We start from the raw sequence: 61,925 nt of genomic DNA, 5'->3' as shown, positions 1-61,925 counted from the left end.
TGCTGTCAATAAATTCAGACTTTATCACTCTGGCTTGAGAATGAATGAAGAACATTTCTCGGAATGTAAAGTCAGAAAAAATTGCACTTGAAAAATTCCTTTGTTAAATATATGTCTAGTAAGATGAAATAGGTTTAGGCTAAAGCATGACAGGTGGGTATTATCTAGGGCTCTGAGGACAAAGTTTATATAGACACCTTTAAACTTTGCTGAATTTGATCAGAAAAATGCACAGTAAAGTCACTGGGGTCTGTAACAGAACAGAACTTGGGTTAATTTGGGTTAAATTGCATCAATAGTCAAAGGCAGGAAGCTGAGGCTGGAAAATGCAGGTAAGACAGAATAACCGGAAGTAGGCTAGAAACTGACCCATATACAAGCTTTTTGTTCTTCCTTCCTTTTCTTTCCTTTCCATGAAACATCATGTGATCACTTCCTGAACCCTGCAGGCCCTTATTCTTCTTGGTTTATCTGTAGTTTGAGAACTCATTTATGGAATTTGACTTCTTTTTTATCGATGCAGTCTGCCTTTGTCACCAGCAGGTAGCAGCATTTCCCAGGAGTAGAGGCAGTTTGTTTTCTGTCCTCATGTCACCTCCTCATATGAATCTCTCAGCTGGAGCATGAACATGAGCACAACCCAAAACAAACAGATCTGACCATCTCCTCTAAATCCAGCTCAACTCCCCAATCTCACATGGAAATGATTCACTTCAGTCCTGTTGTGATCACGCTCGACGGCCCTGCGCTGCACTGCACCATGGGATTGACTTCATGTGTGTATCTACAGTATGTTCGTGCCAAAACGTTGAGATCAAGATGGAGATAATGTTTTTGTATCACACTAAGAGGTGTTTATGTGTGTGTGTATTACTCAGTCAGCTGCAGCCTGCATCTTTTTGGGTCACCAGGTTGCACCTTGTGACCTTTGAACTAGCTCGCTGCCACATCTTAGCAGTGTGTCTTATAGAATAGCACCACACTGTGACATATTTATACCACATACTTATAAATCCTCCCTCAGCATAACCTGCTTTGATTTTGAAATTCAACAAGATGACCTCTGTAATTGATATTTCAACTGTTTCCTGTCTGGGAAAGTGCTGGACCTCTGTATTTATTTCAGAGTGACAAATAAAAGTCGTCTTTATAACTGCATAAATAGATCGCGTGTTAAAATCTTGTCCTTTGAATGTCTGTCGTGCAGCTGTGTGTGTGTGTGTGAGAGAGTGGTGATTGGCGATTGACCCAGCGAACACGCGACGAGCATCAGCAGAGAGACTCAGCAAAATAAACAAAAGCAAAGCAGCAGCTGACGGGCTCCGTAAAGCAAACAAGCTTAATTCAAATGGCAGTTATAGTAAAATAGGAATTACATTATTAAGAGGAGTTTCCACCTGAACTGAAGCAACATAATGAAGTAAGAAGTGTGACGTACAGAGTCTGACTAACACGGGAACCTCACTTTACCACACTTACAGTATGTGGCTCTGTGTCTGCAACAAAATGAAGAAGTGAAAATAAGGGAAATGTTCCATCAGCACAGGTACATGTGCACACAAACACACACACAGACACACACACAGAAAAATTAGTTAGGATAGATACTGTAGATACAGTTTTATTTTGTACTTTTATGTTCTAAGAAAACATTTGTCCACAAAAAGTTCATGGTTTGTGTTTCTTTGTGTAATTTTGTGCTCTTCAAACAGCTTCACAAAGTCTTTAAATCATCCAGAAATAAGATTCAATTTCTAAAAAAGTAGTTTGTCTGCCCAAAATAATACGTACACATCAATAAATCGATTTGTTATAATTATGAAAACATTCTAAAGCCCTCATTATCATTTTCATAAAATTGTACCAAAATGTTTTAGTAACTGCGTAGATGAACGCTGGTGGAATCATCTTCCTGCCGCCGTGTGTTCATCTCAGTGTTCATTAGTTAATCACAGTTATAAAGGAAGAAGTGGCGAGGTTGTGGGGTGATAGGGAGGTTGCGTGACTGGCTTCCATATGCTTAGTAGGGTGTACGTGTGTGCATGATTGAATGCGTGATTGCGTGCGTGTGTGTGCGTGTGTGTACAAGCGTGTGTGTGACATACCCTCAAGGACTCTACCCATTGTCACCAGAGGATACAGGGAGATGAGATGTGGACGTTGTTGTGTCTATGTATGAATTGATGCATCTGCGTATGTGTCTGCGTCTGTGTTTGTGCATGTGAGTGTTTGCGTGCGAGTGGGCGTGTGTGTGGATGTATTTGGGTGTGTGAGAAAGACAAGGATAGTTGGGTGTGACCAATTAGGGCAAATAGTGTGCAGAGCAGCAATGAGTGGGGCATGAACAGTCACGCAACCTTGCATGGTATAGGATTATAGTAGGTCTGGATACACACACACATACATACACACACGCACGCACACACATTCACAGATACAGCTGTCAACAAGCATCAAACACTTTGCTTACACCACAGTTGCCTTGAGTGTTCGCTCCTCCGTGCTGATTGGACGAGCTCTTTTCATTGTTTTCACCCCTTCCCCAAACTAACTTGCCTTTTCTCACCTAGTAGTCTCTCTCGCTCGCTCTCATATATGTTATATAGATGGCGTGATGGAAGATCGCATGCATGCTGACGAGTATAAAATATTTAAAGTCACTGTCAGCCCCTCGTTGTCACATCATCATCATCATCATCATGGATTCAAGATTGAGACAAAAGCAAAGACCTCCTGGGGGAGAGACAGCATGAGTTAGTTGTTACTCGCTAATGAAGAGAAGTGTGTGTGTTTGTGTGTGTGTGTGTGTGTGTGTGTGTGTGTATGAAAGGCACAGTCACATGGTTATTCCCAGTGCTCAGGGCTCAAGTCGCATGACTTGGACTCGACTTGGACGCCAGTCACAAATTTTGTCCCTTGTGTCTGATGATAAGTCATCTATGCATTTATTACTTTGGCTTTAAATATGGTATAGAACTCATTATGACCAATGGAAAAAGTTTGAGTTTTGAAATAATTAAATGAACAACTTCCATGTTTTTATTTTGTTTCCATTACAAATCTCCTGCATCCTGTTGTTTCTTGTTAAGTGCTCCAGGTTCAGGGCCAAAGTTCTGAAACTCAATAACACACTTTTATTGATGTTTATGAATCAGGATCTTTGCCCTTTTAAACCATCAAGTAACACATCTTGGTTTTCTGCCAGCCACAGCAGACATTCAGCATTTTCATGGAAACTCTGCAAGGAATCCTCAGAAACTCCCTGTGAAGGTGAAATCCCTGTTTGTAGTAAAGGCTCAGTGTTGTTTCCAGTGTATCTGGATCTATAGAAGTACAGTATCCTTGTCACCACAGCAACGAAGGTGGTCTTTGAAAAGTGTATTTATATATTGTAGTAGGCTTAGCAGTAGTAGTATTTCAGCCTTCAACATTGTTTTCAAAAAATGTCGAAATATGGTAACTGCATATTAAAATACATGTTGTCCTGATGTAACATTGAATAAATAGTGAATTAATTTAATCTAGTTTGGGATTCCCTGGGATTTAAATTCATTCAATCTGGCTAAGAAAACCCAGCAGTGAACCATATTCACATATTTATTGATTTCAAAAATGTTTATTTTAAAAGGTAATTTTAGTTTATATCATCCGTTTAAATTATAGTTTGACGGTCAATTATCCAAAACACTAAATATGGAGGCATGTAAGAGCCAATCAGCATTCTTGTTTGGACTGGATTTGAAGCCGATTTGTATTAATTTCATTTAAGAATGCAAATTACATAATTTTAATTCTTTATATTTTCTGAGCTAAGCACATTACTCTGACGGTAAATGTGGTACACAGCGCATTATAACTTCACTGACCTGCAGCCGTCGGACCTGACTTGTTACGTGAGTGTAGAAGGTTGAAACTTACAAAATAATTACTTTCTCACATTTTGTTTCACCTAAATTTGAGGTAAATTGAGCCGAAACATTTATCAACAACTTTCGCCGTTAGTCGCCGTTTAACGAGTCATCAGCACGCGCACAGGTGCAGCGGATGGCGGAGTGGCCGCGTTCCATTTAGGTTCTCGGGCTCTGGCGCACGCGCAGTCATAAACGATGTTAGTTACACTTGCGCCGCTGCTTTTCCTGCTCGGACGCTCCACACAAACTTCCAGAAAGTTCGACCACCGGTAACTTGAGTTCAGTTAGAACATTACAGATATTTTAACATATTTAGTTGGCGACTTTTTGTTTTGTTTTCGTTCTCGCCACAAGAGGGGAGGAGGGGATTGTGATGTGTGTCTCTGCGCAATAGTAAAAAAAAATGTAATCTCGTGTTGCAATAAATAAATAAATGTTACTTATGATCCAGCAGAATAAACTCATTGAAGAAATAAAGATCTCATCAGCTCTTTTTTTTTATTTAAAGAAAGACGTATATTGATTTTTTAAATGTTAGTTTTGATAATTCTAAAGCTCTATCATGGAATGTATGCAAACTATTAAATACCCCCAAAAGCTGATGTCAATACTCGATTCTCTCTCTCTCTCTCTCTCTCTGTGATGCCATGCCCCACATGGTGGTAAGGGATGGGTGTTAAATTTCCCAGATCGTGTGAAGGAGCTGTCACCACAACTTTAGAGCACATTAATCATAGAGTCGATGCTGCAGGAGATCCAACGCTCTGTATCTTGTTCTGCTGAGTATTTATTATTTATAGAGACAGAAATCTGAAGGATGAGAGCGTCTTAAAAAATCAACGGTGACTTCAGAGACCAACGCATCATCTGAACAATGGAATTTCACATCATAGTGCAAAGTGTCAATTTCATAATTTTGTGTTATTATGCTATGAAAATCATCCCTTGAACCACAGACTGTTAATAAGCTGATTCCTGCTGATTGCCTTCATTTGCCTGTTCCAAATGTTTAATTCATATCAGATGTAAAATATTCACAATCAATCAATCTGAAATGCATTTGGCAATAATTTATCTACTGCACCAAATGGAAGGAAAATAACAGGACTTCACACATATTTCCATAGAAAGAACAGTCTTTTAATAGATAAGTCCCATTTGCAAAAACATGTAGAAACATTGGAAGACACTGCATATGTACACTGTGTTTGCTACCTTGCAGCTACCTCCTCCATGAGACCAGTCTGACAAATATCAAAAAATAGCAAGAAAAAAAAGCCATATTTTCCTTAGAGAAACAGCAAAGCCTTCAAAACTGTAGCTTTTAAATATACACTTTTGCCTCTTACAATAAATACGAATCATCAAACATTTATTGAAAAGAACACACAAAAAGAGAACGACAAATTCAAAAGGACGACACCATTTACACATGTGCGTGTCGACTCGACGACCTGTCTGGGTAGGCTGAACTTCAACTCAACTAGTCCAATAGTGCAACTCAGAAACTACTACAGTAGCTTCACAGAACTGAGACTGACATCCAATTAATTTGGTGCTTATAATTCATTTGTGCAAAAATACTGTTAGTGAAGACAATATGATGTTTTTTAAAAGAAGACAACACAAAAGTGTTTGTTCATTTCACTTGATTCATTTATGGTTCTGCAGTCAAATAAGCTGTATTGAGTTGAAATGCTGATTTTTGCCATAAACATGAATCTGAATCTACAAATTTAGCTTTGACATAATATGACAGATTCTTATTGTGTATTCTGTGTTCAAGATGAGCTTCCAATGACTTGGTGACTTCAAATGGTCAAGTTATTGTGCGCATTAGATGGAGTCAAAATCAGACCTCATTAACAATGGACTGCTCTCTTTATCTTCCATTCAGACACACACACGCACACACACACACACACACACACACACACACAAGAACAAACCCTCAGTTGATTGTCATTTTAGTCGGTGCAGAAGAATTGGAGTAAATAGTCAACAACTACAATGATTAAAGATGTCAGATCTTTTAAAACACCAATATCTATAATTTTTTAGAAAGATGTTCCATGCACTATCATTTGCGTTCTTCAATATTTTTATTCTCTGTGGGATTTGACTGTAGCCTCTTCACAGGGAGCTCAGATATTAAATAGCACTCGTGTGAATGTTCTAACCTGTTGCTGCCCTGTTTCCTGAACATAGATTTGATCAACAAATGTAGTAAATATGAGGGTCAGTGCCATTGATTTTAGTTATTAATTGCATTAATGATTGGCTCAACAAAACTCCTTGGTTTAACCATAATATAGATTATGAATCGTCTGTACAGCACACTGCAGCTGTAAGCAGAGACCAATGTAATAATAATTTCTTTGTGGTTTATTCAAATTGAATCGAATGGATTTGCCTGTATAAACATCAGGGCAACGCGCGGCACATTTACGTGCAAATTAAAACTCCAATTCTTATCTGATTATGTTTTTGTGGAATAGTCACGCAAACATGATTATATCAGATTGAAATCAGCATCAATCAACATTGATGTTCTTCATGTCACAGACCGAGACAATGCGACTTTGTGTCAATTTGGTCAAGCATGTAAATGCTCCTTTGCTTTACTGTCAGCTTCTTTAGCTGGCGTCCTTCCTCATGCAAGCCTGATTAATCATCAAACACGTACAGTATATAATCCTGTTTCCATACACCTGTACATATTACTCCACATCTAGGTCTTGATCACAGCGCAGACTGATCTGCGTGTGTATGTAAACCTACTGACTAATGGTCTCCGATCGCTTTTGTAAAAATGCAACTTTGACCACAAATGGAGGTAATGACTTGCTCACTGAGGTGGGTGACTGATCACAGAAGAGGTGCAAGTGTTTGAAAGAAGATTGTTGTAGTGCACAAAAAGGAATAGAAACCAATCTCTGCCGATGTAATGGAAAATAAGTGAAGGTAGTTAACAGGTCAAACCAACAGTATGGTCCTTTAAAACTTCAAGTCTGATTGATCCTGAACTTGTTGCCACTGACTCCTGATTTTCCAGATCCTCCTCCTCTCTAACCCTGGATAAGACCAGGAGGTGTAACTCATCCCCTGCATACTAAATAAAAAATAACTTTAACAGCAAAAAGCTTTGTTCAAACCCCCCACACAAGCCAGGTGTGCACGACACACACGACAAAACTAAACTAAACTGTGTCTCTAGACAAAACCTGCCTCATTGTCGCTAAATCCAAAAGTGCTTGGAACCAACTAACTACAAAATCAACTATCCAAAAACTGGATTAAAATGACCACTATTGATTGTCACAACACTAATACTAGAACCTGAGTCTTGTTTGTGACCTCTTCGTCAAATAGAAGAAGTGATTTAAAATGGTGATGTCATCAAAGGCAGTCCTTCTTTAACGCTGGTGCATGTTGATGAAGACCCTGCCGCTATGTACTCTACTGCACACAGTCAGGACGTTTGTGTGTGTGTGTGTAATGTGGTGTAATGTGCTTATTGTGTGTGCGTGTGTGTGTGTGTGTGTGTGTGTGTGTGTGTGTGTTATGATAATGCACCAGTAACTATTTTACTGCATATAAATATAGGGGCTGGCTTTGTGGTGGCCTGTGCTCATCACACAGGGCATAACGTTCCTGGGACCAGCCATCATGGACTGGCCCATGTCATGACCGCTCTCAGACCACGGCGGCGAGTCGATGGGCTCCCGCTTGATTGAATGGATGAGGCCGTGACCTTTGAACTCGTAAGTGCCATGCTTGTTGTAGTCCTGGTGCATGTAGGCCTTGTGGGGGTCCTGCTGGTAGCTGTGCGAGTCCATGAGGTTGACAGATTGGCTGCTGCATAGCGAGTCTGAGTGGGAGAGTCTCTGAGGACTGAACTCGTTGTTATTGCTCATGTTCTTGTCGCACTTTAACAGACGCCCAGCGCTGTTTCCGCTGTTGTTGACCGCATAGTTCTGATAGTGGCTGTTGTTGTACGGCGGGCTGATGCCTGCTTTCCCTCGGGGACAGGGTGAGAACTGCGGATCGTAGTAATCTCCTTCTGATTTGGGCTGGACACTGGAGTTGTCATACATCCCGTTGCCGTAACGGCGGTCGATGGCGTCTGGGTCGTGGCAGGCCCATGGCCTTCCGTAGGCGTCACAGCCGTTCTCAGAATCGGAGTCATGTTCCACCTTGATGGGTGGCACCTCGGGCATCAGATGTCCGTCGTAACATTCGCCGTAGCCGTTCTCGCTCTTCACCAGGTCCACACAGTAAGCGTCTGGGTCTGTGGGAATCTGGAGGTTCCCGTAGAGCTTCGAGACAAACACCTCGCCACCTTTGCCGCTATGGCAGCTGGGAGAAAGGCGATACGGCTTCCCATATTGGCCAGCTTTGTTAAAGCGGTTAGTGGGGATGTAGCCAACACCCTGTCCGGCCCTGAGAGGCCCTGAGTTGGGCCGCAGAGGCCACCCACCACCCAGGCCGGGGTTGAGGCCTTTGTGGCCGGCCATGGAGGACTTGCAGTAGTTTAGGGGCTCCTCCTGGCTGTAGTAACCATCAGGGCGGTACTTGAGGTTGTCTTTGGAGAGCGGGGTCCAGGGTGTGTGGTGACCTCGCTGGGTACCGCTGGGAGTGGGACAGGAGAGGAGAAGAGGGTCTCCGATGTCACTCAGTCCTCCACTGAACGAGTGCCTCCGATGGTGTTCCCCTCGCTCACTGTGAGGTGGAGGGAAGGCGTGCAGAGAGAGATGGGAAGGAGAGTCAGAGCATTAGTCACAGAAACAAGAAGACAAATCAATCTGTGTAAATTGTATCAAGTTGCAGTGCATCGTGAGGACAGGCATGAAGATCTGCTCAAGCATCTCAGGTCCACCCAGTTATCTACATGGGGGAAAGGCTACAAATTGAATGTTGTAATTACTGATCGATGAATGAGTCAAAGCAGAAATATGTAGGTTTGGTTCACTTTAGTTCAGGCCAGATTCATTCCAAAAGTGAGTCATCTTTTCCAGAGTGTGTCTCATCTGAAAATTGAGAACAGAGTGACCATCCAGAGCCCAAAGATCCACGAGGGCCAGAACTTCATTTTTATGGATATCAAAATTCTCCTTAAAACGTGGGTGTGGGTGATCGAACATGAATGATGCATCGTTATTCCACCACCAAATTCCCTTTTAAACAGTAAATCCACTATTTTCAATGTGAATATCTGAGTGCACATCTCTGACTCCAGTTGTGTGTTTGATGTGTGTCCAGTGTATCTATACTGTGTGTCTCCACCGCGCTCTGCAGCTTCTCTCTGCTCTCTCGGCGAGATCGTAAAACACTATAATGATGAGAAGAGAGTGTTTCAGATATGGTTTTGGAGTTCTATCAAAGCTACGCAGGAAATAAACTGTGTGTTACAGTCGTTTCCATGGAAATAATTGTATTCTGTGGAATCACTTAGAACAATCTTGTCCCATTACAATGACTTCAACTCAGGAGATTTTATGATATGAAGTCTTGTGCTGCACAGGTGGAGAAGCAAAGGGGCGATGTCATTCTAGAAGGATCCTGGCTGTGTTCACCTAAAAGTGGGAATCAGGTGCTGCCCACTGTTGGTATTTGAAGTACTCATCCTTCAGATTCAGTCCCACACACTTACACACACACTGGGGCTGCAACTGGTACTGGATATTGAATTTTATCCCTCAGAAACTTCATGCCTCCAAAGTCCAACAAGCCGATCTGATCCAGTTATGAATCACTGGGGTAATAACATTATCAATGGCAGGTTGGAAGACAGCAGAAGAGCCCAGCTGAGGATTCTGCAGGCCGACTACCGCTCGACTCTTGGCCTCTGAAAAGTTGCTAATGATGCGTGAAAGCACCACGGGCCTTATCCAGGCTCAGATGTTTATCTGCTTCTGATTGGTCACAGGTAAGATGTCCAACACACATTTGTTTTCTCTTTCAAAGCCGGTTTGAATCTGTGAGAAAAGGAGCTTGGGTTGCTTTGTAACTGGGTCTCAGGGTAAAAACTTTGTGTGTGTGTGTGTGTGTGTGTGTGTGTGTGTGTGTGTGTGTGTGCTGCCTCTTACCCGTGCTCCAGCCCAGAGATGAGCCCTCCTCCGACTCCTCCCTTGCTCTTTCCTCGCATTAACATGTTCTTCATCTTCATCTCGGTAATGGAGGGCAGCAGGAGGGGCACACCGATGCAGAACAGAGCCAGCTGAGGAGGCAGCAGAGCTCCGGAGGGAGACTTCTTTTTCTGCCCCTGGAGGAACTTCAGTCTCCCCTGGAACTGCATGGTCTGGAATGAAACAGACTGGTTTATGGAATGACTGGATCAAATCATTTATCCAACGGTTCTAATAAAGTCTGACAAATTCCTAAAATGACTTATCTGATCTTGTACACAGCTATTGGAGGGTTTTGTTTGTTTCCAATCATAAATTAATACAGAACAGGGATGCAGTGAAACTTTATCAAACACAAATGGGCTTTGTGGTCCTGAAAAATAAATTTTGTGTCTCTCTCCTGGGCTGTTTTGTGTTGAATTAATAAAATAAACGCATTTTAAAGAATAATTGGGATATTTCAGCTTTTTATTAGAGGAAAAAACACATTTCTAAATCCCACCGCAGTCTTAGTGTTTTAGCTGTAGTGATGTTGACTGATGAGGAAAGAATCTAAGCAACAATTGCTCACTGCTTGGCTGCAAGTGCGAGTCAGAAAATTGCCATCTCGAATTTCTATTGCGTATTAGCGCAACCAGAGTGGACTTGGTGGTAGTGAACTCTTTTGACCCCAATGAAACGCTCCAAACCCAGTAGAGTCCAAACCCAGTAGAGTTCCTGCTTCTCTATCATCAGGCCTTTAGGTTTTCCACTGCTGCTCTCCAAACCATTTTCATGGTCACGGCCCCGAGAGGTGAATCCAGACACATGATGTCCTCATGATACTTAGTAATATAGATTACACTCCACTTATGAATGAAATCTGAGTGGGCGACTTTTATTCCAGGCTCTTTTTTCAATGCTACCTTTTGCACTTTTAATTAGAAGCATGTTGGAAAGGTGAAGACAGTTAAGTTCACATCAGGTGGTTGTTGTTTGGGTCGGACCACTTACCAGGAATCCAGAGGTGCTGTCCAGGAGGCAGCGGACTCTGGCTATGAAACATCTGTTGAGGAAGCAGGAGAGCTCAGGAGGAATTCCCCCTGCCTCCGGAGAATTGAACAGGCTGCTCACTATGAACTCCTCACCTGACATGTAAACAGAGAGAGATGGGAAGAAGATAGTACATTAGTTAGAGGCGATATGGCATAAGTATAATTTACATTACAGAGCTCAGTCCAGTTGGAGAAACCAAGGCTGGGTAGGAATTTTGCCCACATTGTCCCTTCCTCTCTCTCCCCAGTGAACCATGTACCCACCATTTCCTGAAGCCACCTGGCTGTCCTGGTGCATAGACGCCCCCTGGTGCTGTGGAGGACACATGGCCCAGTGGAGCTGCCGTCTGAACTCCTGACGGTCGTCGATGTGGATGTAGTCGAACACATTCTGGTGCATCACATCCGTCTGGAAGAAGATGGAAAATGTCATGACGACGTTCATGCATAGAGATCAAAACAGAAGCCAGAGAGCAGAATGGACCGAGCCATCATCATCTTCGTCTTCACCTCAGAAGAACCTGATCAGAGGACAGAATGTGAAGGCAGCTTTCCCTCTTCTCTCCCACATTCTTCTCATCATCCTTCATATCATCTTTCACATTTTATATTTTGTCTTTCTGTGAAAATGTTCAGATCAGTGTGTGTTGCCATGACGGCAGCTGGTAGCCGCTTTCCTTTCTTGTCATTGTGGCTCAGATACGCTTCAGGATTCCCAGGAAGCGTGCTAACTACCGCAACACACACACACACACACACACACACGCAAACAGAGTCAATGCAAGTCACATGAACATCCATGCACGCTCATGCACGCACATACACATATTTAGGAACGTTTACAGTTCCAGTACAGTAACAGTCTCTGGGCAGCTGCAGGGCCAGTGAGGGCAGCTGTGTTTGTCAAACATCGCGTGACATCGGCTCCTGAACAGCAGTCCAGCCCAGCTTACCATCCACACACACACACACACACACACACACACACACACAGAGTGAGTCGGGTTCCAGCCCACTCTCGTCATGCCTCTCTCCCTTTTTTTTTTCCAGCAATAGCTTTGCTTTCTGTCATTCCATGACAGATTCCTCAGTAAAATGTTCAACCTTCTCCTCTTCCCTCTTCCCCTCCCTCCCTCCACTCTCTCCATAATTTCCACACTGGTGGCACGCGAGGTTTTTTGATCGGCTGCCTCTGAAAACACGATCTGTTCCCACCATCCTTTGCGACCGCTCCGGCCTGCGGTTTGGTTCCCTACCGGCAGTCGGGCAGACAGATGGATCGGGTGACTATTGTTTATGTTTCTCGTAAAAAACAGAGAGAGGAAAAGAAGAGGAAAAAATGTAGAATAAGTGAAATTTTCACTGACCATCAAAGGCTCAACTGTCCCGCTAACAAATGGGATCAAAGGCCAGTGGAGGTTTTCTGCTCCTCTTTCTTGTGGTGCTACTTAGTGAAATGCTCTTTTCCTTTTTTTCTGGGCCACATTAGGGATAAGTGTTTTTCAGACTATAATTGTGGCCTCAACATGATGTGCCGTGTTGTCAAGGCCTCAGAGGCAAAACATGTGACTCAAAAACAACCAATAGCTCAAACATATGTGAACGGGTAAGAGAATGTTTTGTTTCATTATACGAAGGAGCTGTGAAGAGTTTGAAGAAATCACAAGATCAAATCATCCACAGCTACAAACAAGGCTGACTCCATTTATCACACCTAAGCACAACACGCCACACAGTTTGGGTGCTTTGCATGATGGGATATGGGATATGTTTACAGTAAAAATCACGCACACGCACACGCACACGCACACGCGCACACACACTGACTAGGCTATGCCATGATCTTTCTGACCAATTTAGTTTTCGTATCGATTTCATGGTGCTGGTTGACATTAAAGTCAAGTGGGAGCACCGTGGTAGAATAATCGTGTGTGGGTGTGTGTGCGCGCAGTGTGACTTTAACAGCGATCAGTGGTTTTGAAGGAGCAGAATGTGTTCGGTATGACAGGACAGACGGATTGATATCATCCATATTTAATGGCTGGCTGGGTAGAGACATGGGAGAGGAAGGAAGCTGAATGTTTGCAAGAGTCCAACCAACCTGATGAAATCCCAGATAGTCCACAATGGTGGAGGAGGCATAAAAGACCATCCCATCACTGCTCACCACCAAGGCAAAGCCTGTCAGAGACTGGAGAGAGAGAGAGAGAGAGAGAGAGAGAGAGAGAGAGAGAGAGAGAGAGAGAGAGATGGATTAATTCATGCAGTAAGAACAAGTGTGACAGATACATTATTGACATGTTACCTGGATCATCTTTGTCACTCAGTGTGCTTTCACTTTTTAACCCACAGAGCAAAGCAAAACTTTACCTTCAGTCTAACATTTTATAGAGCAAAACCCAATTTCTCCCATTCTTTACAGCATATAACAGCAAAAATGGAACGCAAGTTGGAATACTGCAACACTTGAGCAGCAATGAAAGACAGATGTTTATGGAAGAGTTGGCCAAATAAAACTTTGATGATTTGTAATGCAAAATATTACTTTTGACATTTGTTTACTATATTTCCTTTAGGAATTTATACTCATATTTGTTTTTCAGTAAAGACATCAAGTCAAGGCCAACGTTTCTTTTTTTCTTCTGACTGATCTTTGTATGTATTTACTAAGTGCAAAGCCTTCATCATTCTGTTTAACTGGAGACATAAGCTTTGATTTCTGATATCAAACATTGATCAGTGATTAAAAACAGAGAAGCTCCACACACACACACACACACACACTCAAACCTGTACCCACTGACTACATGTTAAACTAACACAGCTTACAATGACAGGAGTTCATTAAACAGGATTTTTATAATAAACAGAGTGAGAGAGGAGAACTCAAGAGAGGAAGAATGGAAGCAGGCGTGTGTGTGCACATGTGTGTGTGTTTGTGTGCACACGTGCACAGCTGTGATAGCGTGACAACTGCAGCACTACTTGACTTGCGTGACTGTTGCTGCCAGAGTCTGTCACCTCTGTTTTACTGCGAGACTATGCAGGTCTTCCCTGGTGTGCATGTGTGTGTGTGTGTGTGTGTGTGTGAGAGAGTGCGTATGTGTACTATATCCCTACGGCTTTCAAATACTCTCACTTTCCTTCCTTCCCTCCCTCTTCCACTCTCTCCTCACAGTGATCTGATTGCCTACATGCAGTCTAATGCTCACTGGACACCATCACACACACTGATAACCCTGCATGAACAGAGCTGCGCAGTCTGTAGCACTAAAACCTTTAACAGCCTCTTTAACATGAGTGTTTTAGTGTCAGACAGAGAAACAGACTAATTCCAAACTGTGTGTCAATGGGTCAAACACACTCCATGTCAGACTGTGAGATCTGAGGGATTCCCAACACAAGGGGAGCTGCGATGGCCGAGTGGTTAAGGCGTTGGACTTGAAATCCAATGGGATCTTCCCGCGCAGGTTCGAACCCTGCTCGCAGCGATTACTTCTTGTGTACAGTGTTGAAAAAAGGTGGGTTAGCTTGGTTTAATTGACAAAGGAGATAATCTTAACCTGTAACAAATGTCTGTGGTATCTTCTCAATCAGAAACTACGATGTTGCAATTATAATGCATGTTTTTATCACGACAGGGAGGAAGAAGCTGTCGTGTGCCGGGATACCTACTGTAAATAACAACGACAGACCAGGCATTTGTTCCTAAGTATACTCATCATTTGATTATATACCAAGTAGCCAGCAGAAAGCAGAATTTCACATCATGACTCAGAAACCACGTTGCTTCAAATGATGATGAAGACTACTGACTTCAGACGGCTAAAATGAGAACGAGACCACATCCAAGTTAACCACAATATGTTTTCTGAAGGGAGGGTTTCATTTGCTATAGGGAAACAAAGGTGTAGGTTCATGTCAACTACACACACCTCATCTTCATGAGGTCTGGATCGATCAACGGATCAACGCATCATATTGTAGTTGGATCAAGTATTGTTAAAACTAATGTAGGTGGGAAACACTCCAGGACACAAAACAAACGCTTCATAAGAACATCATGCAGGAGTATGTATGTATGAAAATGACGTGACACTTTATGAAAGCATAACAGAGGGAAGCAGAGAGATTCAGAGACAGAGAGAGAAAGAGGGGTGGGATGATGAATCCTCTCAGCACCGTGGAAACTGATGCTGTTTGACAAGTTGAACTGGCACACGGGTCACTACACACACACACACACACACACACACACACACACACACACACACACACACACACACCCACACAACAAGGACTTGTCAGCAGAAATATATGTAGTTGTAACGCTTGAGTGGCTTCAGAAATAAGCAAACCTACCAGGACTACAACGCTGCTCAGCAACCAATCACAGAGTCGGAGCTAATTCGGATTCTGGATTCGACCCACGACTTCTTTTTTCGTATCTGGACATCAAACATTATGGTGTCGTGTCTCTCTGACAGTCTGGAGCTTTTGAAATGGAGCTCGGGTGAAGTGGGATCAATATAGCTTAGCACACTTTCCGATCTATTGGTGTTGAAAGTAATAGTATTGGTCATTTGGGGCCATGCAAACATCTGGTGACAGCATGTCAGCTCTAAATCTAATATATTTATGAAAACAGTGAATGGTGTCCAAATCCAACATGTCAGTGGTAAACATATGAGAAAGTATGGTTCTGACCAAAAATCTGATTTTCTGGAATCCTTGTATTGAAACCATGTGCCCAGGGTGGGACCACGTTTGGAATCAATGCAGTTTCTATAACAAAAATGAGTACTTCCACACATTTATCTGTGTCCAATCCATGGAAGAGTTTAAAAAAAAAGTATATTTTGGGTTTACTTACAAGAGGGTACAAACTCATCATGCAAGGCTCAAGACGCAATGGGTCAAAGCCCTGAGACAAAGAATAAAAGAACGTCAGATAGAGATACAGACAATTGTAACTGTATGTCAACAATGACTGACACACTCCCTGTCACACTGTGTGATCTGTGTACATGAACCTCGACGTGGAGCTGCGATGGCCGAGTGGTTAAGGCGTTGGACTTGAAATCCAATGGGATCTTCCCGCGCAGGTTCGAACCCTGCTCGCAGCGATTTCCTTTTGTGTCTGTAGACACCATTAGTAAATGTTGCACCTGTCATTGCCCTGGACCAAGGCACTAAGGTGGGCCCTGGGAGGTTGGTTAAATACAGAGGGGCAAGCTTTTTTAATTGGAAACCAGAAAAAAGAGAACCTTAAACGATATCACCTGATTGTTTGCATCACCATTGTCCAGAATATAGATAGACAAAAGATGGACTGGATAGACTATAATGCATGCTTTTAAGAGTATACTGTGAAGTATCAAAGTGAGAGATAATATATCCCATTGATGTTGGCGGTGCTACAAGGTGTTTTTGTGCGTTTCCTCCATTCACGTTTCCCTCACTTCTTGCATTCTGAAGCTTTGAGGTCATGGAAACAGGCACCTGTTGCTGGCCTGCTCCTCCATGTAGCTGTAATAGTGACGCCCTGGCTCCCATAGCTGCCTGTGGGATGTTAAAAGCTTTGACTTACAATTCTTAAGAGGTGCTTTGCACGCAGAGCCCAAAATAAAATATATGTTCAGTGGATTTTGGAAGCAGAGCAGCAGTGTGAGGGAAGGGGGGGGGGGTCTGCTGGCTCATTGTTTGAACAGGGTTTCTTTGGTTTTCCTGCTGCCTCAGTGTCAGAGTGAGATAAAAGCAGCGATGATGGGGTCACGACACACAGTGACAACTTCTGCCACCAGGAACACACACACACACAGACACACACACACACACACACACACACATCCTACACACACGCACTGCTAGCGTTCTCCTGATATAGTGGGTAATACTGGCCTTTATTAAACACTGGATATCAGCCAGTGAGTGTTGTCCACCTTCAGGACAATGAAACCAGAGGGAAGTAAATCAGCAATGAGAGTTTTACTGTTCAGTTCTATTCTCGTTTCCATTTAGCTGATCAATCATGTGTTTGGATTTCACTGGTTGGAGAGTCCCAGGATGCTGTAATTTAATTTTGGAAGCTGTTTCATCCTGCGAGAAGAACATTCAGGGGAGATGTCTCTGTGTTTGCATGCTTCTGCGTATCAAAATAGTCACATTAAATAATCATATTGAATAATAATGGGCTGATAATGTGTCAGTATCATGTAATCAGTATAGGAAGGCAAATCTTTGTAAGCACACAAATGCATAAACGACAAGCACAAGCATGTATAAATGTGCCTGTCAAACGCACACATACCTTCCATAACTTAAACATACACACACACACACACACACACACACAGAGCACTCTCTCTTGGGATCCCATCACCATAACAACTAATGCACAGTTTGGTATGAGGCCCCGCCGCAGGTTGAGTCACGCAACGGGAGGCAACACATCGCCACGGTCAATCTAGCCCTTTGTTTACAGTCCCGCTGAGACAACCTAACGCGTTAACAGAAGCATCAGTGAATCAGGTCTGCTGTGTGTGTGTGTGTGTGTGTGTGTGTGTGAGAGCGCAGTCGTTGGATCATGACCGCGATCAGTGTCACAATTTGCTGTTCATCAGGACATTGAATGTGTAGCAATGATCTGATGCTGAGACGATTCCCATATAAAATACTGTGTTACTATGACAACCTGCTCTTTAACATTAAATCTATTATTCTAACTGTAATTCAACACACACGTTTACATAAAAAGACTCTAAATGTGCGTCATGGGTACCAAAATGCTATTATTCTAAAATGCAATTTAAATAAATAACTAAAGTGTGTGTTGTCATTACGCTCCTATTTGTTCTGCATGACTAAACCTAATGACATTTAAGGTCGAAGGTCAACAGAGTTCTAATGGCTCTGATTACTCTTGACAGGCTTGGTGTGTTCTTCTCGCTCTCTTTTGCTCACTTTCACGCACGGTGCATTCAGACACAGATGCACTCCTACACACATACACACACACTCCATTGGTTACCGAAGCCTCCAGCGTGTGTGAGTCCCGACCTCCCTTCATCAGCTCTGACACTCCTGTCTCACCCTGATGTCACGCAACACCACAGCTCTGCAAAGGAGGTCAGGGCAAGGGGCGAAGGGCACACACGCACATACACACAAGAACCCATCCTCCCTCCTATCACCTCACACACACTCTCTCTCTCTCTCTCTCCTGAGCGGCTCGTATGCAAACAGCAAAGCGTTTCGTTGACAGAGACGAAGGTGAGGCGGCGAAAATTCAACATCAACCAGAATGAGTGTGATATATGTGAAACTATTAAAACACACACACACACACACACACACAAACAGCAGCACTTACTTCCAGAAGCAGGCCGCTCTCATTGACAGCTGTGCTCGGTGGCAGGCTCTCTTTCCTGGGTTCAGGGTTGGAGGACACCGGGCTGATCATGTGCTTCCTGGAGGTCTTCTCTTGGTTCGCTGTGACAAAAAGAAGAGACAAAGTTCAAGAGGCTGTTTTGATTGTGCTGCAACATAACTTCAACATGAGGACACACGAGAAGATGATGGAGTGGGGGCCTTGAATCATTTTGACCTTAAGCAAGGTGGGACGTGTGTTCTTGATTTAAATACACTGCTCTGTTACTCGCTCAAGAGATACAAAGCACAACATGGAAAATTCATTAGCCATAACAAAAATGAATCTATTTCCCGAGGTATGCTCAGATTGTCCCACCGCTTCCGCAATATCACAGTTCAGAGCTGGACCGGCACTCCGACATGTGGTGGACACATTAAATCTGTCAGGCAAACACTCCCCCCCCCCCTCCCTTTGCACCGCACTAAAACTGTACTAATGCCAGGTATTAGCCTGTGCGGCGGGCCTGTCTAACAAGAGAAAACAGTGAAGTATTTCAAGACTTTACAGGATTCCTCTCACACGATACGGCCACATGCCTGGGCTCACCGGCTCATCCCGGCATTTGGGATATCTGATGGAGATACATGCACCACAGACTCTCTACAGCTGTGAGAGAATGCACATTTGGTCTGTTTTCAATTCATCTGGCATGAAATTCTAAGGAGAATTCCTCCTATGTCTAATTTAATGACCGCAAACTGACAATGACCTGATCACGTACGATAATGGGACACGACAGTCGGGTGGATCACTTGGACGGACTTTCACTCTTGCTCGAGTGTCCGTCAAGCCGTGAATGAACCCTGTCCGTCTCTGTGGCTGACCTTTGATCTCCAACACAAAAAGACCTCAAAGTCGGGTCATCGTTAGGGATCCAGAACTAAATGACACCTCCTTTGTGTGTCCCCGCTCCCCCGTGTGAGCCTCGTTGCGCTCCAGCTCCTCTGTGTACTCAGTAAAGCAGTAATACCTCCAAGTATAACGAAAATATCATCGCACACACTCCATCAATTATTCCACAGAACACGCCGTGTTCTTCTCTAGTTAAGACTCGGGGCCCGCCTACTATCGTACAAGAGTGTGCGTACGTGCAATTAGCCGATACAATAGTGGCGTGCAGAACGAACGGTCACATGTGCCGGGGTTTGCCTGTGAGTGTGTGTGTTTGCGTGTGGGAAGCATGTTTGCGTGTTTCTCTTGTGGGCGTGCTGTCAGGGGCATGTGGCTCACTCTCAGAGATCAGCCCTTCGCTCCGTCACTCATTGTAGCCGCCGCAGATTAGTCACGCAACGCACACGCACACACACACACCCTACAGCTTCATAATGTTATCTAAGTATTTGCGTATGGATCTTCCGATGCCTCCCCCTTCTACCTCCACCCCCACTGCATAACCCCATTACTGCTCCCCTTCCTCCCCAATTCAACCTTCAACCATCCTCCTCTGTCCTCCATTCTGCCCTCCCCCCCACCCCCGCCCCCTCAATCGACTCATCCTCTTTCTTCCTCCCTCCTCCACCTCTTTATCTCTCGGCAGTTTCTTTGTTCTCGGGCGCGTCGCAGGCGATCCGCCACCGATTTCGTGACACTCCAGAGTTTCCCCTTCGCTTAATTCCTGCAAAGCTAAAGCCCGCAGCCCTTTTTTTGTGTCTCCATCAATGATGTCTGGATTATTTTCTCTCTTAATCGCCCACGCCGTCCGTTACAACAGTGGGTGTTATTCACGCCACGTTGTAATTAAGGCCTCCATGTTTGTTTCTGCGTGTGAGAATCAGGTTAAACGCTGAAGTGAAGTGAACTGAAAGGCGGCTCGGTAAACTCATAAACGCCAGGAATCACCTTAAGTATTTTGTCATCGCCTATTCGAGGTGCAAACACACACAAACAAACACACTCAGACTGACAAACACACACACACACAAAACCATTCTCTTCAATCACCGCAGCAGCGTCCGAGCAGTGGAAACCTTTGCAGAGGGAAATGAATCTAATAAGCCTCTTTATTTTCCTCCTTCAACGTGTATTTTTGTTTTCTCTCTTACGGCAGCTTTTGGAGAGGATGCGGCGTCAGGAAAGACAAACATAAGGGATGATTAATTATCGGCACCGGCACTTCCTCTGCCAACAATACGGGCTTTATTCAGCGCTCGTGTCTTCAGGTTTGCTTTTCTTTGCCGCTATTTTCGCTCTCCCGCTCTCTCTCTCTCTCTCTCTCTCTCTCGCTCCTCGAAAAAAGAAAACAGAGGAGGTAATGGTGAGGCGTTTATGTGCTCTATGTGAGGACAGGCTGTAAAGTAAAAAAAAAAAAGTGACAAGTACCAGGATGTAGATGCTGCCAAAGGGAGAGGCTGAGAGCGTCTAGCCTGGTCCCTCGGCTTTCCACCTCCACTCAGGACACAGAGACCGAGACCACCCTACAAATGTGCTGCAGAGCTGATGGGGTCCAAATATTCAACCACCGCCCACCACTGAGAACCAATGTGCCTCTAATGACATCACCAACATGACTCAATATTGATCAGTGACACGTCAATCAGCTGCCATTGTAGGCACAGGACGAGGCGATAGAGAGAAGAGATGGAACCAAACCATTAGCTGCTGCTCTATTGGACTTTGAACTAAAGAAACATATGTTCATATTGAATATTTTACAGAGGAAGCTACTTGAAAGAGATTTCCTGATGTAGTCGTCCGTTACAGACGCTGTAAGAGAAGAAGGTCGATTCACCTGAAACATGATGAGTGCACACATGCAAGAATGATGACTCCTCATCAATTAGACATTAATTTCTGCAGCCTCTAGGGGGGGATGTGTACAACATAGTCTGTTTATGTGTGTGTGTGTGTGTGTGTGTGCGCGTGTGTTATTGCCTCTTGTCTAAAGCCATTTCCTACCACACCAATAACAGTAGAGAAAATGAAACAAGATAGAAGTAGAAAAATGATGATGATAAAAAACTCACCAACAGAGAGAGAGATAAGATGGACAGATAGGGAGAGAGAGAGAGAGAGAGAGAGAGAGAGAGAGAGGTCTCTGTGGGCTATGAGCTCGCTGACATGCATTTACTGTGAGCATAATGGAGATAAAGCAGAAAGAAATGTTTCACAAAATGCTGAAAAGAGCAGAGATGAATATTTCAGTTGAGTCCTGCACATTAGAGGGACTTTAAAGACGGCATGACATTATGTTGAAGAGAGCAGCTACAGATCGTGACTAGAGTGGAACACGCTCTGTGAGCTCCACGGCAGGTCTGAGTCCATGTCCTCTCCTCAGCTCCTCATGCTCTCCTCCCCAGCAGGGAGCAGCAGGCAGAAGGCTCGTGGACACACACCGGCTCCTGCAGGGGTTTAACCTGAGACCTGCTGCCCCGTCTTAACTCCAACAGGTCATTACTCATGCAGTTTGAGGAGAGGTGACAGCAAAATTTTAGTGCAAACTTTATGAATTTGAGAGAAAAACAAACTCTCTGACTGAGCTAAACCATTTGCACGCCAACATGCAGGTTTTCTATTCTCCTGCTTCTCTGTATCCCTAATTTCAGCAGCACGGGTGTCATCTTTTGCAGCTTCTTCTTTGCTTTCTTGTGTGTAGTGTGTGTACTGCAGACCGAAAACATGCAAAAGCTGCGCGGCGCCGAAGTCACTCCCCTCCCACAAGGCTTGCGTGAGTAGAGAAAGCTGTGTGTGAGCATGTGTCTGTCTGTTGAGGTTGGGTTGGCTTACAGCCACCTCCTTTGCCTAGTCCCGCCCCCTTCCCTCAGCTCTCTCTCTCTCTCGCTCTATCCGCAGGCACAGGAAATCCACTGCAGAGAGAGCAACACTAGCAGAGAGAGAAAGACGGGGAGAGAGAGAGAGAGAGAGAGAGAGAGAGAAAGAGAGAGAGAGAGAGAGAGAGAGAGAGAGAGAGAGAGAAGCTGGCTGATCAAGGGCTGGTTGTCACGCGAGCGAGCCGTCTGTCAATCTCCCCCCCCTTCCTCCTGACAGGGAGCTGGCGGCCTGCCAAGGCCTTGCGTGCAAGCCGGCGAGCCACATTAGCCCATAAAGAATTTCATAATAGCAACAGCTGTTAAATATTGATGACTGCTGGCAAGCGCTCAATGGCGCTCTGCAAAAAGGTTAAGCCTGCACTGTAATGGAAGCTAATACTTCATTATGCCACAGATCAAATGTCCGGATCTCGCCCTGTCCAGAGCCAAGCCTCAGTGTTTTAACTTTTTTCTCTTGTTTTTGCACTGTGGCTTGAAATGGAAGGATGGCAGGGAAACAGAACAAAGATGCACTAAAAGAGTTTTTGGCGTTTTCATCAATTCTGAAGAAAAACAGGAGCAGAGCTTTTCTTGGGTCCACTTGTTTAATTCTTTTCCAGTAGTTGGAAGCGAGTGAAGGCTGTGTGTATTAAGCAATAATAAGGTGCTGGATACTAAAGCTGCATTAAGGTCTTTAGGCAGATTGTTTTCTTTCCTCTGTGACATATACAATTACATTTGAAGCGACGGCTTGTTGTCACTGTTGTTAACAAAACAACAGCGACAAAAAACAAGCGCTCCTCTTGGCGGCGGGTCAGGAATCACAAATATCCATCTTTCAGGGCAGATTTAAAGTGAGCGAGTGATTTTGTTTGCGGGGAGTGTGTGTGTGCGTCTGGAGCTGTTCGGGGGAAAGACTATCGCTAAGGAAGGAAGACAAACATTCATCTCTGAATAGAAGCTAAACAAAGGCGGCGGTTGTGTGCCTGGATACGGGAATAAAGGGGAAGTGATATTATGGCAAAGCATAAGAGATCACACAGAATGGAGGTCGTGATGTAAAGTCGATTGTTTCCACTTCTCTGTTTTGGTTGGCAGGCGGACGCAGCAGTCGCCGTGTTGTAGTTGTAGTAATATATCTCCGCGTTAAAGCCCTGGGGCAAAACTGACGAGTAGTGCAACTTCACTCCTGTGTGCGGCTCACCGTCATTAAACTGGCGCCACGGAACACAACATCAGACTATTACAGTAATCATAATGTAAAAGTCCTTTAATTGACTCTAAAAATAGACAGAGTGACTTATTGTGGTGCAAATGTTTTATGTGAGCATGATGTCTGTCTGCTGGGAAACGCGGTTTTCTGACAAACAGTGGCTAAAAAGGCTAAGAGCTGCTTTTAAAAGGCTTCTAAATACGGCTCGTCAAGCTTTGGGGAAATTAACCACATCATAGGGCAAATATTTATACAGAAAATTATAAAAACTAACAGAATGCAAATGCACAGGGGCCTGGATGTGATGTACTCCACACACACACACACACACACTGAGGCATGCGTTGCGTGAGATGAGCCAGTTACGAAGGAAAGCTTTTTATTTGACTGAACCCAAATGAATGCAACAGTGTATATTCTCTAATTGGGGACAACAAGACGCTCCAGTTTTCCTGCCGTTGCCAAGGTTTCGACCGAGTCCAACCAGCCAAATATCAACCCAGACCTTCAGTCTGCTCTGCGGGGGTGAAGTCAGGACACAAACCCTTTCATGAGTCACACAATCTGCAGTGTATCCCTTTGCTAATGTCCCACCCAAAGGCAAAGTGAGAACACACGTGTACACACTTTGAAGACGCTTACACACACAACAGCAGAATCATACACAGATCGCAGCAGTACAAGTGGAGGGGGAGGGGAGGGGGGTGGACTCCATTGTTATGTACGGAGGAGCCTGTTTGGACTATTCCTCAACTGGTCTCCTGTGATTCTATATTTATGGCCTCAAACTTCCCATGATGGCCTGATTCATGATGGGCTTCCCTGTGGGACAGCGTCTGAAACAACCAGACTGGGGTGTGAAAAGGCTTTGGTGCCGAGCCAGAGTCCAGAGACGGGACTGGGCTGGGATGGGCCGGAACAAATAACCACAAACTACACAAGAATGTCACTAGATAGGCGCTCAACACAGCACATACCTCCACCAAGGCCAAACAAAAACACATTTCAGCCAGAAGAAAAAACTCTCTGGTATCTATTTGATCCAGAATAGTGAATTTTGGGATTTGAACCCTGGACCTTTCTGTCACTATTGTAGGAATAACAGGACTTAATGCAAACTGTAAAACGTTGGAGAGTGAGAGCCGATACGTTTCTAAATCTAACAGCCGTATAAAAAACGCCCGGACCTTTGAACCGTACACATTTAGATACAGACGGGCGTGGCCTCTGCATTGTTGTGTGTGTGTGTAAAGATGATAAAATCTATTTCGGAGATAAAATCCAACAACTTTCTTAACAGCAACAGACACATCTGAGATAAAGGCTCAGCACGGCAAATTAAAGAGTCATCAGCGCCTATTAACTCAGCTCTGTGTTTATGTATGTGTGTTTGTGTGTGTGTGTGTGTGTGTGTGTGTGTGTGTGTTTTATAAATAGCTCTTCCTTGGATTCCTGTTTTGATGAGGACGGCGGTGTGGTTGTTTCACTCTCAAGGAGTTTGGCGGTTAATAAAAGTTGCGTTCAGGAACCCCACCTGGCCACAATAAAGCACAAGCCTTCTATTTCTGCACTCGCACAATCTCTGTTTTCACAGGCCGCCTGAAATTCAAGAGCTGCTTGTGTCCCCGTTTCACTGGCTTGCAAGGTGCTGCATTCAGTGAGCTGTAAAGCCCTGGATCATCAATTTGAGCTTCATTAGGGACAAATCTGAAATGAAAACCTCTGACGCTTCATAAACAAACAAGGGACCTGGAAACAGATGTGCCACAGAGGCAGATTCTAAGTTTGAATGGATTATATATGATTGGAAACATGGGAGGAAAAGAGGAGTTCTTTAAATCCAGGGGCCCATATAGCCTGAAGTAAACTGACTTCATCATAACATAAAGCAAATGTGCCTCAGAGTCGCACTACAAGATCTTTGGCTCACAATATACAGAATAAACAACCTTTAAGAAGTCACATTCTCTTTACAAGAAGCCCTAAAATATTTACTCTCCTCCATTGCCTCGGACTCTCCCGCTTATTCATAGTGAAAGAGGAAATACTTGAGACAAGTCAAACAACTCAGGGAATAATTATTAGTTTTCTGCCCCTGTGTTTTAGTGGAGCCGCATTCCTGCATGAGCGCAGCGAGGAGAGCGAAGTTTACAGTCTGCAGCGCGACCGCCGGAGAAAGAAAAAATAAAAGCTGCTCCCTCGTGTCAAGCACCAATTTGTGTCACTCACATTATTTGCAATAACAGGGCCGGAGTGAGTACAACAAGTCTTAGATTATCCCTTTGCTGTTCTCCTCCCTGTCGGCCGGTCTGAAGCCGTGGTCGCTTGTTTTGTGGTCACTGCAAACACACACATTCAACAGGTTTGCTGGCAGAGCACCGCACCTTTCCACCAGTGATCCCCTCAGTGCTTTTCTTCACTCAATAACAAGGCAGTAATCTGTTAAAAAGATTATGGTGCCGTTTCGGCCCATTGAGGCAAATAATAATGGGCAGATGGTCCCTCTGGCTGAATCCATATGGGAGGGAAACTGCGCTAATGCTGCTGTAGCACGCAATACTAAACAAAATCTAACCGCTAAGAAGAAGGGCTGGAAAGAACTGACTAATTTGTGTGCCACTCAAGAAGAAACACTAAGGAGCGACTGAACTCTGAGTCAAGGACACACACGTTTATTGTGTAAAAAGTACACAAGTACAAACTGGCTGGCTAAGCAAGCTCTGAGTAATGTTGAGTTAAATGGGAGAGGACAGTAAACCACTAAACGGATGGATTTCTACCATATCCTCTTTTTTCTTTTATTCTTTACTGAAACCTCCTCCAGAAAAAAGGAACCTCCATTATTCATCTTACATAATAGTGAGCGTACAGATAGATAGTATAGGGTAACTATTGCAGAATTGATGCCAAACTGCTACGGTGACACACAGGAAGGCCTCATGTGTAATTAAATGGGTGTGAGGTGGTTAATGTGCTCAGGGTTGAGGGGATCAAGTGATAGCCATGATGCTGATCATGCTTTATGCATGACACACATTAAGCTGTCAGTCAGTGGGCACTGGCTGTGGTGTTATGTGTCCAGCCTGTGTGTGTGTGTGTGTGTGTGTGTCCTGGACCACTCTGTGACGCAGGTCATTTTGAAGCGATGGCATTGAGTTCATTTCTTCTCTTCTTCTCTTCTTTATTTAATTATTTAACTCTGACAGAGCCGATTCTAATAAATGAAATAATGAAAATAAATATGAAATAACAATGAAGTTGATTCCATCTGGGTTAAATTAATTAAATTTTTAGACAAAATGTCAAATTTAAAAGCATTGCAGGTCTGAATGAAGCATCATCTACTAGATTTGTATCACCGAAGTCGATACAGCTTCAGTAGGACGCTGGTAGTCGTTGTTTGTGGGCTGAGGGCCGAAACTCACCACGGTGGCGAGGGACGTGTCAGGTTTGGACATTTCGTGACTGCACATTCTCCCATCTGCGCCCTTTGCATGTCATCACAACGCTCTAATCCAAGTCTGTTTATACTAACGGTGCTTCCTGCAGCTTGCTCCGATCACTTCATTTGGCACAGGGTGGGAGTACATATACCCCCCTGTGCTATCTCCTGGCAGGCAATGTGTGTGTGTGTGTGAGAAGGATACAGGGGGGCGGGCGGGGGCGGGGGGGTGGGGCTTGATGGGGAGCGATGGTGGGATCACGCAAGCTTGCTAAAACAGGCGAAGTCAGAGGAGAGTCACGCATGGTGGGGCTTTGGTGCCGACGCCACTCAGTCACCACTCTGCTCCCTGGCATCTGGTGTTAGCGTGATGCTACCCGTGTATATACGTATATGTGTGTGTTATGTTTAATTCCCAGCCAAGTGAGGAGATTTCCAGGGTGTAAACAAACACAGACGCGCCCGCCCCCTCCAAACAGCCTGTCGCTCTAAATAGGACCACTATTTTTCGTGTCGTACATGCAAATTCACTCTGCAGCACACTTCACTGTGGGTGCAAACATGAACAACAACTTTGACTCCTGTGACATTGTGGTGCGAGGACAAGGAGACGGAACCAACAACCTTTGCTCCAAGCCTTAAACATGTTGGCCTTAAATGTGGCAAATGGAGGAAAGCACGAGATTTGGTAGTGAATCTAAAGGAGGACATTCGGGCTGTAGAATGAGGAAGGATGAGTCACATTTCTCCTCCTCCTCCTCCTCTGTTTGGCAGAAGAACACTTTAAGAAATATGAAGCTTTCTGCCATTTCTCTGGTTCTGGCTTTAAGGCCTCTATGATTTTAGGAGCTCCGGTCCACGACCACTTGAAACGACATCTAGTCACATGTCAGCCTGAGCATCCATGTGCATGTCAGCAGCAGTTACCCCAGGTCCCTGGCTTTGCTTTATGTGTGTGTGTGTGTGGGCACTGTATTTGTTTGTGTGCGTACTTTTACTGTGTGTGTACAAGTTGGGCGATGATCTCATCAACATGTGGTGAGAGCTCCTCGCCGTCTAAAATGTGGCCGCTCAGCTTGTCACGGAAGCTCAGACGGAAAAATCGGAAGGATTGGTGGTGTGTGTGTGTGTGAGTGAATGGGCGATACTTGGGGCAGAGCACAGGAGGGCACAGGAGGGTCAATAGACGGAATTCTGACTCTCCGTTGACCCAAAAGCTTCCATGTCTCTGCAGCACACACAGATACAAACCAAAACACAGCTTCTTCACACACACGCTTCACTGAAACATAAAGGAAATAGTCCAGGTTTACAGATTTACTGTACAATGCTGGTTTGCCAATAGCATTCTTATCAAAGTGGAACCTTATCCATCACATCAGGATCGTAGTCCAGCATCAAACCGAGCGTCACCAAGCAAAGCAACTCTTCATCATTTCAGACCTTCTCCTACTTTAATCTGCAGATGTTGCAGTAAATTACAGAAATCCTGAAGCGAGAGCTAATGTGGAAAACATCTCAGAGGAAATACGGCAAGCTAATTTGATTTATGTAAATTGTACGTAACATGCAGCCATTACATAATTGGATTTGTTTTGATTTACGTTACTTCTTTCGAAATCCTGGAGGAAACGGACGATGAGATCACATCCATCTGATATTTGCTTTAGAGATAGAAACCTAATCAAGCAGAAATGGGAGCATGTGTCCTTCCTCTCCCGTCATGGTCAGTGTGTGTGTGTGTGTGTGTGTGTGCTTGGGCTTTTGACAGTTGACAGTTTTTCGCCTGGAAAGCCTGGAGGTCAAGGTGAAGGAGGACAGAAGTGGAGGGGAGAGCAGAAGAACCCAGGAGGAACTCATAATAATTAAAGATGTACGCTGATCATCGGGACTTGAACCCTTGAAATTGTGTGAGTAAACAATTATGAGGGCTCGGTGTAAACTTCTCTTACAGGCGCTTTGGTGGTGGAGAACCAGAACCAGAACCTGGATCAATGAGTTCCCATGTTCTGACTAAGCTTATCAATGTGTTCAATCCTGTCTTCACATTTGTCTTTCTCGCTCCAGCTGTGTCTATTTGTCTCCCTCTTATCTATCACATCTATTCTTCATCTTCTCTTCCGCCGTGGCAACGATCCAACACCCCTACATGAATCCTCCCGGCCTCATAAAGCTGCTGGTGTGAGACAAAGTGTTCTTGAGGAGACTTCTGCTGCGGTTCTCACTGTCCAAAAGAAAGACTGTGAAGTAGCTGCTTTCTCCATCAAGCGCCTCCAAAGTCAACTTCAGCATTACGACTTGGCCTGACTGTGAATATTCAGCCTCAGCTCAGATCTAAAACAAATGACCTCCTATAGATCTCAATTTCTGTCGAGAGAAATCCTTAAATAAACGAAAGAGTTTGAAAGGAATTGAAGATCAACACTATTAAAGGCAGAGTTTGATTTCCACAGCTGAGGCACGTCTAAGCAAACACGTCTGAGGTAAAAGTGAAGGAACATGTGTTTCCACAGCAGTTATGTGGAGCTGCGCTGTGCTGAGTGTCAGTCTGCGAGCGAGCGAGCGAGTCCTTCAGTATGTTCAGCTGATTTATGAGCAGCACCGCAGGAATTCCTTTGCAATAGCTTCAGGATGTCTCTGGGATGAGAGAGACTTTTGCTGATTTGGGAGAGGATTAGCAGCTCAAAACACCCTGTGGTGTCACTGTCAGCAGCTCACGCAAAGACCACGCTTCCCCCTCGCCGCCTGGCTTTGTCTCCTGTGAGGACACGGTGAATTTGTGGCTCATTCTTTTGTGTTTGTGCTTTGGCGGTGCGTTGTAAAGCCTCATTCTCACCTGAATAAACTCAGAGCTGGCCAGGATTACAACGATTTAATGCCACACTGACAGGCAGACCTCCACCAAGGCAGCTATGATTTCATCTGGATTTGTTTGTTTGTTTGTCCGTCTACTTGTCAGCAGGCTATTTACACTTGGACACATGGGGTCAGGGGTCAAGGAGCTGATGAGACTCTGAGATCTGCTTTAGGATTTGGACAGCAACCTTAATCAACAGGTGCAGTTTATAAGCAGAGATCCAGATAGTCTCTCTCTGCACTCGTGAAGGGTTTTTATAGATGGCTGCTTTAGCATTCATCCCCCTGAAACCCATAAACACTGTGTTCAGTACAAACTGTACAACACATAATAAGTAATAAGGTCTTAATTGCTCTTCCCACTATGAAACGGTGGAAAATGACAGAGCAGTAGAGAGTCTGATGAGTTTGCCACACATCCTTTGCCGACGCTTTTGCTAAACCAGTTCAGAATTCACACACAGGCACACACACGTACACACACACACACGTACGCAAACATGTACATTGAGATTTAGTCCTATAAAGAGATTTGGTGTCTTGCTCGAGGACACTTGGCTGCTGCTGGGATCCAACCATCCACTTAGGGGGGCAGTCTCTCACTGCACACGCACACGCACACGCACACGCACACGCACACGCACACACACACACACACAAAATAAACACACCAAATACCCACATCCTCCTCACCCAACAACAGTACTGCAACTGTTTCTCATGTGACTGAGGGGGGGGGGGGGAGCTGTTGAGTAGAGGGAGTGGCGGGGAATAGCGTGCGAAGACCTAATGCAATGTTTCAGCCCCAGATGGGTCACATCAGTAGCCCACAATCAACAAATTTGGCCCTGCCAAGTTTACACGCTTTACATGTCAAAAGGGACGACAGAGGGGAACCTGTTTCTTCTTCTTTCTTTTCCCCTCCATTCCTCTTTTTATCGCCTGCCACGGCTCATAATTATTAATTACTGTGAATGGAATGGATGTGAATTTCCACAGTGGAAGAGAAGAGAGAATAGAAGAGAGGAGAGGAGAGAAAAGAAAGGTGAGGAGAAGAGAAGAGAAGAGAAGAGAAGAGAAGAGAAGAGAAGAGAAGAGAAGAGAAGAGAAGAGAAGAGAAGAAAAGAGAAGAGAAGAGAAGAGAGGAGAGGAGAGAAAAGAAAAGTGAGGAGAAGAGAAGAGAAGAGAAGAGAAGAGAGGAGAGGAGAGGAGAGAAAAGAGAGGTGAGGAGAAGAGAAGAGAAGAGAAGAGAAGAGAAGAGAAGAGAAGAGAAGAGAGGAGAGAGAAAAGAAAAGTGAGGAGAGGAGAAGAGAAGAGAAGAGAAGAGAAGAGAAGAGAAGAGAAGAGAGGAGAGGAGAGAAAAGAAAAGTGAGGAGAAGAGAAGAGAAGAGAAGAGAAGAGAAGAGAAGAGAAGAGAGAAAAGAGAAGTGAAGAGAAGAGAAGAGAAGAGAAGAGAAGAGAAGAGAAGAGAAGAGAAGAGAAGAGAAGGGAAGAGAAGAGAAGAGAAAAGAAGAGAAGAGAAGAGAAGAGAAGAGAAGAGAAGAGGATTAAAAACATTTCAGGTTAAATCAGCCAATAGAAGTTGTGGCAGGATGTTCATATTTTCAGCCTCTATCCAGTTTGCAGTTTGAAACACACTCATCCCTGGGAATCCTCCTCTGACACATGGGAAATCATCTAGTTTATGTTTCCGCATTCTTCCATAAAAGAGTTTTGATGAGCAGGAATCAATCTGGGCGTCGTTAGAGCGAGCAAAACACGATCCACGACAACCTGAGACAACGACAACCCAGCGCTTTGATTGACAAATGATTTCTGGGAAGTGGACGACCAAAAACATGAAATCATTCCTGGGCCCTGAAAATAGAGACATTGTTGAAACAAAAATAAGAGGATGTCAGCAATTACCACTTCCAAAGGAAAATGAGAGTGGAGGCTGGAAGGATGGGCGTAGAAAAGTGAACAAAGTGGAGGATTGGTTCCTAACGTTACAGCATTAAAGGGAAAATTAGTGGGATGAGGTTAAATACAAAAGATCCACAGAGTCACGGGACACTCTTTAGCTCCACACACCCCCCACCGCCTCCAATCCGATGTGTGGCAGGGAGCGCTCAGCAATAGCTCTGCGGTCAACCGATCCATTTCCTCAATGACACCAGGCGTTATTATCAGCACCGCAGAGCCATTTGGGCCCCGGATCTGTCCAGAGTGGTTAAGACGCGGCCGGAGGACACCTGGTGTGTAACGCAAGACGGCGTCGCTCCCTAATCTGCTCACAGTGGGATGTTTACATACGGCTGATTGTATCGCATCGCTGGAAAAATAAAGCTGGAGATAACACCAGGGTTTGGTGTCAACATGATGCATCCTGCTGCCACTTATCAATGGCAAAATCACACACACGCATGCTTGAATTTGCACTCATGCGCAAAGGCAAACAAGTCTAGACACACCAAGCGCACATGGAGTCCATCTCACACACGCGCCCGCACTCAGCTCTACCATTACCTTCCCATGACAGTGTGTGGTCTTGTCATTGAGGCTTTGTCTCCGCCGTGGCCTCACATCTTTAAATAGTCTGCCATAGTCTGACCATTTAAACACACACACACACACACACAGATCCACATTTAAACCCGTTTACAGAGAGATTTCAGCCCAGATCTCCTTTCAGGGCTTTGCACCTATAGAGGATAAACAGAAACTGACCAGGCGGTACGTTTACATGCACGCTATACTCAGACTCTTCTCCATTAGTGAGATGGAGAGTAGGATGCATACAGGATTCCACACACACATCAGGCAATTAAGCCAATTTACAGGCTTAAGTATATCAATCTGACACACTGATGATACATAATGATGACAATAAGGCCTTAGTGTGCATGTAAACATACTGACAAAGTGTTTTTCTCCTTAAGAATAATGGAGATAGTTCCCCTCCTGTGTTCCCCTGCATGTCGTACTGTACACGACTTTAAACTGATGTGATTCCATCCAACACATCTACTCTGAGACTCTGACCAACAAAGAAGAGGTGGGAGTATAAAAGAAGAATGGAGTCTGTTAGGGAGGTTACAAAAGGCAGACGGAGAGGAAAAGATAAAGAGAAGCGAGGGAAGGGAAATGTCGTAAAAACCGACAGAGGACGAGATTCAAAGTTCCTTCTCCCACCGGACAATAAAACATGAAGAAGTACGTGTTAGACGGAGATAGAAGTCCTTGGCAGCTCCTCAGTACGGTGACGGAGAGACACAGAGCTCCAGATGTGCCTCAAACATGATTCAAGTTTCATAGTGATACTTAGTGGGTCTTAGTAAAGCCGACCCGGGGTTCTTATAAAACCCGATGCAGCCTGGCCTGGTTTCATGCAGAACCATATGGTTGGCATGTGCGAGACGGCAACACAAAGAGTTCTGACCCTAATTGTACAGTTCTGTTCCGAACAGGCGCCTTTCACTCATTCAAAGCTTCCTAGTTTACTTTGGAGTGAGGATTTGTAGAATAACATTCAATAAGACGATGGGAGGCAAACGATTCTCCTGCAGAGGCAACAAGAGAACAAGATTCAACCTCTAAGTCCTCTTCATCAATAACAACAGCCTCCTATTTGGATCCATGTAAGCTTTGATTTGTACTTTTCCACTTGAAGTGTGGAGTTGTTGTGTCACGCCTGAATGTGACTTGTTGTGCCGTGCCGTCGTAAACGCACAGAACGCGGCCCAGGTTCAGTATTACGGCACCTGACATCCTCTTTCCTTTCCCGTCTGTCCCCTCCTCACCTTCACTGCTTCCCTTCCCGTCTAAACATTTACCGGATCGCGTGACAATAGAGAAGCTGGCCAACAATCGTTGCGTGAGGCGGAGAAATAGCTCAAGAAAGCAGAAACGAGGCTTCCCAGGAGAATATTTAAAACATTGAGTGTAATGATCAGAGTTATTTTTGATGTATTTAAATCTCATGTGTGCGGGAGTTTGGAAGAAGGCCTCTGGCAAATGAGTGGATGTAAATGTGAATGTAAATGTGGATGTAAATAGTGAGAGAAACAACAGCTTTAGCTCCCTCTTATTCTAGACATTACATCGTTCGTTTGTATATCACAACACTGACTTACATTTCTGTGTTTTCGTCGTCACGCCGCCGAGTTTGTGCTCACATGACAACGACGTGACAGAGGGAAGGTTTGGACGGAAACTTAGGAGCGTGTGGACAAACATTGTATTCCTCTGTGATTTTACCTGATCTGTGTGAACAACCACAGCTCTGTATCATAAATGAATTTGGGTGTGTGTGTGTGTGTGTGTGTGTGAGAGAGAGAGAGAGAGAGTGTGTGTGAATGTGTGTAGGAGGGGAAAGAGCTGGGATTCCCAAAGCGTGTTTCAGTAAATCCTCAACCGGCACGGATTCCCAGGCATCGCGTGCAGCAAGGCGGGACTCCCGAGCTAAACCACACCTCCGCACACCCACACATGCGCGCACACACATATTATACGCCAAGACACTGACACACACAGACATACAGCAACAGCTCATAACACAGGGCGGTGTAACGACGAGGTACAAGGCTTAAGCCGGTGTCGTGGGAGGGTTAATGGATTTCAACCATTTATTCACCTGTCATCCCCATTAAATCCATCGCTCGTCCTTCCGTGACCAAATCAGACCTCTTATCTCTATAGCAGCCCTCCTCTGGTTAACCTCAACCCCCCTCTCCCTCCGCTGTGTGTGTGTGTGTGTGTGTGTGTGTGTGTGTGTGTGTGTCAGTGGAAATGCATATCCCATGTACGCTGACGGTGGTGATCATGGAGACACAGGATGATACATTTCTGGTGTAAATATGAGAGCCACGAGCCGGTGTACCTGTCTTAAAAACATTCCTGCATGATCCCTGACTGACACAGGATGCCATCGGATTATTCCTGAGTGTGTTTGGACGTTCGGAAAAGCAGGGGACCCATTTTTGTGTGCGGTCAGTCGAGAAACAGATTGGAATGCTGAGAGGAAAAACAAGTTTACCTCTGATATTATGTTACTGTGTAGATGTGCGTGTGTGTGTGTGTGTGCGTGTGTGTGTGTGTGTGTGTGTGTGTGTGTGTGAGAGAGAGAGTTTTATGGTCAATGATACCAAAACATGTCACTGCTGAGTTCTCCACATACAAACTTACACATCAACATCTATACTGGAAATTGTACTTTTATTTTGTAAAGCACTGAAGGTTTTGGTGAAATCGGATCCTTTGATTTGAATGTAAACATGCTGGTGGCTGCTTATCTATCCAACAGACCAAATAGTTGCAGCATAACTCTTGATTTAAGACCTATAAGTCATAGCGTGATCATCTTTGTTGTAGTGTCCAACTGTCAATCAGCACTAATGAGATGTCTCCCCATGTTAGGATGTACACATGCATGATGTCGGCCTTATTTATGACAGTGGAAGCATCGAGAAGCAACGTTGCTGCGGTGACATCATGGACAAAGTGAAGAGCTGCCAGCTGCTTTTACGTTTGGCATCGCTGCTTCTTTCGTATCCATTCCACAATTTAAATGTCAACATCTGTCTCTTGTCATGTCGGAGATGCTGGGGGCGCATTGAATTATGGGATGGACCAAATGACGCCAGTCCCGGCCACGCACTGTCTCCCTGGGAACCATTTTGCCCCGACTCTGGTTTATCGCACACCCATAACACCTGAACAAGAGCCTTAAACAGCTACTTGGCATGTTTATAGATGCTGAGTCATTCCTGACGTCAGCTGTCATTACCAGCAGCTTGTCAATTAATTGTGCGGAAATCTCCAAAAAAAAAAGCCTCTCTGTTATAAGGTCACAAACGCTTTCACTCTTACAAAAGCTGCACGATTTACTCAATGATAGAACAACAAACAGTAGGATTGATGCTGTTTACGTCCGCCCTCATCTGCTGAACTATTCAGTATCAGGTAGTAAAGATAAGAAAGTCCAGGGATCGCATCTGGAGACAGATTTACTGCCACATGTGGACATTTGTTTTGCTGTGCAGTTCCCAGTCCCAGTGGAAAATCTTAGAGCTGTTTGGTTTATCAGTTTGAATGATTGTTAAAACAGTGAGTGTATCAGTCAGTGCCACTGCCTTTGGGGGGAAAAGAAGCCAAGCTGCCAAAAGAAGCCTGGTACCTTTTATGATGTGCATACATGTCTGCTGTGTCTGAGCGCTCATGCGTGTCCGTGTGTGCAGCCTTCATGTGTAACGCTGGCACCGTTACAACATGTGATGCACTGCACCTGTGCAAACCGACTACAAAGACTTTGCTGTTTTCACGGGCTGGGGCTTTAATTAGCCTTTAATTGGTGCACGACTCCCACAGTTAAGACAGAGAGGCTCAAGCACACAGCTGTGCAGCCAACAGGAACTCTGAGTGCAGAGGAGCTGGAGGAATGAGTGGAACATTACTTTACTCCACATCAACCAGTCTTTTAGAGTGATCAGCATTGATGAAGACTGTGGAGAACAGCAAGATCAATCCTGATACCAAAAGTCATGTATGATCAATTTGTCTGAAATAAAAGTATTCAAATTAAATGTATTGAAATTAAATAGACACAGGTTTCTGTTCTGTTCAGGTTTGTTACTTTTTAAATACTTACACAATATTCTAATATATTGTTGCCCACCCCCCTCTCTTTATCTCTCCATCTCTCTCCCCCCCTCTCTCTCTCTCACACACACACACACACACACCTCTATTCCCCAAAAATACATCATGATTTACAAACTGCCTCTGAGAAGTTATGCAATGTTCAAACATGTGGCCAGTACAGAAAACAACCCGTGGCACGCAACGGCAGAGGTCACAGAGAGACTTTCTACCCTCCTTTCTTCCACCCTTTCCTTTCTTTCTCCATCTCTCTCTACCTGCTTTTTCTCTCGCTCTCGCACACACACACACACACACACACACACACACACACACACACACACACACACACATACACTCTCCTTCCCATAGTAGTACTTGTTAAGTGCTCAGACATCAATAGCTCAGCTAGATGCCATTGAGTTTTTCTCAGCAGAAGTCCGGCTCTTAAATAAGCTTTGCACTGCAGCGGGGACACGCGATGGCCTCTACTTTTAGAGCCGGAGATAAAAATAGAAATAGCAGCGAGCATGAACGAGGGAAAAGGGGACAGCAAATGACAATGTAACGAAATTAAATGGTTCGAATTTTGATTTGGCACAGTTAATGCAGTGCATAATCTGGGGTTGCTATTGAACTGAGGCAAAGCGTGTATTTAATGCTTGATATGAAACATGTGACAGCTTCTTTGAGGCACTACGCTGTGTAATTTTCGTGTAATCGCTGCCACGCTGCAGTCACAGTAAAGCCGGGGCTCGTCTCGCAGATCTCATGCACTTCAACCTCAGGAACCGACGGTGATCCGCAAAGAGACAGCAATTTGTCCCCGAGACCAGAAAATCGTCTCGATACGTCTCATTCCCTAAAATATCACAACAAGACAACGAGACGCCACAACTCAACACTTTTACACACCGGACATTGTGTGTGTGTGTGTGTGTGTGTGGAAAGCTGGCAGGAGGAGCTGTTTATGATGCATTTTAAAGTTTATAGCATTTGGCAGGTCGGTCCATACTCAAATAAAGGAGAGATCGGAGCTGTAAGAAATCATATGTGAAGTTTGGAGCTCATTAGGTTTCATTATGTTGAAGAAGGAAAACACAACTGGAGCTAGTTTACCTGTAGTTTACCCTCAGTTCTGCTCTGATATAAATGTTTATAGAGTCAAATACGATGATGAATAACTGGATCTACATTACATCATTGTGTATTATGGCACGAAACCAGTCCAATAGTTCTCCTGATGGAAAATAAAAGGAGAAAAAAAGTTTTGAACAATCACAACAAACATTTAACAAACGGAGCAGCAGGTGATCTGAAAGCATCACAGTCCAACGAAGAGAATGAAATAGGATTAACATATGTGGAGTTTACAGAGTGAGTGTGTGCGTGTTTGTGTGTGTGTGTGTGTGTGCGTGTGGGCAGCATCCTGTGGAGAAGCAGAGGGAAGCCATACCATTGTGTTGGGTGTGTGCAGCAGGCTGCCACCTCCTTCCTACCCACAGCCTCTGATGGCCAACACTTGGACTACAATGGACGCACAACAATAGAAAGTGTGTTTTTAACATCCACACAACCTTTGAAGGTCTTTGCTTTGAACACAGCCGTATGGTTTGTGTATATCACACAAAAACATAAGGAAGAGCCTATTCATTTCACCACTCACACACACACACACACACATACCATGGCTGGATTTACTTTGATGAATATGATGGGGTTGATTGATAAGTTCTGAGCCAGATGCATAAGGAAAAGAGTGCACTCCATTGAGCAAATTGATAATGATGAAGAAGATGAAGCTCTGTCACTCATCTGGCCTCATATGCTCTTGTCATTATGTTACAATGAGGAGGATTTGAAACTGAGACAGAGCTGAATTTATAAACCCATCTTTGTAAATGAATAAAGCCAAAAACAACAGGAGTGAGAACTGGAATCAGAACTGTAAAGTAACCTCATGAAGGAGCAACAGGGGTTTTATTTCTCCCATTTCCCCGCAGCCCCATGTTCAATCGGATCGTACCATTATTGTTTCATGACATTTACTTCAGCTAACTGTGAGCTCAAGTGCACACGGATCCAAACTGCAGCTGCTCTTCATGTTAACCTATGGATGTCTCAGCCTGGAATGAATCGCTCCACATTGTCTCATGTGACAGCAAATGTGTTTTTCTGCACCATGCAAGAACCAAACCCAGAGACAGTGACACTCTATCAGCCCCGGTCACCAGATCTGAATGCCGTGCAGGACACAGAACACAAAAATCCTCTTTGGAGAAGCAGAGGGTGAAGTAAAGAGGTTCCTCCAGGAGAATCACCTCCATACACACTGCAGACCACAACGCATCAAATTCACATTTACTCACATTCCAACTGGATGCAACAGCTGTGTAGAGAATGAATTACTACATGTAGTACTAGCACGAGGGGCAGAGAGATGGAGGGGAGGGATACGCATATGGAGGGAGGGATGGGATGGCACGAGCTGCCAGTAATGTATTGCTTCCACAGGATGCCCCGCACGCTCAAAACAAGCCATAATTGGCCTCGATCACGCTCAGCCATTGAGACGTACAGTAAAAGTGACAGGCAGTGAAGGGAGAGGGAGAGAGAGAGAGAAAGGGCAAGAGAGGGAGAGAGAGGGAGAGAGAGAGGGAAGGAGGGAGGGAGAGAGAGAGATGTTAAGGTGGTGTGACAGAGTGATTTTGCAGAAGAAGATGAACTGTAAATATTGACCCTGAAGAGAAGGGCAAAACAGTCACGCTGCATCAGCAGGGAATGAATACCACACACACACACACACACACACACACACACACACACACACACACACACAAGCAGTGCTGCAGGTATAATCACAAAGCTTTTAATGACAGCCACGTTGCACAGTATTTGTTTTTGGCTGAATTAAAACAAAGGAGTCAACAACTTGAGAGGTGAATCCAGGTCAGTCACCTTTGACCTGTTCTTAATTGGCTTCGTTTCTTTTCTCATCATGTTAACGATTGAGTTCTAAACTGGTGAGAACTACATAACTTTATTAAACACGAGACTTTTCTGTCTGTGGCTCTGTAACATTTAAAACATAGCGTTGTGCTGAATCAGCATCATCTTAGGGACACGTTATGCTAAAGATATGTTTATGCTTTATGTCCCTTTGTATTTCTGTAAAGTCAGGTAAGTGCTGAGTGAATTTAGTTCCCTGCTATTTTTAAGCAGAGATCCTGTAGTGATTAATTGTATTATCTCATTTCCCAGGACGCTCGCCTGCTCCGTATTTAAGGAGGACTAAGCTCATTCTCATCTATTTGCGCGCCACAATGGAGCACTTTACACAGCCAGCTTCCTACACAGGCGTTAATAAGGCTCTTCTTCATGTTACATATATGTTAGCTGGGTCATTTGTTTCAGTTTAGGAGGTTAGATTGGAAGTGACAGCTGCCGTGCTGTTTTGTTTGTGGAAAACCTCTGAATCCATATTTTCCTGTTTCTGTCATGCTTTCAGATTACACTTCATAGCATGCAAGTCACATGAGGCTTTAGTTAGAGATTTTCAACTTCTGCTCTTTTTTGCATCAAAAAAAGGCTGAGGCTGAAATCTGATCCTGAGCAAACGCAGCGAATCAGCCGCCCTCATCTATTCATGAATATCAATAATCAACCGCAAAGCTGATGCACAGTTTACGTCCAGCTTTGTCCGGCGGATCCCGATGGCGGAGAGCGAGAGTGTGAGACCTCAGAGCCCTCAGAGCCTCAGAGTCTCACGACATAAGCGTGAGAGTTGGCAGCCCTATTCAAAACAAAGATCACAATTGTCATGATACAGATCGGTTCACCCTCCTTCTCTCGGCCCTCGCTCCGTCTCCGTCCCTCTCTCGGCCCTTGGCCTGGTCTGCCCTCCCTCCCTCCCTCCCTCTCTCCCTCCCTCCCTCCCTCCGTCATGCTGCTGTCCCTGTTGAGCGACTCATGCAGGGAGACAATGTGCTCCTCTGTGCTCTTTGAAGGCTGGCATTACTGTTCACACGCAATCTGCACCCAACACCAATATGTTGTGCTCTCTCTCTCTCTCTCTCTCTCTCTCTCCCTATTTTTTCCTCTCTTTCATCTCTTTTCAGTCCCTTTTTCACGGGTGAGCTATCATGAGTCAACCTAGAGACTCATTCACTATGATTTTCTATTTTTACCTAGTTAAACATGAGGCACGAGTCATTATCTCTCTTTAATTGGGACAATGTTTTCAAAAGTATTACACCAATCTCTATCCAAAAACAATACTCAATATTGATCCTGTGATAAGACACAGATAAGTACAAAGTGTGTGTGCTTCCACAGAGAGCAGATTAATGAATCATTCCTGAATGTCCCCAAGAGGATGAATATCTATCTATCTATCTATCTATCTATCTATCTATCTATCTATCTATCTATCTATCTATCTATCTATCTATCTATCTAAACAGGGTAGAAACATGCAGCGGTTGTGGTTGAGTTCAGGCTGATTCAGTAGCATGGTTTTGTCACAGTATCTTTAATAGTTCCACAGATCCATTTCTCCTCTGTTGTTATTAGAAGAAGACACATTCCCTCTCAGCACTCTCACCCTTCCTCTAGTTAAAGTGTGTTTTTGTGGTGGTCTAACATGACTCATCCCTGCCATAAGCGTGGTTATCCGAGCTGACAGAGATAAATGGCTTCCATCCTTTAATGACTCATTAAGGGATCACAGCCTCTGAGCAGAGACCAGTCACTGATGTCATAATCACTACATGGACTTACACATGCGCTGTATGTTCAGCTTTCATACATCTGACATGCAGCACAGCGAGTCCGGGCACTAATAAAAAAAGCAAAACAGACAAATGCTGAATCTTTATGATGCCTCCCACAAGGCAGAGCAGGTCAGGGAAAACAGCCATGATGAGAAGAAACATGGAAGAGTTCACAGCAGCAATTAAACATGATTAAACTGATTTCAGCACTAGAATGCATTCAAGTGTGAAACCAATTAAACTCCAGTAATAAGCCGGGCGATGAACAAACAGAAAACAAGCGGGGAAAGATTTTGACCCCCAAATGAAAAATGCACAACAAAAACAAACTGGAATGCAGATGTGGAAGAATGAAAGGAAAAGTATGCAGATATGAAGCTATGTGCCATTTAACAGCACGGCTCCCTCGTCCCTCCATCCCTCCGTCCGTCTCTAGTTAATTGTTTCCATGTGGTCGGCCTCCATCGCCGCCACAGGAATCTCTGCCTGATATATTCAGAGCATGCCGTTACCACAGGAGCAATATGATACCTGACTTTCTATCCATCTCTCTCTCTCTCTCTCTCTCTCTCTCTCTCTGTGACAGGAATATTCCCTTCCTCTGTCCTGTTGTAATCTCTGTCTTTTTATATCTCATCTGTGCGATCACGCTATCTGCTCCCCTGTGTGACCTGGCATTGAGTTGGATTCCCTCAGTGATTAGGGATCTGATATTATGCTCAGAATGAGAGGTTTTGTCTGTGTGTGTGTGTGTGTGTGGGTGTGGGGGTGTGTCCCTGTGATTGAATACCTGTTGGAATAATTATGTGTGTCAGTGCCGAGAGCAAATTAACTCATTTCTGCAAGGCTCTCCCTCTCTCTCTCTCTCTCACGCCCCCTCCCCCCTCTCTCTCTCGCTCCCTCTCTGTCTCTCCGCTCGGTTCGACAGATCGTTTTCATAACCACTTTTCTGAGGTCACAGCCTCGTCTGCAGTAGTCACGCAACCCCTTGCCTGCTCAGTCAGCCTTACACACACATGAACACGCACACACACACACATGCACGCACGCACACACACACGCACACACACACAGCACTACTAAACCCTGTCTTAAAGAGACAGTGTGTGGCACTCAGAGCAGCCGCAGCATGTTACAGATTCCTCTTTTAAAGGGTCAGCCCGTCTATTTTTGGCTCTCTGTGCGCTCAAAGCCTTTCTCTGCAGCAGCAACACGAATGAAACCTGTGGCTTCTGAGTGGAATTGCAACACGAGGAAACGTGGTCGGTAATCATTTGAAGTGATTTGTTTTTGCAACATGGCAGTGATGTGCAGTAAACAAAACACATGCACAAACAACACTGTCTGTGTGCATCTGTGAACATTCTGCCTCAAGGGGATCTTAATACATGTCTGTCTGTCTGTCTGTGTGTGGTTAGCACATGCTTCGGAAGTGATTGTTCTGCTTTCACCTCATAAACCACAAGTGAGTTAATGATGTCAGTCTCTAGAACAGGTGACAGTTAATTCTAGCATTTACACACTGATGCTTTAACCTTTATATTCATTTTTAACCCTCACAGCCTGTTTATTGGCAGAGAATCTATTTATTTCTGTTTGGGTGTGCATGTGTGTGTGTGTGTGTGAGAGAGAGGGGGAGAGAGAGAGAGAGAGAGAGAGAGAGAGAGAGAGAGAGAGAGAGAGAGAGAGCGAGCTTCTAGGAGACAAAGCCTCACTTTGTCCCCCGATCCTTCTCTGTCCCCACTCTGTCCTCCTGTTTCTTCCTCCTTACCCTACTCTCTCTCTCTCTGTCTCTCTCTCTCTCTCTCTCTCTCCCCCCACACCTCTTCATCTACTCATCACCTTTCCGCCACGAGGAGTAATATCGGTGAAAACTACGAGGAGCCAGAGGAAGAGGGGGGTGGGCACAGAGTAAGTGAGAGCGAGTGAAGTGAAGGGCGAGGGACAGGAGGAAGGAGGGCAAACAAAGGCTCTGTTCACACTGCAGCACATCTGAAGCTCTCTGCCCGTCTGGAGGCCTGCACTATAATTACACTTAAAAAATACAAAGTTCTGCTCAGGCCTTCCTGTTATTTAGACCTTAAACTGATTATAAGTGATCAAGAACAGATGAGAGCTCTGTTGCTTGAGGTTGAGCTCATCAGGTTGAGTCTTAATTAAATTAGCATATTTGGGACAAAACGATTATCAGCACACAAACAGACTCACACAGTGTCGACCTGATGAGTGCAACTAGTTCTCTTAGATTTGAGAAAGATGCATTTTTGCAAACACGCAAATATGCATATGTATACACACACGCACACACACACACACACACACACACACACACACACACAGCCCTGGTTGATATCAAGTATCATTACTTGCACTCTGGTTGTGTAATCACAGTTGACATCTTGACACTCACTGTACACAGACTGGACAATAATTCCTTACAAACTGGAATGAGATTTTCCAGCTCATCAAATCCCAGTTTGTGTGTTTTGTCATGACATCAGCGTTTGAGGCGCGCGGGCCACAAAACTGTCTCAATATGGTCTGGGAGTTGACGGGAAATGTGGCCAAGGGGACGTTGCATGAGAAGGAGAGGACGTGAAGTAGCAGGGAGGAGAGGCGTGCCAAGAGGAAAGGCAAAGGGCCTGAAGGCTTCTGGCAGGTGTTTGGTCTCTGCGATCCATCCAGCTGCTGACTGCAAACATGGGAGGTGTTACGGGGGGAATCTGTTCGACAGCCAGACTGTAATCTACCTAATCTTCCTCACTAGTTTGACTAATTTCTGCAAAACCTCTGTCAGGGACACGAAAGTGAATCAATGTCTTTTGTCTTGGCAGGTTGCTAGATAACACCAGAGGCCGCCTTCAAACTGTGGAACTCTCTGTAATTCCACATTTCCTGAGCTGAAATTCGATTTCAAAACATCTCTGCTCGCTGTTTAAACAGAGCCCAAATGTTACCACAAAGAGTTAAGGAGCCTGCAAATATTTAAGTCCACTTGACGGACACATAGATAAATAGATAAGGAGGCCAGACGCAACCTCTCAACAAAACGACTGAGGTGATTTCTCTGGAAAATCTGAATCCCGGTGAATGGTTGGTTGGTTGACCCCGGCGGCCTCGGCCTCATCAGCAATCATGTATGCCTGCCAATTAGGTCAGGCGTGTGCGTTTTCTACATGATTTGGCCCATCTGACGTTTTAATAAAGATTCAGGATGGAGGTGAATTGCTCTTGTGATGGCCCAATAAATTATGCAATAATCTCTCTCCCTCTCCTTCTGTTTTTGCTCCTCCGTCTGCCCCTCGCTCCCCCGTCCATCCCCGCCCCCTAAACAAAGCACTGCGACATCACAGTATTAACTCATCGCGTGACACGATGGCCTCATTGTGATGCTCACTTCCAGCCACTTCTAATGAAATGTCTGCGCTCGCCTCCCCTTCTGGGTGTACGTGCGACTCCCCAGACTCATTAGGCCCACAGAGGGAAGGGTGCGAAGGAGCCCAGCATATATTAATTATATCATATGGTTCTTTCTTAGGGTACGCCCCTGTCCTGAAAGGTCTGGGCCTTCAGAGAGTTCAAGTTGCAATGTGGGGGCATCCCTGATAAACTCAAAGGCACCATCCAAACAATGAGAGAGGAGCAAGGTTCACACACACACACACACACACACACACACACACACACACACACACACATATAGAGAGAGAGCGAGAGAGAGCGAGAGGGAGAGCTGGGCCGTGGCAGTCAGACTGAGATTGCCCAGGCCTCCAGGCCTCCAGGCCAAGGAGTGGTGGCACCACTGGAGAGGAAGGATTAGATGGGGGATTAACAGATTCAGACACCGAAAAACAAAGTGAAAAATACACAGACACCTGAGATGTGAACACCCAGACGCTGAGGTCAGGAGAGAGTGTCTGTCATGCACGTAAGAGAAAGAAAATGTAGAGGAAAAAATGTCTCTGTGGTGTTTCCACATAAATGACTTTTCTTTGAGTTAAGATATTTTACAGCCAATAAAAACAAAATCAAGACGTCAGACATCAAAGCATGTTCAAAAGATCTAAACGCTCCATGGTGTAAAGTTCCACTATCACTTCTCCAGGCTCACAGCTCTAACTCAATCACTTTACTTGATTACATTTCTGCAGCTGATTCACTACAAGCTCCTTCATTCTCTGTGTAAACTCACTGAGAGAGGCCAGATCTTTGTGTTTAAACTCTAAATAACCGAGGCTTTCCTGTCAGCTCTCTGGTTTAAGCCGACATGAATGACAAAAGAACTGAGCAGATGAACAGATGGTGGACGATCTGCAAAGAAATCAAAAAGCACATCAGCTCAGGCGAGTAACGCTAACAGAGCCGGACAGTGCCGTCCCCTCGCTCTCTCTACATGTACGCTGCATGAAAGCCCGTCTTTATAAACTGCTGCAGCATTACCATCATGCCTGAAACATGTGAGCGGGCGCGGCATCTTCATCCTTAACTGGTTTAGGGCACATTGAGGTCATTTTTCCTGGGTTTATACAACATTGCGTGAGAAGGGAAGGGTATCCGGTGGATCCAATTGCCCTCTGTGAGGGCGGCAGTGCCTCCATGAATGTGGCCTTTGAGTGGCGAGAGGCCAGCAGACATGCAGACAGCCTGTACTTACTGTATCTGGGAAATAGGGCTGATGCGACTTCAAACAGCCACAATGATGTTATTATGGTCCCCCCCCCCCCCCCAACCTCTCTCTCTCCATTCTGAGAACTTGTTGCTTATGAGTCACAAGGAAGGAGTCTCCAGTGATCTGTTGTTTACCCTCATATTACCCATAGGAGGACAAATCCCTGCTTGAGTTTCCATCTTTTTGTTATCAGCCCCTCTGTGAGTCACATTACAGAGGAACATAGCCTCATTTTCTCATTTTCTCAGGATATCTCTAAGTATTCTCCCCTTCTTCTTCTTATTTTTATTATAATCCTCATGAGAGGGACAATCCAGATCTTTCTCAACTTTTAAGACTATTAGTTAAATACCTTTCATTGACTAAACATAAACACTAAGTAAGTAAAGCAGTCCAGGGTCATTTCACATCAACATTGTATAATTCATCATGTAAATAAAGCACAAAAGACATTTTTCAAGAAATCCTTAAGTATTAGTATCCATTCATGCCTGAGCCCATGAATAAATCCCTTAATAAAGATAATGACAGTAAAACGTCCCTTTATCCTGGGCGTCATTATGTTTTGTTTTATGCACACAGCTCCACCTGGCATCAGGTACGAGGGGAAACTTGGGGATTTCCACTGGAGTTTAATAATGTAATAATGCTTATATAATAATAATAATATAAGTCATAACAGGATGTTGACATGCTGTTGTCCCCGGAGCAAACAGGGATTTCACACTCATTTGTTGCAAACTGGGTTATTCATCACTTTGAGCCAAGATTTGCCGTTTTTCCCCCCTGAAATTCAAATGAGGCCTCCCACCAAGCGTTTGACAGACAGTAATGAAGAAGAGGAGGCTCTGTTCAGCATCAAGCCCAGGATGCACAATGTGACGCTATGCTGCGGTGAAATGAATGTGGGAATACATTAGGCGAGTGTTTGGAGGAGATATTAGACAGACAGCACAGGAGGATGGACGGGCGGCTGCTGTGGACGTCAGCGGATCAGGTTGAACTCTGATTTTGCTGCGATATTAACTCTACGGCTTTAAACGTGTCAACACCCGGCAGGCCGTCACGTCACCGCCATCTACTCAATGTCAATATGTTCACTGGCTGCTGTGCTCACTTTTCACAGTGTGGAACTGGGTCAGAGGTCACCATGACGACTCTAACATATTTGATTTAAAAGAAATGCGGTAAGAGAAATACACACATGACTCAGCCATAATCACGTTAAGTTGTGGTTGAGCTATTTTCTTAAAAAATAACACAGATGTTTACGATGCCAATCAAGTGAATAACAATACGGTGACTAATGCTGCGTTAGAATTCTAGAATTCATTCAATCATTCTAAGATGTCAGGATAAACTGCATGAGCACATAAGGGAACTTCTTTTCCATTAGCTAATGAGATAATACTCTCCACTCACTTCTCCCTTTAATCTCATAAGATAATTGCTATTCCAGAATCTTAGTCTGAAGCTGTGAAAATCCCTTACATATGTGTGTGTGTGTGTGTGTGTGTGTCTGGAGTCACGGCCAATGAAAGCATCGCAATCTATTACAGGCCGATTCATGTTTCATTAGAAATCAAATATGATTGAAAAATTATGGGAGTGGTGCGAGAAAAATAAACATGGGTGGAAGCCACATCCAGCTCTTTATTTGACAGATGACACTGAATGAAAACAACTATTAGACAGTCGGTGTGTGTGTGTGCGTGCGTGTGCGTGTGTGTGCGTGCGTGAGCGTGATGCATATTTAAAACATTTGCAATCTGATGATGAAAACAAACACTGGCACATTAGCATGGAGAATTCCCCGGCTCCGCACGCAAACTTAGACCAGGGGAGGGCCCCAGTGTGTGTGTGCGTGTGTGTGTGTGTGTGTGTGCCTCTGTGTGTTCACGCCGTGGGTGAAGCCGGCAGCTGTTTAAATTCAGTCTCTCTCTGCAACATGCCAATTTAAACACGATCCTCAGGGACAGACACACAGTCTGACACTTCTCCTCTCTTCTCTACCTGTTTCCCTCATTTTCTCTCTTTCTCCACTGCTGCAGCCTTCCTCTTGTTTTCTCTAAGTCTGCTCCTCTTCCTCTCTCCTCTTAATCTTGTTTGCATTGAAGTTGCCGTATCAAATCTAACTCACTTATCTCTGCTTAAACACCCCAGTACCTCTACACACCCTGACTCCATTTCAGAACTCTCCACAGACGGTTAAACTCTCCCCGCTCCCTCATCACGTCGCATTAACAGGGACGTTATGATCCGACTGGATCCTTTGCTCCCTGTCATGTAGCGTCTTTAAGAGGTCGTGCCATTCTGCCTAATGAATAAGTCATTAGATCAGAGCCGTGTTCGCCCCTGAAAGGTCCGGAGGCTTCATGCCTGCGGCTCCATTTATAATAAGGTCACACACACAAAAGAACCTTGGCGGCAACGCGAGGCTGCCAGTTAAGAGCTGGTCGATCATATTTGGAGATGTATTGGCTCCGTATTGATCCTGCACCGGGAGTTTGGACACTGAATTACAAACAACTGTCTTCTCTTATTCAGATGTGTCCCAATCAATGCTTGTCCACGGAGTGTTTAGGGCGTTGAAACAACATTTAGAGACGATTGGCAGAGTTTAAACGGGTTTGAGTCAAAGTCAAACGTCCAACAAAATGTGTTTTTAAAGTCTTATTTTCGTAAATTTTATTGCAAAATTAGATTTGTATTTTTCTTCATCATGAAACTTCCCTGAGGACGCTTCCCCCAACACTTTACATTATTAGAATTGACATTTTAGGCACAGAGAAATCCAAACTTCTCTCAGCAGGAATCATTTCTTCACCAACATTCCTCCTCTCTTCACTTACTGCAACATTTTCTCTTCTATTTTTCAGGTGGACTCGCAATTTACGTCACTCAGGGAGCCTGCGAGAGCTTTTAACATAAGCTCCCCCAGCATGCCTGTAGCACTGATGATGTTAGTGCACAAATACACTCACTCACACACACACACACACACACAGAGACACACAAAGTAAAACAAAACAAAACAAAACATGCTGAAGGTTGGTGAGGGAATGTGTTTTCTGTTTTGAAGCTTGAAGTTAAAAATTAGTATTACATCTCAAGAGAGCCTTGTGAAGCATTTTTGTTGAAGTAGATACAGTCTTGTGTGTGTGTGTGTGTGTGTGTGCGCGCGTGTGTGTGGTTGTGCTCAATCGTCAGTGCCCACTGGAGACGTTCTCCCTCATTTTAGCCGTGTGATGAAATGTCAAATGATGTTGGAGATAAAATCCTATGCTCTGCTCGACACACACACACACACACACAAACACACACACGCATAAACACACACATATCCCAGCTAAACCCCAGTGAGCATTAGGGCCTCGTCGCAGCTCTGTTTACTGTTGAACACTTAAGACATACCTTCCTTTCTGCTGGCGAACAAATAATGCCTCCGGGGCTGCAGAGCCAAGCCAAGCACTAGTCACGCAACTGGGCTCTGTCTCCCTCTCTCCCTCTCGCTCTCATTCATTCCCTCACACACACACACACACACACACACACACACACACACACACACACGGGCTGTTCTGACTGCCTGACTGGATTCCTGGTGAGACCGTTTGCCCCTTCAGAACCGTTGATCACATGCTTGTGTGTGTGAAATTAGGGAAAACTGTCCCGTTGTTGTTCTTGTCTTCGCCATGTTGGTTCATTCTACCAAACTTTTGTGAGATGCCAGGAGTTCAGTCAGGGTTCAGATTGTTGTGGGCGTGTCGAGCCAACCAATAAAAGAAAACCTCACAAACACCATCTCGCATAACAACTCTCCAGTTGTCTCTAATTAGCTCGTTCCGTGAGCGTTCCTCACTCAAACCTTTAGATCTGAGTGCTTACAATCCACATTACACTCAACTTAACCTCATCCAGGCCTAAAGGAGGAACCCCCCACCCCCCTCACACACACACACACACCCCAAAGCTTCCCCAAATACTCCTCAGACTTCACATGACACCATCTGAGGAACTATTTTTACCGGAGCGAGCCACCCTCTCCCGTTTTCCCGTATCAGATGCTGATGAAAGGAGACCTCATCTGGCTGACTGTTGTTAGCGTATTGAGCTGGATCGGGTCGGATGCCGCCTTCGGTTAGTGATCTCTCCCACCGCATGGAAACGTATCGATTTACATTAGAGAACAACAGCGGTGACTGGGGCCTCCTTTCTCATTTAGATTAATGGAGGCGACGGACAAAACAAGCTGATGGCTGATGTAAAGTACGGCAGGAGAACACGCTAATGACGTGTAGCTGCGGCTCTGCTGCTTCTTCAAACAGACCACATGATCCTGATGCTTATCTGTCCTAACAACCAGTAAATATGTCAGGGGCCGAGGAGATACGGACTTTAAAATGACTTCTTTCTATTCAGTTTGTGTCGGTTTCAAGGAAGGAATGGTCAAACTGGAACATAGAACTTAGAAACATAGATACACAGAGAACATAGAAGGAATCCCTGAGAGCTTGAACATAAACTTGAAATATGAGCGATGTAAGACAGCGATTGTGGGCGTGTGTGTCGTCTGCTGTGTGTCCTGCAGGCTGCAGACAGGAACCAGGCGGACTGGAGCGGTCAGTCTCTGGCGATGTGCTGCTGGGTGGCACAGTGAGAGACGATCCAGAGTCCCGTATCGTGCCAGAGCCATGGTGTCAGGGAGTTCATCCATCAGCCACTGTGAATAGTCGCCTCATTCGCTCGGTTTAGCCATCAACAGATCGCATTACTGACACCACTGAGCCTTTTATGCGGGTGGCCATGTTAAATTGCTTGTGCAGAAGCTAATAGGGCTCTGGGTGTTCGCTGGGAGGAAACCGGGGACGGTCGGAGCCGAGGTGGTGTTCAGTGTTCAGTGCTGACCCGTCTCAGATTCACATGTGGGGAGGGGGACACGCCTGGAGATGAAGGAACCAGATTCATCAATAACTTTGTAATCTGTGTATTGATACCTCTGCTGTCCCTGGTTCTGTTTTCTGAAATGAAACGATTTCACAACAAACAGAGATTCAACTTTTCCTAAACTCTTTCCGAGCCGCCGTGCCTGCGTGCCACAACAGATGAAACATGAGGGCTCCGTGGCTTAATGACTTAGTGAGCATGGAGGCTCGGGGCACGACTCAATCTGGGAGCCGACGCTTGTTTGCATGGAAATCAACAAGCTGTGTGTGTGGGGGCATGAAAATAAATTGGTGATGTGAAATTGTATAATCGAACCCAAGAGGGGTGTGTACGTGTGCGTGTGCGTGTGTGTGTGTGTGTGTGTGTTTGTGTGTGTGTGTGGTGGGGTCTGACTAAAAATAGCACAGCCACACTGCAAATCCACAGCATAACAAATGTTTAGAATATAAACGGCTCTGCTGTTTGCACTCACGCAAGACGACAAATTCATCATTATTGTGTCTTCTAAGCTTTGCCTGTGTGATAGAATTCCTGCCCTCCGCTCCTCCTGGGGCCTTGAGGAGTTTGTTGCCCGCCTCCTTGCTCCTCCGGCCCGGCCCAGGCAGCGAGCTCGGTGGCGGCGGCGGCCGTGATGGTAATCACAGCAGACAGCTTCCAACAATAGTGTTGGCCCAACAAAGGCTGGGACTCCCTCTGCTCCAGTCTGGGCTATCTGTTCACACTCGCTCAAACTCACACACACACTCCGTCCGTCGGTTTTCGCGCACACACAACACACCTCCCCTTGCCGCTCCGCCGCCACTAGCTGTTACAGTTAGCGTCTCACAGGGCCCCCCTTGGCAATGATTTGAGTAATTCACTTATGGCCTTTTGTGATCCCGGGGGGTTCTGACGGCCCCCGGGCTTTGTTGAAACAAGTCCACTCAAGCGCGTTCAGTGTCCGTGGCACGAGAGGCCAGGCGGGGACAAAGCCAGTGTCACGCCTTTGATTCAAGCAACTAATGAGTTGAGCTGTGAGGATCCTAAACGCATACGGCGGCTTCTCCATTCACAGCACTCAACACATACAAGGGATTAGCATGGCTGGACTGTCGCAGTAGTTAGCAGCTATTGTGTGGCCGATTAGTGCAGAGGGGGCAAACACACATGCAAGTGGGTGGGAGAATGAGCCCACATCTAATTAATGTGCAATTTAGCATGGAATCGCTGCCCGGGATGCAGATTTATGTGAGCAGCAACAGCGCCGGGGAATTTATTAACTTTAAAATGATAATTTTGCACGCAGTCAGCTGTGACCGCCGTGGCTTTGCTCTGCCTCTTAATGCTGATCAGCTTGTAAAATCTACAATAAACATGGGCTGCTTTTTCGCCTCGGGGAGCCGCAAACTCCGGCGAGAAATACTTTACCAGTGCAGTTTGACTTTCAGGGTTTGAGTCCCGAGATCGTCCGTTTCCTTTAAACACGTTTCACGACATTTAAATGGGGTTATGGCGTGCCAGAATAAAAGAAAGGCATGATAAGACCCTGAGCACTGCCATTACGTGAGTCGTGACAGAGGGAACGCGTTAACATTTACACTGGAGACACATCAGGCGCTCATACATCTACCTTTGTATATAGAAACTTGTAGCACGGGATTACAGACGCTTGCATGCGGGGGGAAAGAGGAAGGAGAAAAGCCTGAGCGCTGGCATTTAGGCTGATCACGCACTCTTCACGGAGCACATGGAGATGAGAGGTGATGTTCTTTCACAGGGGTCAGTGAGACAGACAGAGGGGCCGAACCCCATAGGGAATGAAGGAGAGTGAGTGGAGGAGACAAGAGAGGAAGGCTGGAATTTTGAGCGCACGGTCGGTCGAGTAGAGAGGAGACGAGTTAAGGAGATGAAAGGAGGTTAATGAAAGAGAGTGGACAGGAACAGAGGTGACAGGGTGAATCTGTACATCAGGCTGAAGATGATAATCACGCATAAGGGGAGATTTGCTCTGCTTCAACAGCACACACACACACACACACACACACACACACACACACAGGACGCTGCCACGCTCCTGATCAATACAGATCACAAGACATTAAAGGAGACGTGGCGTCAAACGGTATCTAATGAATTGTCAAAAGAAATCTGGAGGATGTGAGCTGCTAGTGGCACATCTGTTATCACCGCCGGTTACCAAACGCTCAAATGACACGGAATGGGAAACTGCTCGTCTTCTGATGCAACGCAGCCGGGCGAGGCGATGCCGGGGATTCCGTGGCAGCAGCGGCGGCGGCAGAACACCGATGGCTGAGTGGTCTTGTGTCTGTCTCCGGGCTTGTTGTGACATATGACATTCAACTGATCTGATGTGGTGAGGAGACGAGGCGCCGGTTCCTTCATGCATTGCGTGACGGACGCGCGTTGCCTTCCCCTGCGCCAACGGCATCCAAACATCTGCATTTAACACCGACGCACAACGCTTCATACTGATACTAATTATCCCAGAAGTCTCACTGACAGCGACGGCCCTGCTCGGCTGATTGCTTTATTCTCCAACACTGTGATTGGCTCAAACAACAAAAGGCAAATAAAAAGGTCAACCGGTCTGACCTTCACTACTTTAAAGTGTTTACCTCAAAGAAAGGAAAAATCTAGCAATTCTCAGAGAAGAATAGAAAGAAAGGTCAAACCCTCAGCCGCCTCTGGGTTTCGTTTAGTATCACAGCTACACACTCCGGCGCCGCTTCAGCTAAGGCAGAAACACGCTCAGTCTATTGTGAAGCCTCCTGAAGCCTCAATATCAAAGAGATATCACACCATCTAATTCCATCGACCTCATCCATATGCCACCATAGTACCTATTGATTTGTTATCTCTGGATTGCTCATCACCTTCATCATCGTTTCTTCTACGCCAGTGCTTCACCTGGCTGTGATCTGTGAATGAAGCAGGATGCGGTTGCGAGGGTGCGTCCTCTGTCCTCCGCCTAAACACACAAATGTATATAAATATTGGACTAGTGGATGTCTGTACCGGTGCGTGTTTGACAACTGGGCGCAGAGAATGAAACAGAAATGAAACAAATATGCTATACGATCTTTATATCAGCGGGGGAAAGGCATCCATGCAGAGATCAGGACCTGCAGGGGAGAGAGGAAGAGAGGAAACTAACAAACAACAACTCCAGGGACGATTACCAGAATAATAGTTGGAGCATTCGATTGGATTTACAGAATAAAACAGTATAGAATTTAAGCCCGTATTCTTTAAATAGCTCCTTTCTGCTGATGTGTGCGGGCCTCAGCTCTACCATGCAGACTGACTACGCCTCACCGAGTGAACGAGGAAGGAAACGTCTGGGTTCACTGAGAGTTTAGTAAACACAAGGTTCGTCTCCAACGCGACCTGCTGCACACTTTCATCCCAAAGCTCAACCACGCTCACAATCTCAAAACAAAAACAAGAGAATCCCACACAGCACACACACACACACACAGGTGGATGTGACCTAAGCTAGTGAGGAAGACTGTGGTTAAATCCTCTCTAACTCCTAGGTGAGAGCAGAGGGATGTACACTGATGGTTTTGTCTTGTTCCTTCTTTTTCTCTGTTGCGTGATGCTCGGGGTCGGTTACAAAACTGTCTTGTTGTCTGCCGCTTGACGTCAGCGGCAGCAGACGTGGGCCTGGCGTGACTCTGAGGCCTCTGCGGCTCTTTCTCTCTTCCTCTTTTTAATCAAAACGCTCGACCCAGCATTTGGACGGCACACATATAGAAACGGCGGCGGCGGCGGCAGCGGCAGCTCCAAGTTGACTGTTGTTGAATCTGCATAGACCGGGGTTAATTCACTCCCTCATCGTGTGTGTGTGTGTGTGTGTGTGTGTGTGTGTGTGTGTTCTAATCCCCGTCAACACCCTAACAGGACTGACAGCTATGAGAGTGGGCGGGGTGTTAATCGAGGCCTTCCAGACACATTCTTGATAGAGACATGGATACATTTACACCTCAGGCGTTTCCATCTGCTGGTGAATCTGAACGGTAACTTTATCAGCTGATGGGATATATTAGAAATTGGTGATTCTCACAGCGGATCGCTTACTGAGAGGGAAGAATCGTATCTGCGCTGTAATCTAGACGGCATTCAAGTGGCACCTTGACGTCTGATGGAGGGAGGGGTGTTTGATTTTTGTTTTGTAAGATGTAAAGTGAGAGAACGTGGGAAATGAGTGTAGCTTCTGTCAGAGCGGCTTTAAGCCCGGAGAGGGAGTGAACATACAGAAGGGTAAATAAAAGACGTTAACGAGTGTGTGTTCAGTCATCTCCTCCTCTAGCTTCTATATTTCAACTTGTTCCACTCTCCTTCACTCCACCCAAATACTCAAACATCATCTGCTGCTGCTGCGTGTGTGTGTGTGTGTGTGTGTGTGTGTGTGTGTGTGTGTGTGTGTGTGTGTGTGTGTGTGTGTGTGTGTGTGTGTGTGTGTGTGTGTGTGTGTGTGTATCATCTTACTTATCGCCTCACTGTGAAGACTCAATCATCTGCAGCAGACACTTTAAGCTCCAGAGCTCTTTAGAGGCTTTGGCCAAGTTTGGAATGAAGATTTAAAGATAAACCTGCAGTGGACACAACTAATGAATGAATGTGTAATATTGCATTTCATCGCATCGTCGCGTTTAAATCTCCCATAATGCGTACGCTCTTTGTAATGTGGCAACTTGTGGCTGATTTCAGAGTTTGTGGTGCAGAAATAAGTGTGAAACTCAAAATCTACTGAACTCCATGACTGCCTGCTCATCAAAACAGCTGCTGCATGATGGAGGGGAGGAATATGAAAACATGCAAAGTGATAAGAGCAGAGAGAGAGAGAGAGAGAGAGAGACACCGAGCCGATTCCCACGAGGCGACACCGAGTGAAACCGAAGGATATGTTCCTCCCAACAGCGAGGATGAGAAGGAGACGGAGAGACGGAGAGGCGGGAGAGGCGAGATAAGAAATACATATGGATCCCCGCCAATGCTGCCTTTTCCCCCCCAAGGGCCTGATGGGGAATCTGATCGCAGCGCCACCGAGGTCCAGACCTGAGACGGTGACAGACGCCATCAAAATAAGCCCCTGTCGCGCCTCATCAACAAAACTGCTGCCGCACACGGTTAAAATAGCAAACACACACACACACACACACACACACACACACACACACACACACACACACACACACAGGCTTTGACCTTTTCATCCAGGGAAATCTGACACAAACCCATAGATATGCACACAAACAAGTACACAACCTCACACCTGGGAAGCTGCTTTGCTCAAGGGAACGTTACCAGAAGCTGCCTCAGTCACATCCTCCAAACTTTGGTCCCGACTCCTTTCCTAACCTCTCAGCTCCCTCTGGCCTCAGTGTTGTTGTTGCGTGCGACTTTTCCTTCCTCCTCTCTGGTTTCCTCTCCATCACAGAGCCAGACAGTGACAGCCACAGAAGCAGCCACAGGCTTTATGGGTACCAGCAAATTACACACAGACCAGATTAACAGATACACATCGTGCCAGCTGCTCATATTAATACATTAGCATGAACTTTATGTAGTGATATTAAAGCCCCGTGGCAGAAAGACACTCTGGCCTCCTTTACAGGAAGAGAAAGGATCTGGGCTTTATTATGGGAACTCCAGGTCCTCAGACTCAGAACCATCTGATTCTCATCACAAGCCCGCTGCAGTTCCAGTTGAGTTTGTATCGGTCCAATAAGTATTAAGACAGGAGAGGAAGAGAGGAGAGGAGAGGAGAGGAGAGGAGAGGAGAGGAGAGGAGAGAAGAGCATGAACTTCTCAGCATTAACATGTAAACATTATTAAAGACATATTTCACTCCATATGCGTCCTCAGGGTTTAACCACTAATTACTTCCTAAAGTTGGATGTGAATTCTTAGTCTATAGCTTTAAATAGTGAGATAAAACGCAGTGGAATACACTTTAACACGCAGACACACACACACACACACACACACCGGAGGACAAATAAAGGCAATCAGGGCAGAGAGACAAAGGAGGAGCGATAGTTAATCCTTGGGGTAAATATTTAACGAGCTCAGCAATTACAGTGAGGGCAGAGACCTAACATGGAAGAGAAGGGAATTGCAGCCTGCTGACTGTCAACACACACATACATCAACACACACACACACACACACACTCTCACACACACACACAGAATCACTCGGACGTACACATTGGGGCATATGTCTAAAAGTGCTGAAAGTATAGAAACGCAGAGTTTAAATGAGGGCAGGGCCACCAAATGAGGGTGTGCGTGTGTTATGAGGGTGTGTGTGTTGCCCCGCAGGACGGGCACAGGAGATAATGGCCGAGCAGCGACCTGAATGCACACGTTGGACACATTTTTATCTTACTTTTATTTGCCGCGCTCGACTGAAGGGGGATCATCTCAGGTCGGACGCGTTGCACCTTACTCACACGGAATATGATGATTTAGGGAAATTACCTGATGAAGCTTTTATTTACACACACACAAACACACACACAGGCAGACATAGCCTTGGGGTATATTTGCGTATAGAACATAGGCACACAGTGTTTAACCTGCTCCACCCTTGAGCAGTCACGCAGCGCACAGACAACAGGCGCCACCAAAACCGCCGTCCACGCCGTCAGGTAAACGGCTGCTGCACGTCGCTCCTCTCCCTTATAACTCCACTCTCTAATACAAACACACAGCGTCTAGCCACGCCGTAGCACTTCACTGTCACGACTAATTGCTGAACATCAGTCATAAATCAGCAGCCTCCCAGAGAAAGGGCCTCACACGGTCCCCCTAGTGGACGAAGAGGAGCCGTGCAGGATGTGTTCATGCTGGAGCGCAGAGAGAGAGAAAGGCTGCAGGTTTCATGTTGAATGACTCAGAATGCTTCTCCAAACCACAGGAAGGATGTGGAAATGTACTCGTCACTCATCTTAGATTTATCTGAAAAGGCACGGGCTCTTGTTAATACCAGCGGGGAGTGTGTGTGTGTGTGTGTGTGTGTGTTTGAGAGCAAAGGGTGCAGAGAGTTTTGAGCCCTAAATGTCAAAGTGAAGCTCATCAGTTGTTGTATCTTTATATCTTCAGTCATTCTCTCTGTCTCTGTCCGTGTCTCTGTCACTTCAGGACCCAGATATACGACACCCTGTGGACGGAGGTATTTATTATCTCTGTCCAGTCGATGCCTTCCACATGTGCGTGGTCGCGTGAGAAGCAAATACCTCAGAGAGAGAAAGAATGTGATCTTCTGACATCTATTCAGCAGGAAACATTATGGAGTCTGTTTGTCACAGAGGCTAAAGAGGAAGCGTCAGAGGTTGCACCCTTTGTGTCGGCCCAACTCCTGTTAAACGCTTGAACTGATTGATCTGGGAGTCAGTTCATCTCACACACAGGCAACACCGCTCCGTCCCTCACCTCCAACACCTCCAGTACCTTTACATACATGACTGAACCTTCAAACTCCTCCTCAGCATCCTCCCTTTGTCCCCATTGAAGCAGCTGTGCCTCCTTTATCTCTGCGTGCTCCCTTATCCAGCAAAGGCACCTTTAATAAGACCGATTAGCACCTGGACTCAAACTTTGCGTGATGCCTAAGCTAAATGAGCATTCAGGCTAAAACAACAAGTGTGTGTGTGTGTGTGTGTGTGTGTGTGTGTGTGTGTGATCAAGTCAGACTAAAGAGTGTAAGGCTGCTTTTACATCTCTGTATCATCGTTGTGCTGCTTGGTCTTTAGATCCTTACACACACTTCTAATATGAAAAATAGAAAAATAATGTTCCCCAGCCACACAGGTGAATAAGCTTGGATACTGTGTCGTGTGTTGTTTATCCTGAGCTCAGGCACTACAGGCACCTCTGCTGGCTGTAAGTAGAGTCACTACAGGCTAAGAGCCCAGAGGAGTCGGACTCAGGAGGATAATAGAACTTCCGGTATGCAAGCAGATCATTACTGGGCTTTATTTACCCCTAAACAAAGCCAGGTTTGCTTTAGTTTACATCTAATCTACAATAATCAAACAGTAGCTTCAGTATCTGCTATCACAAAGGGACAAACACAACTCAGGAGCAGATTTAGTAACTCGCCGTCAACTCAAGCACACTACCACAGGCACACACACACACGCATATATTCACAGACACACACACACGTGCACACACACACACACACACACGCAAACGCTTCCTTTACCTTGGAAGAAGCTCTTGACTCGGAGGTAGGAGACGGCCAGGCGCAGCACCGACAGCTTGTCCAGCTTGGAGATGACATCCGGGGGGAACGGCAGCAGGCTGGCCAGCCGGTCCAGCTCTGCGTTCAGCCGGTCCCGGTGCCGCTTGGACGGGTTGGTTTTCTCATTGCTCGACGACGGCTTCCTGATGAGGAAAGTATGCGGCAGAGACGGTTGGAAACAATGAACTCAACATATGAAAACTAATTAAGGGATTAAAAGATTGACTTTTGATTGACTTTTAACTTCAGCTGCCAACTGTTTAACCCGTGATTGTGTAATGAACATCTAATGTTTTAATGGATGATAATCAGCCGTATATAATGACTCAACATCCCGGTGTAATCATTTAAATCAAAACCTCATAACCCTAAACATGACTGACAAAGTGGAGCAGAGCCTGATGACTGAAACCAGACTGTTTACTGTTTGACAAGTTGAATTAAAATCGTCTCATTAATCACCACACAATTTGCTTTAGCCGTGAATTAAATGAGCCAAAAGTTTATATTTGCTCTTCTGTATTAGGATTTAGAACACATGAGGGAATAAAGTAACTCTCTTCCTCTCAGGCTTCTCTGCACCGCACTGATTTGTGTCAAATCTCTTTATTGAACAGTAAGTTTGATCTGTTTTCTTGACTTAAGCGTTCTCAAGCTTGAGTTGATTCCAAATCCAGCTCCCTAAAATCCACTGTGGTTGTTCCACTCTTGTGAATGAGCGTTGATATTCTGTCCCGTCCGTCTGTGTGACGCTGAGAGTGTGTGTGAACGCTTCTTCAGGACTGAATCGTCGAAGCTTTTGCATGTTGTGTATCGCAGCTTTACCAGCTGAACTCAACATGATGTGAATATGTGCGGCTCGGCTCCCATTTCCAGAGCGGCCCAGAGTTTCTGTTCGCCTCCAGCGGGACCGGACAGTTTTCACAAGAATGCTTAACTGAAAGATCATTTTGTCTGAGTCGTTGTTTATTTCTGACCTGACTAACAATCACATATAGTCTCTACGAGCTGCTGCTGTAAAATGTTTCAAAGGATCCATCAACTTAGAGTTTTAAATGTGCTTTCTGTTAAACACTTTGGACTGCAACAATTAAAGCAACCAGTGACAATATGAGTGTCAGCACTTTGTCCTATACCACATAAAGAAGAGTAACTATATGGATGCAGCTCATATCAGCACTAAACTTAGGTGTTCCTCATGTGGATTCAACGGCAGACTAAAATACATTTCTATAAAACATACATACGGGTGTGTGTGAGTGTGTGGAGGTGTTTCCCCTCAGACCGTGCAGAAAAAGATTTTTTTTAATGCCAAAGGCCTTTTAAAATAACTACTTCCCACCTCCAGATCTTACATAAGCTAAGATTCTCTATTCATGACACAAGCTGACCACACAAAAAAACTTTCCCCCTACTCTCAAAACTGCAACCAGCAGAAACGCTCAAGTTCTTAAATGTCAAGGTCAAATCGTGAACATGCCAATAATTTCAAAAATATACTTCACACTCTGACTATTTCAACTATAACAAACAATCAGAGCTGCACTGAAACAAATCTCCACTTAATTATATAATATTAACAATTTTAAGGCAAATATGACATTTCCACGGTAGAAATATGTCACAAATATAAAAAATAGGAACTGCTAAAAATTACTTCCTAATAATAATATTGTTATTATTAGTCTTGAATGCTCACGCCACATTATTAAGTTAAACGTTTCCCTGTTGATATTTGCTGCCATTGAATCTCTGCATGAGGTTCATTAAGTTCGCTTCCATTTACCTCCTGAGCTGAAGATTTGTTTTAGAGTTTTACAAACATCTCTGACCAAATATGAGCTCCTGTTGTCTTAAGTATGAATTATAGCAGCTGTCACATTATCTGGCGTGGTTTCCTTAACTGTTTTTGGACGGGCTTCCTCCTCTTTCTGCCCGCGTACATGCAGTCTCCCGGAGGGATCATGATCTTGCGCTCCGTGGAGGTAACAGGTGCGCTGCGGATGAGAGAGAGACGTTCACTTTACATGCGGAGAGAGAGAATTCAAAAAACGTGTTCAGGCTGGTTGTCTCGTAATAAGCCATTTAAAAGTGATTCCTCCAAGCAAAATTGTGCGATAAATTCCCTTATTCTATTTAAATAAAGTGGGGAAAATTACAATTAAAATTAATATCAAAAGTTGTTGTGAAATTAGTCGAGTAGCAAGATAAATGGGACGTGCAAAAACCGTGCAACAATAATATCCGACAGAAACAGACAACAAGCGAACGTAACTTGTGTTGTTGATTGGAAAAGCGCTGAAAACGCGCCGCTTCCATTTAAGACTAAAAATAAAACAATATATGTGTTTATGAAGTCAGATATTACAACAGAAGCGTCACAATAACAGCACTCACCCTGACGCTGTGTGGTTATCAGTTAATTCCAGGATAGTGTTTGCTGTGGAGCCACATTCAGTTAAAGTGGGTAAAAGTGATGCGTCCCCCAGCTTGCACCCACGCGGCAACGCCAAAAGATAAATCCACGGGAAATCAAATAAAGCGGCGAGGTCCTGCTGATGTTTTCATCAGCTTTGCACTGCTCGGGGCAGATGTTGGCTGATGCTTTATACCCAATTGAGTCGCCTTCACTTCCTCGCGTTTCAGGTGGCGGATTCCTCTGAATGACATGTCGAGCTCTTCGCACGCAACTCTCTGCCTCACAAACAGACAGTGAAGCGCACACACATACACACACTCGCGCGCACGCACACGCACGCACACATACACATATATCGTTTGCGAGTATGCTACATTCAGGTGTCGTCTGGCAGTGTGGGAATTTACCCCGTACGTTTTCATTGGAGTTTTATTTAGATTTGGTATAGTATAATAATAATAATAATAATAATAATACTCATA

The 61,925-nt window shown here is 45.1% G+C and overlaps 1 protein-coding gene and 2 non-coding genes across 3 annotated transcripts; 2 read left to right on the top strand and 1 right to left on the bottom strand.

Moving 5' to 3' along the window:
• Nucleotides 1–5,029: 5,029 nt before the first annotated feature.
• Nucleotides 5,030–61,694, bottom strand: LOC142988750 (uncharacterized). The gene is made up of 9 exons (XM_076137987.1): nucleotides 61,422–61,694; nucleotides 60,929–61,021; nucleotides 58,986–59,167; nucleotides 18,446–18,564; nucleotides 13,175–13,264; nucleotides 11,338–11,482; nucleotides 11,033–11,166; nucleotides 10,001–10,212; nucleotides 5,030–8,633 (listed from the first exon to the last, which is right to left on the bottom strand). The coding sequence occupies exons 2-9, from the start codon at nucleotides 60,988–60,990 to the stop codon at nucleotides 7,499–7,501; spliced, it is 2,079 nt and encodes a 692-aa protein (XP_075994102.1). The 5' UTR covers nucleotides 60,991–61,021; nucleotides 61,422–61,694; the 3' UTR covers nucleotides 5,030–7,498.
• Nucleotides 14,483–14,564, top strand: trnas-uga (transfer RNA serine (anticodon UGA)). The gene has a single exon. It is a non-coding gene; the product is annotated as a tRNA-Ser (tRNA).
• On the top strand, nucleotides 16,118–16,199 carry trnas-uga (transfer RNA serine (anticodon UGA)). The gene has a single exon. It is a non-coding gene; the product is annotated as a tRNA-Ser (tRNA).
• Nucleotides 61,695–61,925: the final 231 nt, after the last annotated feature.

The sequence above is a fragment of the Genypterus blacodes genome, unplaced genomic scaffold (genome assembly GCF_046128005.1).
Source record: "Genypterus blacodes isolate CSIRO-AG114 ecotype Tasmania unplaced genomic scaffold, CSIRO-AGI_Gbla_v1 ptg000348l_1, whole genome shotgun sequence".
In the NCBI taxonomy this organism is placed as follows: Eukaryota; Metazoa; Chordata; class Actinopteri; order Ophidiiformes; family Ophidiidae; genus Genypterus; species Genypterus blacodes.
Note: the sequence above shows the minus strand (reverse complement) of the source record. Positions and strands in the feature narration are given on the sequence as shown.

Excerpts from the sequence above, each read along its gene's own strand:
- LOC142988750 (XM_076137987.1), bottom strand. The coding sequence starts at position 60,990 with ATGATCCCTCCGGGAGACTGCATGTACGCGGGCAGAAAGAGGAGGAAG. Across the intron at positions 11,483-13,174 it reads ACTATCTGGGATTTCATCAG|ACGGATGTGATGCACCAGAA; the intron begins GTTGGTTGGACT and ends ATCTTCTTCCAG. Across the intron at positions 10,213-11,032 it reads ACAGCACCTCTGGATTCCTG|ACCATGCAGTTCCAGGGGAG; the intron begins GTAAGTGGTCCG and ends GTTTCATTCCAG.